Source organism: Lemur catta, chromosome 13 (assembly GCF_020740605.2).
Source record: "Lemur catta isolate mLemCat1 chromosome 13, mLemCat1.pri, whole genome shotgun sequence".
Classification (NCBI taxonomy): Eukaryota; Metazoa; Chordata; class Mammalia; order Primates; family Lemuridae; genus Lemur; species Lemur catta.
This window is the reverse complement of record NC_059140.1, coordinates 11,852,052-11,924,140: the sequence shown is the minus strand read 5'-3', so window position 1 is coordinate 11,924,140 and position 72,089 is coordinate 11,852,052.

Below are 72,089 nucleotides of genomic sequence, written 5' to 3'. Positions count from 1 at the left end.
AAATCTCCCCGGCGGAAAAGGGACGCACTGTTCCTGGCGGTTTCCCGAGTGATAGCAGAGCCACAGGAGCGAGTGCGAGAGCTGGGTTGCGGAACTGTGTGCTTGTGCTCCAGAGCAAGAACCCTGCCGTTAGATCTGAGACGAACCGTGGAGACTCGGGGTTCCCTGCACACGCCGGGGGAGCTAGGCAGAGCCTTGGTCTGCAGACCGGCTCCAAGGACCAACAGCATCGGCGCCCCCCACCCCAAGCTGGTGTGGATGAGGACCCTCAGGTTCCCCAGACCTACTGAGCCAGACGGACTGTCCAAGCCCCAGGCGACTCCCACAGACAGGAGACCAGGAGAAGCGGGCGTAGAGTCCCGATTCCCGGATGTGAGTGTGCCGAGAGCCACCTTCTTAAAGCACAGGTTGCTGGGCCCCAAGGGTGGACGTGAGGGCAGTGGTTTGTGAAAGTGAAAATGTGACTAGAGAGATTTATGTGACTCCACTACCCGTGACTGGTCTATACCCAGCCCCCAGCCCTGCTTGGGTTGGGGGGACCCATTTTCGCATCGGTGCCCAGTGACGCACGCAGCTCTTCTGTTCAGAAGTCTTATGGGGGCATTGTGTGTGTTGCACTCAGTCTGAGTCCCTGTTAGGGCTGCTCCCCGCTGCTCCCCACGGGTGGTGGCCGGGCCCAGGGAAGGAGCTAGTTCCCTATGGTGCCCTCAGAGGGACCTCACTGAGCCCTGGGCCGTTCTCTCAGGTCCCTGCGCCTGCATGCTTGGCGGGCTCTGCGGTGTGCGGTTTCCCTGAGAAGCTGGCGCTCTCCTCAGCCACGGTGCACAGGCCAGGAGCAGCCTCCCCTTGTCTCCCAGGCTGTTCCGAGCTGTTCTGGCTTCTCCCTTCTCCCTTCTTTTCCTTTGCCCAGAACCAGGAAAGCTCTGGACGCCACGTCCCACCCTGTACAAACCCTCCTCTCATTTCCCTTCTCTGCTGCAGTGTCGGGCCGGCTCATGGCAGGGCGGAGAGGCTGGGCAGGCACACGAGGAGAAAGGCAGTGAGAACTACGTGCACAGTCGCGCACAGCGCTCTGCAGGGCGCTCGGCGTTGCTAAAGGGGCTGCCGTCTCCACTGCAGCGGGGAGCAGTTTACGTCGACATCCTCATCATCTGTTACAACTCATCCTGCAGAAATTTAGGCCTCGTGAACACGGATGGGCCTAATTTTTGCTGCTTTTGTCTGTTCTCGTGGTGACATTGCACGGCCCACTGCCTTGAGTCCAAGGGGAGCCCTGGCTTGACTGTTCACTGTGAGAACACGAGCAAGTCACTTAATCTCTCTCTGACTCAGTTTCCGCATCTGTGAATTGCAGTAAGCAATAGCACCTTTCTCATACATTTCTGTCACGGTTAATTGCCACAATCCACCTAAGCACTTGGCAGAGTGCCACCAACTATGTCTCCAATAAACTTTAGCTGTTACTGCTATAATTTTCAAATTAAAATAGCCTTTAGAAACTATCAGGCCCCTTCATTTTATAGAGGAAAACAAGATGATAAAGAAATTGGCCTCCAATTATAAAAGAAATTAATGGCGGAGCCAAGACCAGGTTTTTAACTCCATCCATCCATCCATCCATCCATCCAACAAACATGTGCTGAACATCTAGTAGGTACCAGACATCAGTGATGAATCCCAGATAACAAAGCATGGTTCCTGTATCAGGATTGTCTTGGCTTAGTGGGGTGGAAGCATATAGACAGCAGTGTAATGCCATGTGGGAATTACACGAACACAGGCACACATGGGATCCCAGGGAAAGGGGAAGGCACTTCTCCAGCCCATGTGGGGTAGGAAGAAGGCTGGGAAAGGTCTCCACGTCCTGAAGGATGGATGGGTGTTCACTTGGGCGAGGGCGTGGTCTTTTTCCTTGCAAGGTGCAACAGGATCAGCACTACCTGGGAGGTGTTGGAAATGTGACTCCTAAGCACCACCCCGGGCCTCCTAAGTGCATTTTCACAAGGTCCCCAGGAACCTGTATGCACATTGAAGTTTAAGACTGTCTGCCTTCCGGGGTAGGACGTGCCCTCCCTCTCACGCCCAGCTGCACTTACGACATGCAAGTGCTTTGTGGAATTCTGGCGCAAGAACCCTGTTTTGTCTCCAGTGCTGCTGAGGGTGTGTTCTCAATACTTCCCTAACACCCTGCTTGAAGTATCATGGAACACAAGGTGGGAGCTCCATTTAGGGATTTGGACTTACACATTTTTTTTTTGTTTGTTTTTTTAAAAGCAGCAAAATTTTATAAGCAGACCAAGAGCTTAGCTCTGATGAAAAATGGTATGAATAATACATAAACTAAATGGCATCTCCTTCCTTAATCTCAACAAGGAAGGTGTCCCTAAGGAAAGAAATACTTTACTCTTTGGCGGTCGCAGGGTGAGGTCTTCTCAGCCTTGCCTGGCCTGTGGGCTGTAATGGTCACTGTTCTAGGAAGCCTCTTGCTGGTTGCTTGGCGAGCTGTGCCGTGGTCTGTGGAGCCATCCTTGCAAAGTGTCCCTCACTGTGGGCTGCGGTACCCTCAGCTACCTCTGCTCAGGCCTCTGGGGCTTCATACGGACAGTCGATTTGATTAAAGGGCAGCCAAGGCCTTGCTGGGCAGTGGAATGCCCTGGGGCACGTGATTTGGCATCGTTTTGCAGCGGGACATTGAGACCTATCTGCTCAATGTTCCTGTCTCTTGCCCACTTGATGGTGCTGACAAACGTGCATACCAGGGAGAGGTGCCCAGCCAGACCTTCTGCCAGAACCCAGAGTACAGCTCCGTGTCGTCTGGGAGCAAGATGGCCTCCCCGTCACCCCTGCCCTGCCCACCCTCCTGTTGACCGTCAGCCGATCTTCGGCTGAGACCTGCATTTGCAGGGGAGAACGGACGAGGCGCAGGATGTGGAAGGGGCCATTTACATGAAGATGTGAATATAGGGACATTGTATTTTTACTCCCAAATAAATCAGTTAAGTAAGTAAAAAATAAAGCAGAATTACCAACTAAAAGCCCACTAAATCTAGCTTCTCTTTTCACTGAGTTACATCATTTGAATCTTTATCCCAGACCTCACTCTTGGATTCCAGACTCACATTTCTGTTACCTAGTGTTGGACATGTTGAGTTAGTAACTTGCTGTCACCCCAAAATCAATTCAAAGCAAATTCATCCCTTTCTATTGCAACAGTCTACCTCCTCTACTCCCGCAGTCACTGGGCGGTGTTTCTACTCTAGCTGGGCTCTGGACGGCATCTTAAAACACCATCTCTTCCTTGTACTAAACCACCACATATTCACTGCCAACTATTGTCAATTATACTGTCTCTCTCTATATATTAAAATTCAAGAAACTTATTTTACTGTGGACTATGATCTCCTCACTCTAAATGCAGTGCATGCTTATTGTGGAACAGCTAGAGAACATGCGTGTTGTAAGGAAGTGGGTGGACATCACCCCTCACCACGGTGTGCTATTGCGTTGCCTTCTGGTCTTCGTTCACTACGAGAAACTCTTTTTCATCGATCTCCTTCTATGAGAGGAATGCTGCTCCAGCGTCCCTCCTTCCCTGCATCCCAGTGCCTCTGCCTCCCCATGTCCTTCTCCGTATCTTGACGGGATCCCTGCCCCGTCCAGCGCCGGCCTCCCTGTCTGTGTTCACGCCCGTCCAAGCCCAGCCTCGCCAGTGCTGTCGTTCTCATTCTGTCAATGCCTGCTTAAAATCACGCTCTTCCCTCCACCGCAGGTAGTGTCTTATTTCTTATGTGGCATAGCGATGTTTTTGAGCTCATCCTTTTCTCTCTTGTCAGCCTCCCCTCTCAAAGCTCTCTGAGGTGTCCCTCCTGCTCCAGGTGGACCAAATGACTTGAAATTCCCCAGATGTATTGATACTTTTTCATATTGCTAAGTGGTTGCACTTCTTCTGTCTGGAACATCATCCTGGGGCAGCCCTGGAATCAGCCCCCAGGCTGCCGGCTCGTCTGTCTGCAGGGAGGGTACTGCAGGGACCCTCCTGCCCCCAACCTGCTCTGTGGAGGGGCCGGGCCCCACGCAGGCCCTGCAGCTTGGTCATCCCCTGGCTACCTCCCCTTGTGGCACTCTGTCTTTGTAGCCTCAGCCCTGGGCTCTGCTTATCCGTGTGTCAGGACCCTGGTAAATGTTTCTTGGATGAATGAAGGAATGAATGGGAGAGTGAATGACTACTGAGGCTTTGCAGCCACAGTTCTCTGAAATACCAGACATGACACATCTGTCATTTCCAACCCTGCTCACCTTCCATGTGCTCACCTTCCCTAGGGTGCCCACTCCCTGCTCAGAGCAGCATCACGATTCCTGTCCTGCCTCTTAACGAGGTGCCTGGGCAGACCGCCGGGACTCTAACATCCTGCAAGGACGGCTGGTGGCCCACGCTGCCGGGCGGAGGTCTGTTGTCAGCTGAGGCGCTTGCTGGTGATTTGCAGCGGCAAACCTCTCACAGAGCCAGAGCGAGGCCTGGAGTAATAAAGCGTTATTGACTTTTGCTGCGGACACCCATCAGGTGTATCGATCGGAAAAGTAAGTGCTGACCGAGGGAAGGCTGCAGTCAATACTTCAACTTAAAGGACAGCACGCTTTGATGGTTTGCAGAAATATGTATTTTTCTACACGTTTTGACTGTCTTCATTAGCGATCCCTGAGAGAGAGTTTGTGTGGCTGGGAGCCCGTGGTGCGGGCTGTCGCTCTGTGCTTAAATTCTCCAGAGAAGAGAGGCCTGCTCATCTTCTCTGACCCCCCAGGAGGAAACAGGTGCTCCTGCCGGGCTGGGTGCGCCTGCTGTCTTCCTCTGCTGTGCAAACCGCCGCAGGGGGGAGCCTGGCGCTTGGTAGTTTTGGGAAACAAGGCCAGGTATAGGAGAGCCAGGACGGAGCTAGCTGACCCAGGTCCTCCAGGGTAAACACCCAGGTGGGCCATTTCAAAGTCACATAGACAATATGTGCATCCAAATTACATTTAAGTGTCATTTGAGCCGAGACTGAGCAGCATGTTATTGCACATACACTTGCTCCAGCGTGTGTGAAGCTGGGGCGCACCAGGCCAGGCCCAGTGAGGGCGAGGCTGGGTCTGAGGCAAACTCGGTGGCCGGTGGCCGTGGACTCTTCCCCGACGGCCGTGCTGCATCTCAGGTGTCCTCTTGGCTGCCTGGTTGGGTGGCAGCTGAGTGTCCAGCAGAGACGTGAGTGCCTCGGGGTAGAGGGGCCTGGAGGCCTCCAGGAGGGCGCGTGGCCACAGGGCTGTGGACAGTGAAGGCCGGGCCGCCTGCGGCTGAGCTCTGCTCTTCCTCCTCTCACCCTCCCGACAGGGTCGCCTGTGGGTCTCTGCTCACGCTCTCCACACTTCGTGTTCAGTCCTCTGTTTTGTCTCTTTCAACTCCAACTTGCCCACCAGTGCCAAGGGGCGGTAATCTGTTTTAGTGGTGGGTACTATCTCTGGGGGGGTGTTTTAGGTCTCTTGGGGGCCCTGCTGGCAGAGCGACGGATAGAGTGGCCACTCCTCCTGCACGGGGCACCCACACAACAAGGCAACTGTCCTAGCCTTGTGCAGCTTTCAATTTCTGCATGGAGGTGAAAATCCTGTTTCTGAGTATCTGAGCCCAGGACCCACATGTTTTTCCAGAGCATTTTTGCATAGTTTCAGCATACACTAAAATTTCCAGAAATATACATATGCTTAAGATGAAGGAAAGTTATTCTTTGTTACATCCTCACTGAGAGCTGGTCATTCCAGAAAGCCACGTCACGGACAAGACTGTCACCGTGCTGAGCTCCAGTGAGCACATCTGTCTCTGTCTTATTTTTGCGGCTGTCGTATTCACAGCGATTCGAATTTCAGCACAGACATCAGTGACTTCATTATGACCTGTGGTACAGGTGCGCCCAGCCTGGGAGCTCACATGTGGAAATGCATCGAAATACATGTTACTTCTATTACGATGATCTTCCTTTTAATTCTGTCAGGGCATTGTGCTGATTATCTAAAACTATGTCTATGGGTAGATTTTATGGTTCTTTTTCAATATAGCACAGGAAATGATAAATATTATGATATAAAAAAGAGCAATGGCTCTGACTTGGCCGAGACCCACTGAGTTAGTGTAACCTGCAGAGCACTGGGCCATTCTCACCCCTTGCTGATGTCGCGCCTTTGCCCACCTCGCTCTGGAACCTGGAATCTGCCCAGGTATGACTGGGCAGGACACTACCTCTGGGATTTGATTCATTTTTAGGTCTTTCTCACAACTTTGCTCAATTCTTTCCTCTGTCCCTCTGACATGGTCCGTGTAATGACGTTTCGGTCACTGACAGACCACATATATGACCATGGTCCCATACGATTACACTGGAGCTGAAAAATCCCCATCATCTAGTGGCGTCATAGCCATTGCAATATTGGAGCACAACACATTACTTGTTCTGTGTTTAGCTGTATATAGATATACAAACACTGCCCATTGTGTTTCAGTTGCCTACAGTATGCAGTGCAGGAACGTGCTGTGTTCCTCTGTAGCCCAGGGGCAAACGGCCATGCCACACAGCCTAGGTGTGCAGTGGGCTGTAGCATCTAGGTTTGCGTAAGTGCACTCGGGGATGTTCGCACGGTGACAAAGTTGCCCAGCGGTGCATTTCTGAGAACACAGCCCTGTGGCTGAGTGACGCATGAGTGTGGTTGCGTGCACTATGTAATATGCACGTACAGTTTTCCTCTAGGTTTTATTTATAGTTCCAAGCATTTGTTCTCTGTTCTCATTGACCTTATCATTCAAGTTTTGTCTGTTCTAAGAAATACATAAGTATTCCGTTTATGACCTAAATCAGTATTTTAAATAAGACTTCGCAATAAAGTGGCAAAAATGTAAGCTGCCTGATTCATTACAAAATTGCCTTTGATTTTACTCTTATATGTAGCAGTGGATATTTTTAACTTAAAACTGCTTCTTTTGATTCATTTTTTTCTTTCAAAGCATATGAGGTCTTTATAGTGTATCTCCTGTAATTATCGAGACGTAGGCTGTTTGGGTCTGTGAATTCTAGTTATCAGTAAATAGTGCGCTCTTCAGCCTCCCAGCCTGCATTTGCACTTCCTCGTGGGGATGGCGCGAAGGCGGCCGTGTAAACACAACAGCGAGGGGAACGGGGAACGGAGAGGCGTGTAGGAGGCATGGCAGCCAGGAGCTAGGCGGGCCGTCAGCAGTCGCTCTGCTTGTGGGATAATTCAAGTCCTCTCATTGCCTCCTTCTGTCATCCAAAGAGAGAAGAAATCCTGTCTCCTCCCTTCACTTTTCCTGGACCTGCAGTGTCCCTGGTGCTACCCAAGGCACCCAGAACTCAGAACGGGATCTGGTGATGCTCCCCCGCGAGTCGCCGGCCCAGGCTGCACGCACGGCGTGGTTGACACAGTGACTGCAGTGGTAGAGGCATAAAGAAAAGGTTCAGGTTCCGGGGAAGTGAGGACATGCAGCACCCGCGTGCTCCCGGCCTCTGACTGCTGGGGCTCAGCCAGGCTTTTTAGGCCCAGCCCAGGGTGGTGGGTGGGGGGGGGGCGCATGGTGCAGCAGGGCAGCCCGTGCCAGACCTGGTCCCCATGGGGGAGCGGCGAGGCGGCGGCAGGGTGAGGAGCCATGGGGGTCTGAGCGAGTAGAGCAATGAATCTGCATCAAATTTTGCGTTAAGCTTGAACATTTCTGTGTGGAAACTATTCGGATGATTCAGAAGACTTTTGGGAATGATACAATGAGTGCAGTGCAAATAAAAGTGTGGCACAAACGGTTCAAAGATGGGCGAGAATCTGTTGAAACAGATCCACGTTCTGGAAGGCCTGCGACAAGCAGAAGCCCTGAGGATGTTGAATGTGTGCGGGTTGGGTTAAGAGACGCTGGGAGAACTAAGTGAGGTCCCAAGCTGCCTACTTTGAAGGGCACTGAGGCATCATTGTCCTACGTACAATGTTTCTTGTATCTTGTATTATCTTCAATAAATGTCTCTATTTTTCATATTACATGGCTGGCTACTTTCTGGACAGACCTCGTAAATATATAAGACAATTATTAAACATTAACATCTCTTGGGTGTTCACTCTGTCCTAGGAGTTTTTCCAAGCACTTTCTATGTATCAAATCATTTCGTCGCATAACAATCCCATTTTACAGAAGACAAAACAGAGGCCCAAAGAGATAAAATATGGAGGATCCAGAGTTTGAACCCAGGGAGCCCAGCCCAGACCTGCATCCATGACCTCGTTTCATGGTGTTTCTTTCCCGTGGGCGTGTGTTGCCGTTGACACCTGCCGCCAGCCGGGTTCAGTCACCCGTCAGCTGTCAGATTAAAGTGGGCGGCTTATTTACATTCTTATAGCGCTCAGCACTGTTCACATTGTTCTTACGCACATGACCTTGCCTGCTCTTCTCACAAGAACCCGCACAGGTAGGTAGGACAGATTTGTCATCTCTGCTTCCTCTGTGACGAAATTTGGGAAGCCGAGACACACATGAGTAATGTGAGACAGAGCCGGGCCGCAGAGAAGGCCCCTGGCTCTCTGTCCGCTATGTGCGCACTCGCCCAGCAGATTCCTGCTTTTTGTTCTTTTTTTTTTTTTTATTTCAGCTTATCATGGGGGTACAAAAGTTCAGGTTATATATATTGCCCATGTCCCGCCCATCCCCTTGAGTCAGAGCTTCAGGTGTGTCCATTCCCCAGACAGTGCGCATGGCACTCATCATGTAGCTATACACCCATCCCCTCCTCCACCCCCTTTCGTTCTTGCAGAGGGAGTTTGTAATGGTATCTTTTTGGCTGTCCCTGTCTGAAAGTGTTCCCTGATGGGAATCTCAACAACCGTGCCTGTGGGGAACAGTTTTAGCCATGGGGGAGTGTTGTTGTCTGGGGAAGACAAATGCCACCTCTGTGTCAAGGAAACAGTCCTGCCCTCAGCATCTACTCGCAGAGTCTGGCCCCAAAGGCCGCTGTTTATTTTGTATCCCACTCTCCTCAATGGGTTATTATGGGGTCTGTGTCACCAGAGTGCTGGAAGCCAGTCTTCCTTTTCTTTCCTCTTTCTCAAGAGTCTTAGGTGTTATTGCCAACTTGGCCATGGTGCTGGGACCAGAGAGAAGACATCTGCTCTGTCTGAAATTCAAGAATCATTTGTTCAGAGGTGTCAGAAAATCTGGAAGAAAGGGGGAGTGAGGGGTGTTTTTCTGGTTTTTGCTTCTGCACTTCACAGCAGTAAAATAATTTATAGATTTAATCTAATTTTGGGAAAGTCTTGATGAGTAGGCAAATAAACTCACTCCTGGTCACTCTTATTCCTGATGAACTTAATTCAATTTCAAGGTTTTTTTTCTAATGGTTTGTTGATAAAGGCATTTCAAGACTGTATTCTGAGCAACATTCTTGTACAGCTAATTAGTGTTGTATAAAGAGTGTTTCGAAGGCAAATAAATTCATTAAATGGTGTGCAGTCTAGCTTCCCCTTGGTGAGTCAGATGATCTTTAGCTTATCAGTGATTCTAGGAAGTTTAGCAGTGAAGACCTGCCTGGCTTTGTTAAGCCTAGTGATTTCCAAATTCATGGGGGAGAGAACCCCCTTTTTCATGTAATGTTTATTAACATTTACACTGGCAAATACTCCTTTATATATTTTTAGGACAATATTTCCAATAACACCTAGTTTGACCATTTCGAAAGATAAGTTACCAGCTCCATTCTCTATTTAGGAAAATTCCTTCTGAGCTTCCCTCTGCTAAATGATTCAGGGAGCATACATGCAGTTTGCAGATGTGCATATTTAGAAATGCAAAATGCTTTAAGAGTGTTGCTTTTTTGAAAAGCCTACCGTAGGTGGGGGAGGCACTGAATTTGCTGTTTCCTTTAGGCTGTTTCTGGGTGCTCCAGCGCTGGCATTTCGCAGGCGGGGGTGGTCCACGCATCCCTGAGCTCAGCCCTGCCCTTTTCTCCTCTGTTTTCTCTGGCTGGTCTCCGCCTTGCTTTTCCTCCTCCCTCCCTCTGCTGTCTGCAGAGCTTGGCACTCTGTTGTCTCCCTCTGCCCCCTCCTGCTTTGCGTCTGCAAACCCAGATCCTTTTTCTGAGCTTAACCTCCTTTGTGCATGTCTTCATTCATTATAATTCTATGACCACCACTGTGTGGCACAAAGCTGGGAACAAAAGACCCGGCCACACTCCAGGTCAACAGCCCTGCACTCAGACACCTCAAGGTCCCCCAGGAAGCAGGCAGGTGGGGAAGGGCCTTCTCAAACCTGACTCATCCTCAAGGCCTGTGCCAGTCTAGCCTTCTCCATGGAGTGTGACCCCTTGACTGTCCCTGCCCCAGAACTTCTATGTGGGCTTAGTCTGCTGTTACTCGTTCCCTGACTGTTTTAATGGAATTGACTTAATTTTCCTCAACCGCACAGTAGGGTCAGGAACCAAGTTCACATCTTGGCATTTTCCATGATTCTAGGCATGTGCTCCATGGATAATTGTTGACTTCCCCAATTCAGCATTCACGGAGCCTGGCGTGGTAGCCCAGGACTAGACCCTGGAGTATAAGAACGACAGAGATCTAGACCCTACCTCAGTTTCTATTACCCGGTAGGTGAGTACCTACCAGGTAGGTAGAAAGCTTCCTTGTCATGGGCTGAACACGCCCCACTCCCCATCCCACCAGAACGGCAGTTTTACTGCTTTGTGACCAAACCCCAAGGAGGAAGGGATTTTAAAGTGGTGCCGTGTACACACACGCTTGCCTACACACACCATTAAAGCAAGAACTTCACAAAACTCTTGGAGTGTAATCAAGTTAAGATGGGATAACACTGTAATAGAGCAGGTCGTGGTCCAACTAACTGGCCTCCTGAAGAAGAGGGAATTTGGGGGCAGACACACAGGGAAGGCAGCCATGTGAAATGAAGGCAGAGAGTGGAGTGATGTGTCCACAGGCCAAGGAACCCCGAAGATTGTAGGGAAACACCAGGAAGAGGCGGGAAGGATCCTCGCCTAGGATTTTGACCCTGGAGAGAGATTTGCGATGAGACGCTCAGAGGTGCTGGGGGTCTGGTTGGTAGACTCCAGGGGTGTCACTACACACCCTGCAGTGCACACGATGGCCTCCAACAGCAAGGCATTGCTGGAAATGTCAATCGTGCTGAGTGATCAGGGTCCCGAGGGCCTGGCTTGGAAAAGTGGTGGTGACAGAGGGAGAAGGGCAGAGGTGTGGGCCGCACAGGGGTTGCATTGGGGGCACGAGGCGACCATGGAGCAGGGAGCGTCCACATGCAGGACAGCTCAGGGTGGCATCCGGGATGGTGCCAGCAGATGCACTGAGCTCCCGAGTGCTCCCCAGCTTGGAGTTCTAGCCCAGTTTCCAATGCGTGCAAACACCCAGGATTCTCTTTTACAATTTCTTCTTAAATTTTGTGTTACCCTTTGGAGTTTAAGATATACTTTCTCTTTTTTTTTAACCCAAAATTTGGGGGTGACTGAAGGGATCATCTGCCTCCAGAGTCGTCTTATGCATCTCGGAAGTGGCTCCTACCTGGCTCTGAAGACGTACACCACCATAAATAGCAGATTTGGCAGAAAAGCTGGGCGAGGTCCCAGGATTGTATAAAAACTAGTGTTCATTTTACATAAAATGCCAAGCTGGTCTTTAAATAGCAGTCTCAGAAGCACAAGCCATTTTATTATGCATTAAGTCATTTAGCATCCACTGTACAATTTTTCAAAGTTATTTTCCCCAGAGGGGTTGCTGATATACAGTATTCTTGCAAAAAGGGTGGTGAGAGGACAGGGGAGAGATTGTTGAAAAGAGAGTATCCTGCAAGCAATCTCTTATTGCATTTGCTCGATAACTTAGGAAAAATGCAGACATCAAATTTGAGACAAGAAGTCAAAAAGGAAATCTTCAGATGCTACTGTAAACTCAGAGCTGCGTTTGGTGCTGCTCAGTGAGAGCTTTCTGCTTTGCCGTCACAGCTATTTCTACCTATGGCACCTATGTCTACATCACACCCCGTTCTGTAGGCGGCACAGACACGGGTCAGAAAGAAGAGGTGATGCCCGCCCCGGCGAGACCCCTGTCTGGCCGGGCGGCTGAGGGTGCACCGAGGGTCACGAAGAAGCCCCCACAGCCCCTCGTGGCTCAGGCTGCCTATCATGCTGAATGTTCCAACAGCAGGGGCTTTGGAGCAGCACAGTTTTCAGAAATTCTTCAGGCACCCTAAAAGCTGCATGCAAAATATTGAGTTATACCCTTACAGACTTTTTATTTTGAGGTGGAGCAAGGATCTAGTGTTTATCAGATTCTCAAAAAGGCTAGTGAGCACCAGAAATGGGGAGAGCATCCTACAGCCCCCAACAGAACACGGTAAGTTTAAGTGAAAAGCTGTAGGTGGTCCCCACAGACCCTTCGTCACGTTTCTGGTGGCCGTGATGGGCGGATTCTGGGCCGTGGTGGAGCCCCGGCCAGCAAACTCCCTCCCTGCCCATAGTCTGAGGTTGACCCCCGGCAACATTTGAAATGTTCCTGCGTCACAGACCTTTGCAGCACCTGTCAGTGGCTGGCCGGGGGAAGCCACGGGTCCCTGACGTGGAAGGGAAGAGGGCTGTGTGTTCCAGGATGTCGCTGAACGAGGGATGCTCCGTCTGGGGTTGGGCAGGGCTGTTGGGGAAGGGCCTTCACCCGCACCCGGGCCTCGGTGGCCCCACACGCTGCTGGAGTGTGTGTCCTGAGGGCTGTGTGTGGTTTGGAAGAGGATGTGCAGTGAGGTGGAAAGCTTTGCAGTCATTTCTACGCGGTGAATTCTCGAAGTCAGTCAGAAAGTGCTCCCCGGAGTTGTGTGAATCAAGTAGGGTGCGCCCCTTCCCGCGGGGTGGGCACCAGAGCCCAGAGCAGCTGCCCAGTCTCACTTTGTTGAAGGCTGTCTTAACATTTAACGTAGGAACCAACTTGATCTCCATTTCCTAATGTTGTTTTGGAATCATTTGTCCTTCTCGCTTTTCCTTCTACTCCGATGTCTGCCAACAGGGTCCCGTCACCCTGGTGGCCGGCCGGGCACACTCCCAGGGGGCTGGTCAGCGCAGAGCCTCCTGTGGCTCTCGGAACATGCAGGTTGTTTTGTAGAGTGGCTTCCTCAGGTCACTCACATGGGGCTGCTTTCAGGGGTAAAATTCAAGATATTTAGTAGCTGGTATGACATGAACCTGGCCAGGCAAGACAAACATCAGCCATGACACAGGGGCACGGCCAGGGGGCCTCCCGCCAGCCAGTGTTCAACCTTCCTTGGAGCTTGTGGGGGCCACCCAGGACATGGGGTATTTCAGTATTTCCACAGCTGGCACCACTGTCTCCACGGCTTGGTGGCTGAATGTGAGCTTGACTCGCACGTAGTGCAGGGTCTCTCCTGCTTGGTTTCCCTCCCTCACTTCTGCCGAAGCAGCTCTGAAATTCTGGAATTCTGTGACCATCTCTTGTTTGAGCTGGGTCTTCAATGTAGACATGTATCCGGGACACTCCTATGTCAATGTCCAGAGAGATCGTGTCTAAAATGTCATCTGCCCCCTTCTCCACATACTTCCCAACTTCATATCACTTTGTGATAAATATCACACTTTTCATTACTCAAAATTCAGAATCTGACAGCTCCCCACTGCCTGGAAGAGCTGGTGGCTGCCAAGCCATGGGGTGGCCAGGCAAGCCCCAGACGCAGGGCCTGTGGGGCCGCAGGGCCCGGGTTCTCGGGACTCGTGTTCCACCGAGGACCCCAAACACTGTCGGTCGTCAGAGGAGGAGACAGCCCCAGGGACAGGTGCCACTTAGCAGGGCAGTCACTGTCATGCACTGCACATCCTTTCGTGGGCATTTGCTCAGGGTGCTTCCTCCACATGGACCTTAATATCTCCTATGTGCCTCTGAGCTGGAGAGCTGTGTCATGTCGTTGGAAACGAGGGGAACGGCAGCTGACAATAGTTCCTGGCATCTGTAGGTGACAGAGGCTTTGCCAGTGTTTGGTGACTCGTTCGTGAGCCCACTTGATCTCGTGACAGTGCTGTGAGCAGATCCCGCGGTGGATCCCAGGCTCCGTGTGTTGGATACAGTTACAGTCTAAGCCAGCTGGAGGAACAGGTTGCAGAAACGATGGAAGTGGTGGTTGCCAATGGCTCAGTGGACGAAGGTTTGCGTCAGCTCCGATCCTGGCTTTAGCGTGACAAGTTGTGAAATGAGCTCCTGTTTAGCATCGCTCCTAAGTGAATAGCTCTGGACAGACTCAGCTCAGATCCCGTCCTGGCAGGCTGGGATCAAGGGCATCCTTAAGAATTTGTGTGTCTAAATACCAATTTCCAGAGACTAAGAAAAACACATGAATTAAAACACAAGGTTGGGTTTCTGTTTGGATTGGGGAGCCAGGCCCTCACGTAGCCTGGGCCATCGCTGGTGTCCATGAAGGTCGAGCCAAGCCCCCCCACTCCTGAGCACCTGCCCTGTGATGCCTCCTGTCCAGGCAGAGCCCTGTCCCGCCCCACACAGGTGCCCGTGAGGTTGTGTCTGCCTCCCTCCACCAGGTGCTCTGGTGTCCCCAGACCCCTGCCACGGGACTATTAATATCAGCTTTTATTGAATTGGAGCTCAGCCTTTGTAAGAGGAAGGAAATGCTGGCAAAGTAAAGGCTGAGATAAAAGAGGAGAGAGAGGGGAAGTTAGTGGCAGAGGAACGCAGAAAAGGGACCACACGTGCAGCCTCCCTCCCACCCTGCCTGACGGTGCACCACGTCTCCAAAGGCATTCGTTGTTCTAAGACGTCAGTAGAAGATGTGGATCCTCTTAGCGCCTAGGCCTGGATCTGGCACAGTGTTGTCCTGCCACGTTCTACTGGTTCCTGGTACTCACATGTCCAGCCCAGGTCCAGTGTGGGAGGGGACACAGTGGGAGGCCTGTGCCTTGGGACCTTCTTTGGAAACAAGCATGGTGAGGAGGAGTTTGGGAGCATGCACGGGCTGTGTGGGAATGCAGAGAAACCCATTCTGGGACAGGAAGGTTTCTGGAAGATTGTGAAACTAGGGCTGATGTTTCTGTTTTTGCAATAAATAAAATGTAAGCAAATGAAGAAAACAGAATACTTGATGAGCAAGCAAACCATTAAATGAATGATTAGAGTCAGAAATGTAGATGTGCTATAAAAACAGCTCTGGGTGAGAGGCATGGAGATAACACGGAAAGTATTTTGGAGACGTACAGACCTGGGTTCAAATCTTGCTCCACACTTATAGGTTTGGTGAGCTCAGGCCAGTTACTCCCTCTTTTTGAGTGTAATTAGGCTGATAATAGGATGACTTGATTGGCTCGTTAGGGAGAGTAGACTAGAACTACTGACCTAGTGCCTGAGAACGTATGTGAACCCTTCAGCATCTACCCCTCATTTAAAAAGAGAGACAAATACCTCTTAGTACACTTGAAATAGAAAAATTATCCATCAACAGAAAAAATTATATCATTTAAAACCCAGCCAGCGTCATTGCATTGTTGAAACGCAAAGCGATCGCACACCCCCCTTCATGTGATAACCCTGGTGGCAGCCCACCACACATGATTGTTGACTCTGTTGTAGAGGTTCTGGCCAATGAACTAGGACAGAAAGACGAAAGGAACGCACGTTTTCAGAAAAGAGAAGACAACATCGTTACTTTCAGAGTAAGACTGTCTCTCTAGCAAACCCAAGAGAATCAACTGCAAAGCTATTAGAATAATAACAGAGTAGACGGAGGTGGCTGGTCACAAAATAAATGTTCAAAGATGAATAGCTTTCTTGTACACCAATGATAGAAATCGTAACTGAGAAAGTATTTCACTCAGACAGCAACAGCCGAGAAGTTTACCCAAGAATTAACTCGACAAACCTGCATATGATCTAACCAAAGAAAACAATGAAGTCCACCACAAGACAAAAGGAAAAAAAAAAAGAATTGGAGAAACATACCCAGCTCAGTGGGAAAAACTCGATACTATAAAGGTCAAACCTCCCTAAGGCGATTTATATTAATATAAGGTTTAAGGCGATTCCTGCTAAAATTGCAATGGGGCTTCACTTGGAACATGACAAAATTATTCAAATTTTGTACGTAATTAACTGGTAATAAAAACCAAAAAACTTATCAAAACCCACTAAATAACAGCAGATATTCAAACATGTTATAAAGCTATAATAATTAAAGTAGTGTGCTGCTATAAGAGGGGATGGATATATCAATAGTGTAAAAAGGAAAACTCCCAAATGGACCCAAATGTATAGTTAGTATATGACAAATGTAATATTGCAATCACTGAGGAAGAGGATTATTCTATATAAGATGCCAAAATGATTGGTTAACTATTTGGTGGAAAAAAAGTTAATTACTTAACTCTGTATATCATATATAAACTATAATGGGTTAAAAGAATAAATGTAAAAAAGCTAAATCATACAGTGAGAAAACAATACAGATAGATGTTTATATAATCTTGGGTTGTGGAGGCTTTTTTCCACACTAACAGTAGTAAACATAAAGTAGGTTTGATACATTTGGCAATAACAAAAAAAAAGGAATATTTCTGTGTCTTCTCAAAATACATACAAATTAACCTAAAATGACAAACTAGGTAAAATTATTAGCAACAAATATGTTGGCCGTGGCATGTATGACCCAATACAAAAACAATGCAGAAAAGCGGGAATACAGATAGCTAGCAAATCCCTTATGATGCTCAACTTCTCTAGCAGTGAAAGAAATGCTAATTAAAATGAGATGTCATTTCTTGTCCACTAAATTGGCAAAGAAAAAATATGACCATCCCCAGCACGGGGAAGGGAGAGGAATTCTCGCAATCCTCCATCAGCAACAGGAGGGAAGGCTGCTACCAATATTTGGGAGTGTAATTTGCCCTTAAAGGTCTTACGAAATATAAATGTGTTCCCTCTGGATGTGACAATTTGTTGTCTCAGAATATATGGTAAAAATAGAGGTGACAATAGGCACAAGATTTTTGTAGTAACATATCCAGTGTTATTTATTATTGTTAAAAAATTAGAACAGCCTAGATGTTCACTTTAAAATGTGAAAGTTAGGACAAATCTATAAAGTGCCATATGCTGCTCAGCCAATAGAAATTATTGTTTAGACTATTACATGGCATGAAAACATGTATACAACAAAGTTAAACAACAGGGAACAACAAACAACAAAACTGGCAGCGACTAAATGGTTTACATTTTATCTCAAGTGATTATTCATTTCTCCCTCCCCACCAATCTACCACCCAGAGAAAGAGCAGAAAGTAACAGTTATTTGCAGATGGCGCAATTTTGAGTAATTTTATTTTCCTCTTTGTACTTTTGGAACTTTTTAAAATTTTATACAATGAGTATGTGTCACTTTTAAAAAAAAATCTAAGCAGAAAAATACTGCTTAAAAAACTAAGCAAACCAATGTTAGTTTTGCATTGCTGAGCCCCCCTGTGACTTAACCTCCATTTCCATCCTGACCTGGTGAATGACCTTTGCCCTCTGCCACGTCCCTTCCAGGGACCTCGAGGGGGTATAACAGACAGACATATGGCCGTGTAACGGACACATTAGGGGGTGTAACAGACTTACTAGGGCTGAGTTATTCTGACTTGGTTGAGATGGGGTTTAGAGGGCGGAGTTGGAGGGAGTTGGACACTCACACGGCCCAGAGACGGAGTCTCAGCTCGGCTGGTCCTTCCTGGCTACCTAGCACTGTGCAGCAGGCCAGGCTCTGTGGGTTTTGCTGCCCATCAGACTCCCTGGCACTTCTGGAAGCCCTGCCGGGAAGGCCCACATGAGCTCAGGAGGGCTCTTTCTTGGGCCCCTTATTTCTAAGAAGTGGCTTCTCCCAAAGGCCAGCTCTCAAATTGCTTCCATTGTTGGCGAGAAATAATTACGGTGAGCAACCCCAGGCTCTTGATCTAAATAACAACTTCTCCTTCTCTATTTAAAACGTTTGTGGTTGATGCCAAGTGATACCAAGGCAGCCTCCTTCTCTTCAGGTGCACCTTACGCAGTTTATGGGGTACCGCCCCCTCCATGCCCTGCGCAGGGGGACAGAGCCACAGTCTGCAGCGGGTGCTCTGCGTCCGCAGCGGCAGCTGATTATTGATAATTCACCCACTGAATACAAAGGAACAGCATCCAAGCGCCAGATAGATAGGTTAATTTGGGATGCTTCTTTGTTAACAAGCAAATCTTTTATAAAAGTACCAGGGAAAAAAAAAGGAAGAAAGAAAAAAAGAAAAGGAAGAAATCTCCAAGTCAAGTTGTCTTTGTAGTGGCTTTGCAGTGGGTTGCCTGTCTCCTTCTTAAGAATTCAAATGAATTGAGAATCCCCTTAGAAGTGACAGCCCAAAGTGTAAGAATGATAAACGGCTTTGGCCTTGATAATTTTTATTAAGCACTAAATGTCACATTTAACCTGCATTACTGAAAGCAATTACCCGTGTATCAACAGTCAAGCAGCACAGAGCGCAGTGCCGGCAGCGGCACACTCGGCTCCATCTGGGAATAAGGATTTTCAATTAGAAGGCAAATAGCTGCACAGGGGCTCAGGTCCTCAGCAGCTCCCAGAGGAGGCCCGTGGAGTGAAGTCTTCATACGCAAGTAATCGCAGCAGTGTCAACAGACCATCCCCAGCCATCTGCTGCCAGAGCAGCCGCACTTTATCAAATCTCAATATTTACAGACGCTGATCAGCTCGTGGGGCCAGGATGGCTCCCTGCCAGGGAGTTCTGGGAAATTCATTTTAAGGTGTGTTTCAGTAGGCTAATTAATTTACAAGCACCTGTTTCATCGCCGGGAGCTGTTAGTGCAGCAGATGATCCACAGCCGGGGAGGGAGACTTTATCCCGGCTAAATTGATTTCAATTGATTTTAATTTGCTGATGGCACAAGTCGTAGGTTTAATGTGAACATAGCCTGGAGCCCCTGTTTTTTTCCCTTTTTGGAGTAAGCCGTGTAGACGGCTCATTTCTTGGCCTTGCCATTGCTGGGAAAAGTGGCCTCTGCAGGAGGCTTGTGTGCAGGCACAGGCGGCAGCTGGGCTCTTGGGAGTGGTGTTTGCCGCGTGTAGCCAGACGCCGGGGCAGGGTCGCCAGTTAGCATACGGGATGCCCAGCTAAACTTGAGCTGCAGATAAACAACGCAGGAGTTTTTTAGCAACCGTGTCCCTGTATGACACGCTTACACTAAAAAATGCTTTGTCGTTTATCTGAAATTCAAATTTAACCAGGTGTCCTGGATTTTATCTGCTGAATCTGGCAACCCTAATTGGGTGTTGCCGAGTTGTGAAGGAGCAACTTTGCCCCACCTGCGTGGTCGGCCGTGCTGTGGAGCCCACTCTGCCCTCGGGCTGGGAAGAAGTTCTTGTCAAGGAGACTTGACTTTTAAGCCAAGGTTGGATCCGAACCTCACTGTGCTCATCCTCCTGGCGGGACACACACCCACGCTGCTGGAAGAAGCTCTTTGCTCTCAGGTGTTCTCCTTACCTGCCTCTGCAGAGGGGGCAGGGCTCTGTCGGCGCCTGTTCTTGCCAGGCCCTCATTTTCTCTCAAGGACCTCGACACCCTTCTAGGCTGGCCGCTCAGGTATGCATGCGGGTGGTTTTGGTGATGCATGGGTGGACAGGTAAGCAGAACAGAAGAATGAGCCCAGGACTTCACAGATACTCTTGCTTAGTTGAACGCTAAAGTAGTTATTTAAATTTTATAAAGAGAAATAGTTGAAGAAAAGGCTAATTATGTACTAGTGGTGCTCAGAGAGAGCACAGGAAGGTTGTATAGGGATGAAGACATTTGGGGAGCACCCTGCTAACAGCTGGTGCTGGCTCTGCACTCGGCAGTGATGTGAGGCCGCTTCCTGGCAGGCTCTGTCCAGGCACGAGAACTCCCACCCTCTGGTGGGCAGCAGGTGCTGCCTGGGTCATCCAGTCCTCGGCTCCAGGTAGGCCAGACCAGAAGCGTGTCTAGGATTATTTTATAAGCCCTTTTGTGTAATTTTCACTGCAGCAGAGGTAGGTTTATCCGTGGCCACGTGTTAAAGGGCACTGTAAGAACCCGGAGCCGCTGGGAAGTTCTGTCAACGTGGCTCCTTCCCTCCCCAGACGCCATGCAGCGAGCACTCGGTGTTGCTCTGACATGTCTTCCTCTCTCTGCGCCCATCTCCTGTCTGGTCTCTGGGTCAAAAGGGTCTCTCTGGGAAGGCAGAGGAGAAGAGCTGCCTGCAGGGGCTGTTTGGAGCAGGCTGCCATCACAGGGTCCCCAGTGGGGCTTAAACAACAGAAACTTTGCACCGTTCTAGAGGCCAGAGTCCCAGCATGGGCAGGTTCTGGTGAGGACCCTCTTTCTGGCTTGCAGACGGCCGCCTTCTTGCTGTGTCCTCACATGAGAGAGGGAGAGAGAGGGAGAGGGAGAGAAAGTGGCTGAGGGATCTCTGTTTGCATTGGGCTCTCTTGCTGACGCGACATTGGTCAAGGCTCTGAGATTCAAGTGCAGCTCAGTATGGCTGCAAGTATTTTAGTTTGGGGCAAAAAAACAAGTTTTAAAACAAGTGTTCACCTCAGCCATTAGGGAGAAAAGGTAAGTAAATTACCTGTACAGCAACTTCAAAAAATGCCATATCCTGTGTAACTTCCAAGGTAATCTTACAGCAAAATGCTCATGATGATAACAGAATGTGTTAACTTGCTGCACGAGATCATTAATTATAAGCCAGTTGAATAACAGTGATTGGTTATCAATAATGTTGTACCCAGTTTTCAAATATGTCAAGTCCTTGTTTGTGACAATGTGACCACATCATCCGCAGCAGGGAATACTTGCATTTCCACTCTCTAGCAGACAGAGTGTGGAATAAGCATCAGCAGCTCATCCGAAAGTCTGTGAGGTTAAAAATATACTCGGTTCACTCCACTAGAAATTATTATGTGATTCACCAAAAGAATGTTGCTACCCAAGTTGACACTTGTGGTAGTATTAAGGGGCAGATTCTGAACATGATAACGACTAGCATTTCTAAATTGAGCACATTTAATTTAGTCCAGATTGGATTATTGTCAAATATTGCAAAGATTGAGGATAAATCAATAAAAACTGCAAATATGTCTGCTTTATTCCAGCCCGAGTTCTACAGAATGATCAAGAATGTAACAGTCACCTATGGCTGTGCCTAGAGTCTTGCATACTCTTCATGCAGAGTATTGTCCTGAGAAGTGCAGACTTTTAATTCTAAAAAAAGTAAACATTCGAATATAGCAAAGAGTGTGACTAGTAGCATGAAAGTCCCGCCGTTGAGGAGGGGCCGTATTTCCCTTTTAAGGAGGCCCAGGATCCCATCAGACAGGGTTCATTAACTTAAGACATTTGAACTGGAAAGCATGAGAGTTCACAATTCAATTATGGAGGGAGATAATCTTCCTGGGGTGGTTTATTTAGCTTGCGGTTTTTAATTAATTCTGCCCCAGGAGGGAGTGCCGCAGGGATCTGCCTGCACCTGTAACCCAGGGCTGTTGTCTCATGTCAGTGAACTGGGCCTGGGCACGTGCAGGGCACAACATGCCGTCACTCCACCTTGGCCACGTTTGTCCCGCACCCCCAGAGTCAGCACGGCATAGCTCTTCCAACAGAGCGACGGTGACGTCTAGAAACTGTTGGGCTCCTGCTCGTGGAACCTGCTTATGGCAACTGTCTCCCTTACCCTTTTCACTGGTCTGGGCACGGAAACTAAATAGTCACAGATCCCACATCAGGGGAGACCCTGCTGAAGAGTGGGCTCCCTGGATTTCACTTCGAATGGTGATGCTTGTCCTGTTACCCTCTCCTGTAGCCTGCGCCTGAACGCCCTTGGCCTCAGATCTCTTCCTGCCCAGGCTTGGGACAAAGGTGAGGATGCAGGTGGCACTTGCTCCTGGCAGGTCGGCCCTAGGGGCGAGGTGGGGTCAGGTTAGCTGGACTCTGTTAACAGGTGTGCCGTGCCATCCGGAAATCATGATAATGTTCCCATTAAGCATGTTGGATGACCCCATTGCAGGCTATATTTTATTACTATGTGCTCCTACATACTCCCTCGTTCACTGGGCAAACATCAGGGTGAGTGCTGTGTCCTGGGCACTGGGGACAGAGTGGGACGCTGGGCAGGGATAGCTCAGCTGCGTGAAGGAAACAAGCACCCTGACCTCAGTGACCTGACACAGCAGAGGTCATGCTTGTGCACGCGAGGCAACCTCCGGCTCCAGCTGGGCTCTGCTCCCCGTCCTCACTCCAGGACACACTGTCCGGAGACGGCCCGTCATGGCAGGAGAGAATGGGAGCCCGGAAGGCTTCCTCCAGCAGGTCAGGACTCTGGGCCAGAATCGACGCATTACTTCACCCTCGATCCACTGGCTGGGTCAGGAGTGCAGTTCTGCCGTGTGCCCAGCGACCAGAGCTACTGGTCATGCAGTGTTGGAAAGACACACATGCCTGAGACTTGCGGTGCACACAGTTTCCTTGGGCAGCCAGACATGAAACCCATGATTACAGAATTAACTAATTATAATCATGATCAGTGCTACAGGATGGCACGAGCTGCCCGTGTGTCATCCTTGGGCGTGCTGTCTATTCGTGAGTAAGTTTTGTGTTAGATGTTTTGTATTTCTAGAGTGGAATAAATCATGGAGTCATGAATATTTAGAAGTCAAGGAGCCTTGACGAATAATACATTTCAGTGGCCTTTAAGCTGTATTCAGTGAATCTCCTGGGTGTGTTGAGGGCCAGATCTGACCAGAGAAGCTCTAGTTTCGCCTATTTGATCCACATGAAGCTGCCATAGCCAGTCATTCTTGGCACAGAACAAAGGCAGCAGCAATCCAATATCTTGGGTTTGTGCATCATATTTCACACACACACAAATAGATTCCATTGCTTTAAAATATACATAATACAAACTCTCCATCTCAAACTTGCCTTTTGCCTGTGAATCATCTGGGGCCCAAGGAAGTTCAGTGGCAAATGACTGTCAGAGCAGAGGGTCCATTGCTTTGATGTTTTAAATTGTGGTAAAATATATATAAAATAAAATTTACCATTTTAACCTATTTAAAGTGTACAGTTCAGTGGCATCAAGTGCATTTACAATGTTGAGCCACCATCACCACTGTCCATCTCTAGAACTTCCTCATCTTCCCAAAATAAAGCTGTGCACCCACTGAACACCAACTCCCCCTCCCCCAGCCCCTGGCAATGACCATCTACTTTCTGTCTCTGTGAATTTGGTGCCTGCGGGTGCCACATATGCAGTGTTTGTCCTTTTGTGACCAGCTTATTTCACGTAGCATAATGTCCTCAAGGTTCAACCATGTTGTAGCATGTGTCAGAATTTCCTCCCTTTGTCAGGCTGAGTAATGTTTCACTGTGTGGATGGAGCACGTTTTAGCAGCCCATTCATCTGTCAGCAGACACTGGATCATTTCCACCGTTTGGCTGTTGTGAATGGTGCCGCTGTGAACAGGCATACAAATGTCTGCTGGAGCCTCTGCTTTCAAATCATTTTGATACGTACTTAGTGTTGCTTTGACTTTAAACTTTTTCTTTCACCAGAAAAGTAATACCTATTCATGTTACTTCAATTTACAAAAGCTTTAAAACCTACACTGTGCAAAATATTCAGCTAATCCTTTTGAATACAAAAGGTGTTGCCATTGCAGTGGCACCGAGCGGCCAGTCCCAGAGGAGTGAGTCCGTCAGAGGAGCTGCAGCCCTCAGTGGCTGGGGGACGCTCATCTGGGAGGGGACAGACAGCTTTCTGATTGCCCAGGATATCGGACTGTTAAGGGACCCCATATTATAAACCTGAGCAAACAAAAATTAAAATGTCACTCAGGCATTAGGAATTTGGTAAATAAGCTGCTTTGGAATCTTACATTTGACTTTAGATAATAAAGCTTCTGTGATGTCACGCTATTTCCTTTCAAGCTGTGCCCTCTTGTTTTGTTGGAGCACATCCTCCAGTGGCTTCCTCAGAAAGAAGGCATGGGCAGTAAATTTCCTGAATACTTATCAGTCATAAATATCTTTGACTGTTTCCACCTTGATTGATAGTTTAATATATAGAATGGAGATCACTTTTTATCATAATTTTGAAGGCATTGTCCCATCACCTTTCAGCATCCAAGCCAATAGTAATAACCCTATTCCTTGCCAGTGATTGTTTTAGGAGTAGTTATGTGACCCAGTTCAGGTTAATAAAATACAAACAGGATTTTTCCAGAGAAACATTCCACATTTCTAAAAAGTATCCAATAAAGACACTTCCCTTCCTCGTATTTTTCCTTGGAAGTCGAGTCTGGGAGCAAGATCTGAAATTGCCATTCTGCTCTCGTTCTGAGGATGAAGCCAACGTGAGTGGGTGGGAGACAGAGCGGAGATTGGCAGTGAGCAGGGTGAGGGGCACAGTGAGGTGGCTCCTGTGTGCTGCCCCCAGGCCCCTAGGGCCCTCCAGGCCGATGCTGTCTGGTAGAACTGCCTGCAATGAGGGGCACGATCTCTGTGCATTTCCAATGTGGTAGCCTCGAGATGGACTGTGGCTTGTGTGGCTAGGAACTGAATTTTAAATTTTACTTGGTTTTAATTAACTGAAACAATTTTAAGTAGTCACATGTGGTTAATGGCTACCACCTTGGCCAGCATGGCTCGGACGCTGGTGTGAGGTGGCTCGGACACTGGTGTGAGGTGACTGTGTCCTTCCGATTGTTGACTCTGAGTCACCTGTTATCTGCGCTGTGCCCCATGCTGCACCCACTGCTCCTGTCTGCGTGGGTGTTTATGGTGGTCGTGGTTGCCTCCTGTGCTTGTTTCGATCTTGTTTTGGCAAGGCGTGAGGAAGAGGCAAAAATATACATGTATGTTCTGCCTCTTCTCTTTAATATGAGCTAGGGGAATTTTTTTCTTTTGTGAAGTACCTGATTCTGCCTATAGATCCACTTGATGTGAATCTGTGTCAATTAAAAACTTATATTTTTCTGGTGCAGGAAGTGTCATTGCAAATTGCAGTCTTAGTTCATTAGTTTCTACAAATAACTTTGAATAGTTTCTCTTTTTTTTGGAAGCTTTTTTGGTAAAAACTACATTTTGGGTGCATTCCATTGTCTTTTCCCCATATGCTTACTCTTTAGCTGTCTTCCCGTGGCCTCGCCTTTTGCATTCGGTGTGCTTTCTCCTCGCCAGCCACCAGTGTCAGGGGGCGGTTTCGCGCAATCCCAGTTCTGCGTCTGGGGCTGCTATTGCAGTGCTAAGTAGCATTGTTCATCTCCCTAGTCTCTTCCTTTAGCACATTAGCTTCCTTTTCTTCTCACTTTCTCTGTTTATCTTCTCACATTTTTTTCTCTTGTTTTGAAAATTCATTATTTTTGTAGTTCCCTTGAGAGAGCGGCTCTGTGGCTCCACATCTCTCTTTTGCATGCTATGATTTTTTTTTGTTGTTGTTGTTGTTGCAGTAAAAATTTTGCAAATGTTTCACCATAGTTTTTCTTTTTTTTCTTTTACTGTCTTTGAGTTGGAGGGAAGATGATCTTATCCAACATTGCTTCTGGCCACAAAGTCGCAGTGGGCGGCTCTCCGTGGCGCATTCTGTCTGATGAGGCTCGTGGGTCTCAGCCTTCCCCTCAGCCCCTCAGCAGGGCTCCAGCCGCGCTGCTGCACATCTGTCTGGGAGGGCAGAGGAGGTGGAAGCCTGCTGTCCCGAGCCCTCTCTAAGGCTGCTGAACCATCTGTCCTGGGTGAGTTCTCCAACTTGGGGGTACACCCAGTTTTCAGCAAGATACCCCAACATCTGCAGTTAAGCCTGTTTCCCTGAGACAACAATCGCTTCTCTCCCCACGCACACACTCAGGGGACACCGTGTGGTCTTTGGCCTGCTGGCTGCCGCTGCTTACCTGGAGAGTGGGGAAGAGGATTTGGGTGGCTACTGCCAGTCCTTCCTCAGTTCTTCCTACCTCGGCAATTTCAGCTCCTACAGGGCAGAGGACAGACAGAGGTTGCCTGAAATTTCTCCTCCTCCTGTGATAGCAAACTGCTGTCTCGTAAAGGTCAACTGGGAAGCCTGATTCCTGAATTTTCATTCAGTTTGACCATTGTATTATTGACCAATATTTCTCAAAAGACGTGATATATTATTGGTGCTGTCACATTGATGATGTTTCTTCACAACTTTTGCTTCTTTGTAAAATTTTTAATCAGTTCCACGAAAAGAGACAGGCGATTCCATGTGGTTCATCACAGCACCGTCCTTCCTGGACGTTGTCTAGACTCTTGGTAAGATCGACATGCTTTTGCTTCTTGGTGGTCCTGTTTAGAACCACGATCCTCTTCTGCAAGGAGTGACATGAACTGCTGACGAGACCCTCCTCGGGGCTCACCCCACTCTGGGCCACGTGTCGCCGTCCAGGGCCTGTTTGCGGAAGGCATCGGCCTGTGATCCGACCTCCCTGCTGCCATCCCACTCACAGGATGGGGGCAAGGTGTGTGCGGCTCTGCGCAGGCAGGCTGCGCTTGCCTTTCCTGGAGCTGCAGTTGTGTTTGCCTTTGTGGGATTTGTTTTCCCAAGCAAGTTGCCTGGAGCTCTGATGTGTTGTAGGAGAAAGACGTTGTTATGACAGTGTTAGCCTCTTAGCAAATTGCAGAGCCTTGAGGATTGCATTGGAGACGTCACGCAAACACTTTTTGGAGCTAATAATGTAGTACCATATGTAAAGCCAGAAAAATTATTTAAATAGGTAGCATTTGAAGGAATAAAACAATCAGAAGGCTTTTGGGGGATAATGAAGATTACTCTGAATTGTTTAAACTAGATGTACAGCTTTTAAAACAAACTGTGCTCCCAGGCAGCTCCCTCCTCAGCTACAGCTTATTCTTGCCATCAGAATTCATGCTCAGTGTTTGTCTTTTTATAGATGAAGCTACATCTCTAGGTAATATTGTTGGAGAAACATCCTTTCCGTTTCATATGGCAAATTTGAAGCTTTCTGATGAATAATATCAACTGGAGAACTAATACTCGTTTAAACGCAGGGAGTGAAAATGTTTACAACAGAGGCCAGGGCAGAGGTGGGAGTTTGTCGGGAGGTAACCTCAGTGCTGACCTGTGTCCGAGTTGTGTAGCTTCGTTTCTTACCTTCTCCTTTCTTCCAAGTTACTGAGCACTATTCCAGGCCTCCGTGCACCGTGGCTGGAACATGACAGGAAATCGCCCGTCTTCCTCTCCATCCTCACTGCGTGTGGTGCATAGACATCTTATACTTTTTAAATAATGCTCTTTACCATTGCAAAGCCCAGCATAGTATTTATAAATCCAACCTACACAAGGGCCGTGAGGAAGAGAATCCCTTGAACAGCCAGTTTTCCTCATCCTTCAAAAGCGACACCATCTGAAAATGTCCGGCGTTGGTGGCCAGCACCTTCTTTGAGCATCAGCGACGGGTGTGGGCACAGTGCTGCGCCTTCAGGTCGGCTCCGTTCGTGGCAGCTCAGCTCCTGGCCCCGTGTCAGCGTCACCATGGTGAGGACTGGTGGCAGCGGCAGTGCGATAGGAACAAAACCATAGGCCACTCTGACAACGTCACCTTCCATATGATCGTGGGGCTCTGCGTGTGTGTGTGTGTATGTGTGAGAGAGAGGGAGGGAGGGAGGGAGGGAGAAGGGTAGGGCTGTAGTCTCTGAAACATCACGCTGAGCAGTCAAGCATAAAGATCAGCTCCGGGAAAGTCCGTGTGGGTGAGTGGGAAAAGCTACCACATGAGGCACGCGTGTTGCTTCCTGAAACAGCTGGCAGAGCCTCGCCCACGGCGTGTCCTGGTTTCTTCCCTTAGCAAAGGCAGATCCGGCTAGAATCGTGACCTACAATGTGGCTTCTGGGACAGGTGTGCCGCGCCACTTCGTTTCTCACCCTGCCTCCTTCCGTGGTTGTGTTTGCGTGTTTACTGGAGTTGCGCCGCCTTTTTCTCCACCCTTGAAACCTGCCTTGGTCCATGAGGTCAGAGTGGACCCCTTCCTGCTCTCACAGCGCTGTGGGTACTCTGCGGGGTCTGCGTGCTGCGTCTGCTCTGCCGTCCGTCCTTGGAGTCAGCATTTCTCTTGTTTGAATCGGAAGCTTGCGGGTTCTGGCCTAGACCCTCATCACAGCGGTGGCCTCGCGGCCCTTGCCACTGGGGCTACTGGGGAGTGAGCGCTGTGCCTCAGGGGACTGTGGAGCCTGTGTCCAGCCCACCTCCTTCCCTCTGAGCCTCATGAGCAGCCAAGTCGCCTGGTGCTTGGTGCAGAAAGCGCGGGCGCGTGGTGACGGGAACCAGACTCTGCCCCTAGAGGAAGCCCTGGCTGGACACCCACCTGCACCACAGCCCTGGGTCTGCTGTTCTGACCTCAGCACCGGAATCGAATTCCATTCGAGCTTTCCAAGAAATAAAAACTTGGTTTCTGACAAATGTTTCCGACATGAAACAGGTTCCTAGACTTCCTGGACACAAAACGGAGTCCTGGTCTGCTTTCCCCGTATAAAAAGTGTCTTTGTGAGAGGCGTCTTTGTTTAGCAGGGGAAGAAAGAATGACTCGTGCCACGGAACACGCCGGCAGGTGCCACCATTCTGGGAACACATGTATTACGGCGTGTCGTGTAATGGCACACTGCGGGAATGGCAATGAATAGTGAGGCGCACAATAATGGGCATTGTTGATGTTTGTTAAAATAAAGATATTCAATTTATAATAAAAGGGATTAAAAGCTTAATTCATGACTATGTTAATATTTGTCTGCAAGTACACAGATAAATGGTAACGCACCTTATCACGTCGAACACCTGCACGTACAAGTTCCTCTGCTGAGATCTCCATGGGATTGTATGTTTTACAGAGCTTAAACTTTCATTTCCCAAAATAATGATATCATTCACTTACAGGTACAGATAGGCTTGCCTTACTCTAACTCGATCCTGAAATGAGTATTGTGGCTTCAGCTACAAAAATACGGGATTAATTACGGCAGCGATACGCCACAATCTGCCTGCTGCAACAACAGACGAGCAAACACACAACAGCCGACAGCGTGAGCACGTTTCCCGCCTGAGAGCCAGTGGGACGCGGATGCACCCAACTGCTTCCTGCCCCAGCAGAGCAGGGTACCGGCGAGCACGGCTTTGTAGACAGCTGACATTCACGCATACTTGTACCTTGAATTGCGTTTTTAAATGTCGCAGGAGAATTTGTTCGTTAAGAGAGATTTATGATGAATTTGTTGGGTAGAGTATCCTGATAGAAAATTAACAAATGTTTATGAATAACTCTGACCTGACCAATCCTGGGCTAACTACCCTGGAAGATGCAGAGATAAGATCGGACTGTGCTTTCATACAGCTTTAGGAAAAACAGCTATGAGTAAAGCATCAGAGGTCCTAAGCTGCATGCCTTACTGCACGGGGTGTGTGCCGTGTAGATGCCAGGTTATTGATATGTTCAAATATCTTGCCTGTATTGGTATTCTGTGGTTGCCATAACAAAGTGCCGCACACGGTGTTGGTTGTAACAACAGAAATTGATTCTCTCGCAGTTCTGGAGGCCAGAAGTCTGGGATCGAGGTGTCGGCATGGCCTCACTCCCTCTGAAGGCGCCAGGCAGGAATGCGTCCCAGGCCTCTCTCTGGGTGTCTAGTGGTCTCTGGGCTTGTGCTCTAATCCTCATGCACTCCCGTGGTCTCTCCTCTGTGTCCACACTCCCCCTTTCTATTATTAGTCGGACACCAGTCATATTGGATTAGGGACCACCCTATCTCCGGTATGACCTCATTTTATCTTGATTACATCTGCAACAACCTTATTTCCAAATAAGGTCAGTTCTGTGGTACTGGGAGTTAGGACTTGGACATAGGAATTTGGGAACACAATTCAAGCCCTGACATTGGTGTCAGCAGCTGTAGTTTGGGTGAGACACAAAGGGCAGAGACCAGCAGCAGGACAAAAGGCAGGGCAGATGCCAGACACCTGGGAGGAGCCAGAGCCATGACCTGGGTCACCTGGTGGGTTTCATGCTCCTGGACTTTTGTGAGTCCAAAAGAAGAAGAGACATGTGGACTAGCCCCATTGTCACTCCGTGGAATAAGCTGCACCCCATGGCTGGAAGGAGATGAAGGTGTGTGGGGAGGGAAGGGGTCTTTGGGTGGTAAATCTGTGACATGGACTGAGATCAGAGAAGCTCCTCCTGGCTGAAGACACCTTAACATCTGCAAGGCTGCTGGTGAAATTATAGCTCAGATATGAATGCTCATGGCCTGTGTGTGTGTTTTCCATGCACTGTGTTTTGTTCTGGGCTGACTGGGGATGAGGGAGCCTGAGAAGCTGCTGCTGCAGAACGGGGAGCTGCCCCAGTGTTCTTAGTCTGTGCCGGGCACTGTGCTTGGCATGTCGTGTTCTTCAAAGAGCTGAACCCTCTCACTGAACTCCTGATCCACTCTCTAGATAAGGAAACAGGCCGACTGTGGTTGTTGAGTAATTTGCTCACAGGGTCTCAGCTAAGTGCTGGTGTTACCCATCAGTTCAGGCCCTGAGTGTGCTGTCAAGCACAGAGCTCCACACGCCAGCCACCAAATTACGGAAGGATTGCAGAGAAGGGGCACTAGGGCAGGGCCGTAAGAGCTGGGAGAGCTCTGGTGTCTGGGGTGAATGTCGTGGTGCAGGGGAGTGCTTGCAGCCTGGTGGCAAAACTGGCTTTTGTGGGGCTAAAGTTGCACGTGGAGAGGGTTGGACGTGAACCAGGCAGAAGTTGGCATGATCAGATTATGGAAGGTTTTGAAACAAACAGAGGTGTTTATGGTTGCCTGTGTGCAGCGAGCCGGGGCTATGGATTCCTAACAAGGAGGTCGACTTACTAAAAGGATCAGGGCAGCTGGTGAGGGTGGAGGGCAGCGGGGGCCTGGCGAACCGGCCCTGCAGAGGGTGGCAGTGATGATCCAGTACAAATCAGTGCACTTTGCAGGATGTGCGGAGAGGAAAGAATCACTTTTAGCAGAAGACGCTAAATTAGGAACAGCTGTACTGTAAAGAACAGGCACTAGATTATTCACAGATAACCAAGTTTCATATCATTTAATATTTTCTGCAAAGAATCCATTGCATATGCACTTAAAGGTGATTTAAAACACATTGTACCACTTCTCATATGGATAAATTCACAGATTTGAAAAAAGTTGTCAGATCATGGGTCATGCTACCTGCATCAGTGTGTAGATCGGAGCACCTAAGTTTTGGAGAAGACGGAAAAGGGAAGCTTTGAGCCTCAAAGGACGATGACACTGCTGTACTATGCCACAGTGTGCGAGTGTGGGGATAGACTGGCCCCGGAAGGCCAGGCCAGGTCTGGGAGCCTCTGGTGGACACCCAGTGCCGGCAGGTGCAGGAGGCTGTGGCTGAACTTGGGGTTGGGGCAGGGCGGAGCAGCAGGACTTCCCCAGGCCTGAGCCCAGCACCTGAGAAGTGGGAGAGGCTGGAAACCAGCTAGTGAGCGGGTGCCTGAGCCCTGTGCAGGGTCGGAAGGTCAGGTTTATGCAGCTGGACGTGGGCAGCCCTGGACAGTGCGGGTCACTCAGGTGTTGGCTCCAGCCAACAGCCGGAGGGTCCACCTGTCCCTGAGTGCAGGCAGGCATGTGGCTCTGCAGCACGTGGTGAGACTGTCTGAGCTGGAATGGAGGAGGCAGCGGGCAACGCTCAAAGCTTCTCCCCATCCACCTGAAACACCTCACAGGACACACGATCTCACAGCTGTTTTCAGATTTGTAAATTTACTCATGTGCAAAGTTGCACAATGTTTGAATGTGTACATAAAGGATTCTTTGTAGAAAATGTTAATCAATGTACACTTAGGGTGGCTGTGAACAACCTGAGATTCTTTACGGTGAACCCATTTGAAGGAGCGGACGGACAGATGACGGGGTGCACTGTGGCAGGACTGGGGGGAAAGGGTAGTGACTTTGGGGGTGTGGGCTTTGAAAGGGCAGCGAGGACACGCAGAAGCAGATGCCCTCTGGGCACCTGGAAATCGAGTCTGTGCAGTGTGGGAGGTCGGCTAGAAATGGCGGACTCCCCAGGCTGGTGTCTAGGGCAGGTCTTCACCCCATGCCTGGCGGGGCTGTGCTGCCCCAGCGTTTAGGTCCCCTCTGTCCAGTAGCCCCGCTCCACTGGGCAGCTTGCCCCGGCTCTGATCCCACGGCAGCGCCCTCATCCCACCGCCCTACTGACAGTCATTTATAGTCTGCAATTTCTGCAAGACGGGGAGTCCCCGGTGGGTCCTCGCTGCTCTTCCTGGTCCAGCAAGGAGGCTGGCCCACCCACAGCACTGCCCTGCCCAGGTCAGCTTGGCAGCCTCGGGGCAGTTGCTAGTAACACCACCAGCCTCTCTCCTCTTCCCTTTTCTTTTCTTCCCCCCCCTCCTTTTTTTTATTTCTTTGTGGTTTTCTGTGTTTTTTTTCCCTTTTTTCCTGACTTCTTTTCTCAGTTCTCACTCTTTCATCCTCTCCATCTCAACACTCACCCTCTCAGGCCATTGGCCCCTCTCACCACGGGGGCGACAGTCCACATGTGAGCAGAAGGATAAATAAGTGTCCACAGGTGCCTGTTATCATATTTGTCATTTAAGGTTGAGTTTTAGGGATACAGACAATGGCAGTCCCATTGCTGGTGAAAATGTCATTGCAAAGTCTTCACTCTCACGAGAGCCTGGGATGGTGGTTCTTTTGCATCCCAAACTACTGTGCTCTCCAATACGTCTGTGCCTAACGTGTGGCTGTCAAACTCAAAGTAATTAAAATTAAATAAATTAAAATTTTATTTCCTCAGTCTCACTAGACACATTTCAAGTGCTCAAAATGCCACATGGGCTAGTGGCCACCATATGGGACAGTGAATCTGACATTTTCGTCGTTGCGGCAGGGTCTAAGGGATGGTGTCACTGCAGAGGGTTCCATGTGTGTGCCAGGGACACAGAAACACTGCTTTAGATCGTGGGTTTTCATTAATTGATTATGCCATGGGATAAAATCAAAGGTACTGTAGCTACAGTTCCTCCCTTATTTCTCCATTTTGACTCTAGATGGAAAAGGCAAGGTGGAGCTTTGAACTACGGTGGGAAGAACACTTCATACCTAAAACAGGAATAAAATTGTAACCAACCAACCACAGAAAGTAAAGATGGCAAAAACAGCAAAGTTTCAAACTGCTGGTTCTAGTCCCCCGTTGTAGCAGGTTATATATTTTAACTGACACTAGGATTTGAATATAATACAAAACAAAAATAATTTTAATTACGTTTAGAGTCACATACACTTCTAAAAGTGTTTGGGGGCTCATTCATTCCTTGAGTCATCAACTATTTGTTACTGACTTACCATGCTCCAGTGGTCACAGGCTCAGGAGCTCAAATACTTTGGTTTACTATGTTAGCCCTGCGACTTCCAGGCTGTGTGAACTTGAGGAGCTGACGTAGCCTCTCTGATCCTCATTTTTCTCAGAAGAGAGATGGATGAGGTCATCCACCTCACAGGGCATCGACAAAGATTAGCTCTTGGTGTCATTGGCTGCCGTGAGCTGAGAACTGTTGTCAGATACAAGGACACTTTTATAAACATCTGTGTTCAGGGTCAGATCATGATACATGGCTACCAGGCAGGCTCAGAATTGGCTCAGAATTGAGTGTCGCTCAAAGCAACTTTTAAAAAATATTTGTGTAGCATTTAGTGGCAAGACAAAACCCACTATCTCCTGAAACAGAGAACTGAAACAAATAATTAGAGAAATAAAAAACCTTTAAGTTTCTGATGAGAGCAATTTTATGTGACCACTCATGAGCCACCTGCACCAGCCGTGCAAGTCTGAGTTACTTCCTGGGCCCTGACTGAGCGTCCATAACCACTTGCTTTTGGTGACACTCAGAAGAAAGAGAACCTAGTTTTTACTTTTGCACTCAGTGGTGGAAGGTCACGGCTGGGGGGCTGAGGTGGGTGGGGGAGCTGGGGACAGCAGGGGCCATGGTGGGAGGGGCTGAGTGTGGCCCCAGCCCACCCACCTGGGAGTGAAGCTTCACTGGTCCCCTGAGTCAGGCGGTGCCCCCAGGTGTCTCGCACGGCACAGGCACAGGAAGGCCAGCCTGGTCCAGCCTCGCTCCTCCGTCCCCTTCACATGGGTGTCCTAAATGTTTGCGGGCCTCGGGACAGTCCTGGCTCCCTGCACCCCCGATGGACCCCGCCCACCTGCACCCACTTCCTCTGTGAGGCCCCCTCACCTCTCAACAGTATTGCCCTCACTGGTCACACTCGCATCACTGTGCTGCGGCGTCTGTGCCCCCGCGGGGGTCCCCAAGACCACCCCCAGGTTCTGTGATTCTCTAGGACTCCTGGGACCATGACTCGTTACAGAAGAAGGGTACGAGCAAATCCAATGAGGGGAAAAGGTGCCAGGAACAAGGCCCAGAGGAGAGGGGGGCGGACCCCCAGGGTCCTCTTCCAAGGAAGTCACTCGGGGTACACCCACTTCCCCAGCAAGGGGTTGTGACAGTGTGTATGAGGCGTCATCCACCAGGGAAGCTCCTCAGAGACGCAGTGTCCGGGGTTCTCCCTGGGGGCTGGTCACCTGGGCACCCTCTGCCTGGCACACACAGGTCGAGACGCCCAAGGAGAGCAGGCGCTTGACCCAAGCCACGTGGTCCGAACAGACAGTGAAGGCGCCGGAGCCTCTTATCGGGGAATGGTGAGAATCCTTCCGAAATCCAAGTTCCCGGGTGCTGGCTCAGGGCCGCCCTTGCAAGCAGGCCTTTCTGAGGATGTCGGTCTCAGGCCTGCGTGAGACCTATTTTCTGCACAGGGATCGTGCGTTGCTCGTGTCTGTAGTAGCCAGGTTCAGCTTAGCGCAGGCCGCGGGACAGCAAGTGTTGCCAGAAAGTATCCACCAGGCCTGTAGGCAGAGCCATCCTCCGGGCCAGGTTGGGGAGCGCCGGTGTTTCAACCTCTGGACAATGGGAACCTGGGGGAGAGCAATCCCTGTGGCTGCAGGTCGGGGGGAGGGGGTCGGTGGGGGTGTAGTGATTGGGTAGGAGACGGCCTAGAGGGAGAGATCCCGAGGTGGAAGGAGAAGGCGGATACTGAGGGTGGGAGCTGAGGAAGGGGTCTGGGAAGGAGCTTCGGAACAGGCTGACAGTTTTCCTCATTTTACCTACAAAGAGCTGGTGTGGAATTGGGAGCCTTTCCCATGTTGTCCGGTGGACTGGAGTGACAGTTCCTCGGTCCGCATGATGCAGGGGAATGTGCTGGTGAGACCACCATGTCATCCTCCCATTTTCCTTAGTCACAGAACTCTGATACCTCACTGAGATACCCAAAAAGACTGCACTCCCTAGCCTTCCCTGCGGCTGATGACCACATCCCTGAATTCCAGCTAATCAGATCAAACACAAGTATGTGTTGGACTTCCTGAACAGCTCTTCAAGGGTACAAAATGTGCTCTTCTTCATTCCTTGCTCCTTCCTGCCAGGTGGAAAGACATCGTGAGTGCCAGTGTGAGAGCAGCCATCATAGGTCATGAGGCATCCTACAGGGAAGGAGCCACGTCTCTAGGCTCCTGCTTTGGGCTCCTTCGCATGAGGAGAAACAAACCCTTGCTAAGTAAGGCTGAAGTCACTCTTAGGGTTTTGTTGTTATTCCCAACCAAACCCAATCCCAGCTAATACTTAGGTCCAGGGCTTTTATCATCACACTAAACTGGAAGAAATGTACCTGTGGAGGGAAAGAGTGACCCATGTTGGCAGGAGAGAAACCTGAGGCTCCCCATCTCATCTCTGCTTCTAGATGCTAGCACCAGCTTTAAATGTGAAATTATCGTTGGATGTGTCTCTGCGTAAGGTGGCCAAGTATTTCTCTTTGGGTTAAACACTCCTTTTGACAAAAATTTAGTTAATTTCTGTGAACCTCAGTTTCCTTGTCTGTGTAATGGGTATACTGATATTGCTCTGAATGTTAGTTCTGAAAACCACCTAGTGGCGTGCCTGACACATAGGCTAGATTCAAGGCAGGCTGGTTGTGGTTCTTACAGCACTATTGTAGATCCAGTGTATTTGATATTTTGGGATAGAATTGAATGAGGGATATTTAAATATTTTGCATTCCTTGCAAAGATCTTCTAATTCCTAGTGTTCTTTGCGGCTTTGTTTTGCTGCTCATTCTGGTAATTTGCAATGAATTTAAATGGTAATAAAAATAGTCAACGTTTTTTGATAGATGGGGGCTATCTCAAAATCCCTGGCATAAAGTAGATCCCCACATGTGTCCAATACGTCTCCGTCTGAATTACTGTCCTTCTGAATTTGGGGTAAACTAGCTAGAGGCCAAGCTTGCCTTTGATCTTCAGTAAAGTGAAAATTGTGTATGTACACATATATGTGTATGTGCATATACACATATGTAACAGAATTTTAAGTAACTGGTCGGTCTCCATCCAAATAAAAGAGGAAAATATGCAGATTGAGGGGGGATTATTAAAGAGCCCATTTTCTGCAGAGCGTTGTTGATAGTGCAGTTCAGATCCATCCCAGACTGGACATTTTTAAAGATAACTATGTTTGTAGGAAGATGGGCTTCTCCTCCCTTTCATTTAAACAGAATGACTTTTTTTTTTCCTTTAAACACTGGAACTTTTGTTATGCTAATCAGGCAGGGAACATTTCCAATTCAATTTTACCTGGGCCTGGTCAGCTGAGCTCCCTTTTGTTGGCCATCTCTGGGGACCTTCCTTGTCTTTTAAACTGTAATTTAGTTGGAGCTGCCGTCAATTTTCTCTGCTCATTACATTTGCCGCGATATCACAGATACTTAATCGTGTCTCTGTTCCTGGACCCGAAGGGGCATGTGTCTTCGTGAACCCAGCCAGGCGGCCGCAGCAGGCCCGGCCAGAGAAGAAATCATCCTGGCCCCGAGACCAGGCCGCCGGTCCAGACGTCCCGGCCTTAGGTTTGGTTTGCACAGAGTCGGGGAACAGGACCTGTGCTCAACAGAGACCTGTCAAGAGGCGCTGCTGCTCCGTAATTAATTAGCGAGCTCACCGCGGTGGACGGGCTGCCGCTGGCCGCCAGGCCTGAGCTCGCTCTGACCATCTCTGGAGAAATGAGACTCCAAACCCCTACGTTTAAACTCGACACAAGAGCCCCGGCCATTAAAAGTGTTTTATGATTAATTTTTGTCACAATTACCAGCTGTCGTGGATGTGGCAGGCCCGGAAAATGTCCTAGTGGGTGCCCCAGCCGTGGGAAGTCCGGCCCCTGAGCAGTTGTTTGGTGGAAAATAAGGAAAAACACCCTCCCCCTATAAAGCTGGGGCCAGTTTGGTGTGGGGCTGCCACACCCAATCCAGGGAGTCCGAGAACTGACAGCCGGGCCCCGGGGCCCTGGAGGAGTCTTTCCTGACTGGGGGAGAACAGTCTTTGGATCAGTCCCAGGGGTCACTGGATCCCGTGACCTGGGAGGGTCAGCGTGTGGGGCCAAGTACACAGCCCTACCTGGGACGGCTGACTGTGAGGTTAGCAGTGAGGGGGTGGGGGAGTGAGAGTGGGAGATACAGAGATAGAGAGACAGAGACAGAGAGATGCACAGAGACAGACATAGGGAGACAGAGAGAGAGAGACAGAGAGAGACAGAGAGGAGTGAGTCCGCGAGTGACCAGGAAGTGTGGTTTCTGTACCGGAACAGTCAATACATGTGACCTGAGACTCTCTAAAATATTCCCTCTGCCGGCAGAGTCTGTCCTCAGACCCTGGCGCTGGCTCCCAGGCCACTCCCTCCTGGACAGTGAGTTGAACCGACCCTAACGTTGGTCAGGTCACTTCAGACCACCACCGTGGGCCTTGGTGCGCTGCTCTGTGACGCAGGGCTGGCATGGCCTGGGAGGGAGGTGAGTCCTCAGCATCACGTCCCTGGCATAGCCCTTGGGGGTGCCGCCCTCACCCGGGGCTCCGTGTCCCCAGGAGCCCACCGTGCTCCCGAGAGGTGCTGCAGATGTGCGCCCCTTGGGCCCGCAGGTGCCTCGTGCTGGGGTCACTCTCAGGATTGCTGCAGGCCCGAGGTGGCTTCCTCCAGGGAGGGCTTGGCACATGTCCCCCTGCCCCACAATCCTCCTCCCTGTTCTCATCCACTCTTCCATGCGCTGTTGACCGTCTGCGTTCAGGCCCTTCCTCTTTTCCAAGGCCTTTCGCTGAGCCTGCTCTCGGCGCGCAGGGGGCAGAAGGCCAGGCAGCGATGCCCAGCTGTAGCTCTCTAGGCCGGGGGCGGGACCCCAGGGTGGATGGCCCCAAGCATGGGGTAGATGACAAAGCCATCCACACGCCCAGGCGGGCCGTCTGCCTGTCTACCAAGCAGGCGGGTCAGCGTTTAGAAAACACATCCTTCGGGAAATGTGTGCAGGTGTATTTATTAATATGTACTTAGAGCGAACAATATCGACCTCACCCAGCTGATGTGTCCTTGGCCACGGAGACGAGAAGTAATGAGATACCTGACTCCAAGGGCTTCTCATCCCGCACCCAAGAAACTGAGGGGAGAAACCAACTGAGATTCGTTGTGACAAGATGCAAGTGTCCAGGCCCCACTGCGGAGGGAAGCCCAGCCACAGGGACCCGGGGCGGGGCCAGGTCCCTGGTTCGCCCAGCCACGGCCTCTCTGATGAGCGTGCCTGCGTGGGGCTCGCTTAATGTGAAGTATTGATCACAGCCCTCTGCAGGCATCATCTGGTGGCCTGGAATGAGTGAACTGATGACTCTATTATTTGACTCTTAGAAGAATATAACAGGGCCTTCAGGAGCACATCGACGGCGTTTGCAGGCAGCAGGAGAGGCCTGAGCACAGACGGTCGGCAGTGGGCCGTGGAACGGGACTTCCTGCAGGGTGGGGAGAGTGTGCCACGCTGCGGCCACCGGGCTCTCCAACCAGCTGGGCGCTGGGAAGCTGTGTGGCTCAGGAGGCTGTTCTCCTTCTCTGGCCTCCACTTCCTAGCGTGAAAAGCGGGTGTCTCACCGTCAAATGAAATAACGAATGGGAAAGTGCTTGTGAGCTGCTTTAAGAGCGACCAAATGTTAGCTAGTATTGTACCTAGAAAAGACAGTGTCCAGATATCATCCCTGCGTATTAAGGGCATAGCATGTTAATTGTACCTGAATATTACTTATTAATATGTTTTAAAGGAAAACGTGCCTGAGGCAAGGGCGAAATTATGGCTGTGAAGCTGCCGTTCAGGTTAGGAGTCAGTCACATACTTGGGGTTAATTTCTTTCTATCCAAGTTCCACCTCCTAACTAAGTTAAAAAGATGGCAGAAGAATTATGTTTATTTAATCAGTTTTTTTGGTGGGGGAGGGGTGTCGTGCCAGGGCGACTGCTTCTGGGTTTCCTGTCGTCACCTGAGTGATCCTTTGATTTATCACCAATCAGCAAGGTGTGGCCTGTGAGCACCTTCAAAGCATTAAGGAGCTGGGAAGGTGAGAAAATGGTCCTTCTTGGCGTCCACTCCTTGCAGAAACGCTTTCCTTGGCTGGGTCTCCCAGAACAGAGCTGAGGTGGGCTCTGACCCCACTTTGTCCCTCTCCTTGCTCACACTGACAGAGCCCCTCCTGTGTCCCATGCCCTGGGTTGGCCACCATGAGGGATGGCATCTCCCGATTCTTGTGGATCCAGCAGGCACTCGGTGTGGCCTGTGGTCAGCATGGCCGGGTGAGCTCAGGCCTCAGAGGAGCAGCGCGAGTGGGCGCAGCGCAGGCCGGGGACAAGTGCTGGTAGGAGGTGGGCATGGACTGTTCTCGGGACCAAGATGGAAGAGCAGGGCTTTGCACTGCTGGGTGTAGGGGATAAAGACCAGAGAGAGAGAGAGAAGTGATTGAGAGGCCTTCTCCACCTGCCATTTCTCCCGTATTTTGTGCTTCCTTGGGCTTAGTGGGCAGATGGGTCACTGTTGACCTTCTTAAGGGGGGAATTTTTAAATCACCCAAACAGACAACCAGGTGGACCAGGAAGGGCCATTGCCTGTGTGGAAAGCATCTTAGAAATGTTAACAGAGGATTAAGCTACTGGGATCGGGTACTCTGCAGTGCTGTGGCCCCATGACAGGCATTCTGCTTACAGGAGAACTCGGTGCTTTGCCTGCCAATGGCCTAAAGCATTCATTGGTCAACGAACAGAAAGAGGAAATTAATTAGGTACAGCCCAAGCCTAGGGACGTTCTAGATTTGTGACAATGTGATTAAAATATTTGGGGATAGCCTTGAAAGTGTTCATGGCCAGTGAAAATTTAGTCATCTTTATTTTGATTTGTAATCTACCTTTTGCAGTAAGTTAACGATTCCTTTTATTTGTAAGCGATTGGACCATTGCATACAGGTTGTTGTCTTTCTGTAAAATGCCCCTCCTGTATTCCCACTTTTAACTCCTTGGGAAGATAGGAGTTTAAAGGAAGCCCTGACCCCTTCAGTACAGTTAGCCTAGAGGAAAATGTCGGGTGGAATTCTACCTGCTGCACAGTGAGTGCATTTCCCATCAGAAAGTCATGATTACCATGTGCAGCACGTGCCAAGACTCTGGGAAAGACATGCTCCTCATCCACCAGGCCACGGCCACACCTGCTTCCTGCCTGGGAACCTTTCTTTTCACCCTAAAATTGCAAATGGCATCATGAAGTCACATCATCTCTGCCACACGCCTTTTGGGAAAACAATCCCACAGCCTGAAGACAAACTGAGAGTCCCATTTACACGGCGCTTATCCTTGTGTTACAAACGGGCTTCCCTGTTGTCACTATGAAAATGGGACTCATTGTGGGGATGAAACTGAGATGACTTACTGGTTCCAAGTTTGCCTTTCCCTCTGGGGCAAGTCCTGACTCACTTGCGTGCAGACACACTCGGAGATGTCTACATGGGCTCTTTAATTTGGTTCAAGTGTTGACCGTTTCCAGGAACTACAGTTAGCATACTATTTGGAAACAATGATTATTCTAGTATTTTGAGTATATTTGAGAACTGAATTATTTTTAAAGTCAAATCTGTTTTGGATGTTTGAGGAGATTAAATATACTGGTAATGAAAAATAATGCCAAATGTTGAATAAACCAATGTTTGCTGTAGGATCAACTAACTCACTATACCTCTGTAAACTCACTGTGACAGTGTGTCAGAAGAAACGATTGCTGGCCCCAGCATTGTCTCTAGAGTAAAGTCATGTGCTGGGATCGAACAAAATTAAACTGGAGTTGAATGCAGTTTAACATCAGCATGTCTCAGTCGTGAACTGTGGCACCCAGAGGAGTTCAGATAACTGAACTGGTCTGGTCGGGTTTGTTCTTTTATGAGTCCGACCAACCAGGACAATTGTGGACTGGGGACTTGGTGGCCCGCAGACACTCCATTAGCTCTGCCAGGGCTGTGGCCACTGATGGCCGAGGCCTGGGGATGCAGAAAAACCCTTTTCTCTGCGGTCGCCACACCCTCTTGGCCTGAAAGCTCCTGTCCCGCACCAATCTCTCAGCAAAAATCTGCAATGATGGTTTGCTCTTCTGTCTTAATAACATAACCAGCAATGATCCATCTATTAATCACATTAATCATGGATTAATTTTTCTTTTCATTCCAAAAAAAAAGAAAAAAAATCCAAGGAAGATGGATTATGACTCCAGGGGGTGATTTCCTTCTCTTTGCCATTGTGATTTTGCAGAAAGCTTGGAATCAGTCACGTCTACTTGTCTCCAGAAGCGGTTCACCTTCCTGCCCTCAGAGGGGGCACACACGGCCTCAGAGCGACGTGTCCACGCCCCAGACCCGGGCCTCCCTCTCCAACAGTGCTGCGACCTGAGAAAGGCGCTGCAGCAGCCAACCTCCTTCAGCATTCTCTTTAAACAGGGGTCTATTTACGGCGGAAAAGCCGAAACCAGTCTTGCAACGGCTGACTCACGCACACGAGTGCTTTTTACTGCTTCTGCCCGAGTACTGCTGCCATCTCCTGCAGAGGGTGACCGAGGCAGGGAGCTGCATGGCCCTTGGCCCAGGTCGCTCAGCCCTGGCCGTGGACCTCAGACTGTCCAGACTCCCTGGGAACGCAGACGGCTCTCCACAGACCTCCCGGTGTGCCCCAGGGGAGAGGAGGGCATCCAGAGTGTGAAGAAGGCTGGGCAGGGTGCTCTGCTGTGCACCAACGTGTGCTCATACATTGCAGTGACACAGGCTCACGTACTGATGTCACAATGGAATGGGAGATTGTTACCGGGGCTGGGGCTCCCTGGAATCCATTCAGACGGGGGTTTAATCTCGTAAGCCTCTTAAAATTTTGTTTGGGAAAGCCAGCTTGGTCGAGATTTCTTTCCCTAGCTAAAACATTAGCCCCTCTGGAGTAAACATTTGTTTGTGGGTGTGCTAATTTCACTACCTTCTGTTGATGCTGTTGAAATGTCACCTGTTGGCTCCAGCTCTTGGGTCTGTGTTGGAAGTCAGCTGGTAGCATTCATTTTTTTCAAAATGAGAAAAAGCAAGAATGGTCTTTATTATGACTACAGGTTTCATTATCCCTCGCCTAAGTAGATGCAGGTGTAGTATTCAAGATTGATGCTGATCTTGAATATGGGCAATACAGGTTTCACAAAAAAGAATGCTCAGCAGAATTTGAGTAGCTCTTAAAATCCTCTGCCCTTTTCAAAAATCCCTTCAAAGGAGTATCTCAGTACTTTGCATGTCACCAAAACATGACACTGTGCGATTTTGGCAAAAAGGCTAATAAAACCCTTAGAAAGGGCAACACCAGCCGGCAGTGAAGATCTTTGTTAGGGCAACAAAGCTGAGGCTGCAGGTGTCATTGCAAGTATGTTTGGTAACTTGGAGATAAAACCGTGACCCGTTGACCACACCCTGGGGATTGTTGGTGACTTGTTAATTGGTTGGTGTGACTACTCTGTGCCTTGTCCACACAGCCTGGGAGACAGCCACCGTGGTTTGCCCACTCTGTTCACTGCGCTGGGTCTCCGGGCACTCACGTCAGAGGTCGGAAGGTCTCTGTCGTGTCGGTGTCCCTCCCACCACCGGAGGCAGCCGCTTTCAATTCTAGTTTTTTCTCTGGTATTCTCTCCATATTTCTAAGTATCGTGCTTATATTGCTATTTCTTGATTTTTCAGTTTTAGTTGTTTACTGAGATGAGAGGTGCGTAGATAGAAAGACGGACATTAAGGAAGGTTTAACTTCCTTACTCCTCCCAAACACATACTTTCTACTTCCCTTCCGCCCTCTTTGTGTAGCAGCATTTTAATGTCTGGTTATGTCGATGCACAGTATTTATATTAACTTGTCTTTCTACCATCTTCGGCTGATTCAGGTAATATCAAAGGCTGAGTTTTTTCCTTATACAACTTTTTGTTTTCCCCGGAGTTAATCACTGTTTTGTTGTTCCATTTGCTCAATTTTCCACATACTTCCTGTGAAGTCATCCTTGCCTCCTTGTAACCTTGTAACGTAAATGTAAACTGTTAGATACACTCTCAGTTTCATCCCTGCTTGGCGACACCTGCGTCCTGGCAGCCCACTGCCTCCCATCTGGACCGGCCACTGCCATCGCGGACTTCCCTGCCCTGAACTCCCTGGTGCTTTATTCCCCGCCCCTGGAGCCCCGTCTCGTTTCCTGGATCCCACGTCACCAGTTCACGGTTTCCCTTCCTCTTGGTGAATTAGACCCTTCACGAACTTTTTGAAGAAAGTGCATGTGGAAGACAAAAAAATTAAACAATTATCTTATTTTTCTGTTTTCGTACTTAATTGGTGGTTTGTCTGGGGCTATCTAAATTGGTGGCATTTCCTCAGGTGTAAAGGTGTGGCCCTGCTGTTTTGGAGGTTATGGTATTGGGAGACTCAACGCCATTGTGATTCTGGGTTCTTCATTATCGACTGTTTACCCTTCTTTCTGGGAAGGTTTTGAGAAGAATTCTCTTTTGGTACAAGCACACTGAAGCTTCCAGATTACGGCCCTTTTTATTTGCAGTATTTGCGTGTGGGTGAGCCTTTGTAGCCTGATGCTCACGTTCTCCAGTCTAGAAATTTTCTCTACTTCTTTTATAATTTCCTCCTCTGCGTTTTCTGTATTCACTCTCTCGAGAACTTGTACTAATCAAATATTCTATGTCCTCTATAGATCATTTAATTTTTATCTTGTCTCTGTTTTCCATTTTATTGATTTTTGTTCTAATTTCTAAGTATTTTCATCATCTTTTTCTTCCATTAAAATTTTAATTTCAGTTACCATATTTTTAATTTCTAAGAACCCTTAATTTTTTCCTTGAATGCGACTTTTGGGTATTCTTGTAACTAGAGTGCAGTGTCTTCTCTTGTCTCTGTAACATTATTAGTGGTTGGTTATTTTTAATTTTTTAGTTATTTTTTTTCTGATCTCTGCCTCCTAAGTTCCTTTCTGCTATTTGTTAATGTATTTGTTTTAGCTTCTGTCTTTATTGTTAACAATTTCTGAAATATATGGTGCCTCTTGACTGCCGGGCGTGTGCGAGGGTGAGAGGCACTAAACGGTTGGGCTAGTGTCACTCAGAATGGCGCAGGAGGACTGGTAAAGTTTTAGGAACTTTGTGAGCCCGTTATACACAATCATTATTAAGAGTGATTTATAAACTCACAATTTATATGAAAACCAAGGTAATAAATACTTAAAACTTATAACCGTAATTGCATTTACTATATTTTACTATTATCCGTGCTTTCGATGTTCTTTGTCTCTATTTTGTGGTAACTATCTATACTCTATCACGGCCATCTCACTTTTCTTCCCAACACTGCATTTAGTGACATCACAATGGAGCTTGGAAGCAGCCTTGGTGGCGATATTCATACCATGGAAATTGGCACACACTGCAGAGCAGGGCTCTCCTAAGTCTCTGCCCCCATTGCAGAAGCATTTGCTAGAACACTACTGCAGTATCCCTAGTCTTTAAATTAGACCCGGTGCTTACCTATCAATCAGATATCCATTTGGCATTGGTTTCCAAATGGGAGAATGAATTTGCATTTATCAATCCCATGACCTTAACCTCAGCCCAGGGCTCCAGGACCTACAAAGCGATGCCCCCTGGTGAGCAAACTTTCTAACATAGTAGGCAGAAATTCTGTCCTTCGTCAAAACTCAATTTCCTCCAATGTTAGGTCTAAACACAGACCACAACTTTGGACTAATAGTCTTTCTGTATTTCACAAAACCATTTTATATAAATATTCACGTTAACAATTTTAAAATTACTACTTTCCAAAGAACAAGGCTATTTCAATTTAGCTTTTACTTCTCAGTAGGAATGTTGCATTTTAGTACTTTTGTATGTTTAAGAAATTGTAGTTTTTGCAGGGTATGCATTGAGTTTTTCTATTCTTTTATTTGAAAATATTTACAATAGCAATTAACACCATACCCTGTAAAAAATGTTTAATATTTGTCATAAAGGGAACTATAGCTATGAATAGCCATAGCACGATGATATTTTAAAGCATTCAGAATGGAGAGATCTATAGTTAAGACAGAAGACATTTTTTGATTACATTTTGATTTTCTTAAAAAGTTAAAATAAAAATTAAACCATATACATATATCAATTATAACAAAACTAATACTTTCTAAGCTCAATATTTTAGTAGGAAAATTATGACATTGTGAATAGGAAAAAATATAAACAGCTAGAATAAGACAATCATGAAGAAATGAGATAATAGTCTTCAGATGAAACAATTACATATGAATTATGACATAATTACAGACCCCCCGATGGGTAAAGAAGAAAGCTACTGATGATGTGATAGTGTTTTCTGTAACGTCTACTGCTGTTTAGGCTAAAAAGATATTCCATTGCAAATTCTTCTATTTTGTTGTTTTTAAACTTTCTCAAAATGTTCCTTCAGGCTGGAAATTTCTGTGCTTCAATTAAATCAAAGTAACAACATTGAAAAAAGTTTAATGAAAGTTCCAGTGGATTTTTAAGTCAGAATACCCGTTCCCTTGACTGCCCCACCTCCAGAAGTGGAAACGCACAATCTCTCTCAGGATACTTAATTTGGCCATCCTGTAGAAATATCAACAGTACAAACTTTCCAATCACCAGGAATGTATTTTTAAGCAGTTATGTATAAAAATGATTTCAAAAGTGAAGAAATTAGACAATATCAACTTGTACAGGACTAATGTAATTATTTGCCTTTCACTTTTTGCGTGTTTTGATTCACATTCATTCAGTAGTAAATGCCATCATCCGGACAGTCAAAATCATAAGTTTGAAGATAAAGCTTAGTTTCTAGAATTGCATAGCTGGAAGCACATAAAGATACATATGTTAACATATGCATGCACCGACATAAACATTAGCAGAGATACCCACAGATATGCACATGAACATGCCACATCTACACAGCAATGGTGGACAGACACTTGGTGTGTTTTGTAGCTGTGCCATCAGACTCAGGGGATAGTGTTTTTGGAGAAATCTAATGCCACCGTCGCAGCTATCCAGCTTTGTGTTTTATGTACTGCATTGCTTCTAACGTTCTTGTCAACTGCCCTGGTAGTGATTTTATCCAAGGACTGTGCTCTGCTCTGCAGTGACTTCAACAGATTAAGGCCAAAAATGTATAAGATGGCTGATTATGGATCTTTCATGTATAAATTTACATGATCCCTTTTAAAATAAAGCATTATTTTCCTATATTGAATGTAATTTATGTTTATTATACAAATGTAGAAAATATGGAAAAGTATAGATCGGTAGCGGCTGCTTGGCAACAATGATGTTTAACACAGCTGGCATGTTCAACCGGAATGACAATACATTTTTCTTTCTGGGATTATTTTAGAGCTGAGATCTAGTGTAGCACAAGTTTGTGTCCTGGTTTTCTTCTTGTAGCATTATAGAATAAGCACTTTCCCATGTCGCTAAAACTCTTTGTCACCAATGTTCCAATAAATGCAGAACATTCTAGCATACGGCTGCAGCCTAATTCACTTCTCCCTGCTTTATTACGGGACATTTAGTCTCACTCCATGTTTGGGGGTATTATAATTATCTTTCAGTGACCATCTTTGACTTAAGGATTATTTTCTAAGAATAGATCCTCAGAAGTAGAGTCTCTGTGACAAGAGATATGAATGCATTTAAGGCTCCTAATATGTTGCCAGATTACTTTCCAGAAGAAACGAGATCTGTGTGTGCACCTCCAGGGGTCTTGTGTCCTCATGCTCTCTCTGAACGTCGAACCCGATGTGCATGTGCAAAGACCAGCCTTCGTTTTCCTTAACACCAGCTTGTTTGGGGAGGTATGGGGAGGGGACTTGCCTATTCTAGTGGGATAATGCCACTTTTAACCCCAGGAGATCTAGGTATAATTTTTCTCACCCTCCCACGTTCTGTGCCAAGAGCAAGCTAAGACTCTCAGGTCACTTGCTTTCTCATAAATATCTCAGGTTCTTAACTCATGCTTCTGCTAAATTGTTCAATGTTCGGATTTTTCCCCCTATTATTCAGCCTTTATTCTATTTGATATTGACACAGATGTGAAACTCAAGCCCTTATTTGAAAAACAAACAAACAAACAAACAAACAAACTCTAGGAGGAGCAAACCAGACGGAAGATTTGGGGTGAGTATGGGGCAGGCAGAGAGGGGCCGTGCTGAAGTGAGGCGAATCTCCCATGGGACACTAGACACTGCTCAGGGAAGACCCCTGGGCACCCCTGCCCGCCCCAGCAGGCCCCTCGGTCCTCTTCCCCTTAGAACTGCTCCTCCGGGGCCCCCACTGAACTTCCAAATCCTCTCATTCCTGTGCACGGCGACCCGCCCTTCCCTCTGCCCACTCCTAAATGTTCCCAGGGTCAGTCCTGTTCGGTAAGGGGACACAGGTGCTGTCTGCCACGGAAGGCACTTCCACCCTCTGAGGGGCTTGTGATCTTCGTGGTTGCAGTGAGACGTGAACAAGACGGTGCTCGTTCTACCCTTGGGGTTAATGACTTGCAGGCGGTTACAAACAGAGGCCCGTGTCCGGCACTGCCGTCACTAAATGTTTCTTTCCTCTCTGCTGTCCCCTCCCTCCACCCTTCTTTAGAGAATTTAAATCTCCTCGCTGGCAAGCTCCTATTTCATGGGGCTTTAAAATGTTCAGCTTTGACGTTATTGTTTCATAAAATAAATATTAGGTGTTGGTGGAGGGTTTTGTAGGCACAGAGGAAATAGACGCTGCGGCAGAGTGTGGTGTGGGGAGTGGGGTGGGGTCCAGGGCTGCAAAAGGGGTAAACTCGCCTGCTCTCTGGCCTGGGGTTTGGGAGTGAGGATAACACTCTGTTGAGAAACAGAGACGTGGCAAAAGTGGAAGGAAAGATTCGGAAAATCGAGGTTTGAACCAGGGATCGGGACACTGGTGTGGCCTCCAGTCTGAGCACCCCGGGGACCAGGGTAGCCGTCCTGCCTGCACTGAACGTGGGACTCTGGGCCGTCCTAGAAGACTGTGTGCAGTCCCAGTGGTGATGTGCAGGTTGAGTGCGTTCATTCCACTATCTTGCTGCATCTCTGCAGTTTCTCTGACGTTAGTGAAGATGTTTGGGGGGTTAGCGCGCAGGGGACAGCATGCTCCACGGGAGCATCGCTCATAATGGTTTATGATGACACAGCTGGCACCTTTTTATGTAATTACAGTCGCTACTTATTCATTATTCCTGACTTAGCTGGATCTATACTTCAAATAGATGTAGGATGCAATATATGAACATTGTGTATGTACAATGCATGTGTGTATATCCACCCACATTCAATACCTATGCAGATAATACCTTATAATAATGTGCTATACCAGAGTTTTAATCAAAGCATCCCTTTGTCAGGGTGCAAAACTAATTGTGTTGTTGTGTGTTGGAGGTCAAAGTTGTTATAATAAAACATCCATCTTGGAGCTTTTTAGAGGAACCTGTTTAAAAAGGTTAAAGTGGGTAATTATCACACCCTAATTTACAACTACTTGGCAATAAGAGTTGCTTTTCAATGAACCATTTATTCATGATCTGCTGCTCCACACTGCAGGATTCTTCTTGACTAGGTTAGAAAGTGTAATTAATAAATGATAGGATTATTTATGGTTCACCGTGCCAGATTGGGAAATACAATGATACACAGAATGAGCTAAAAATGATTCTTGCAAGCAGCCTCGCAGTCTTTAATCCATGGATTGAATTGTCATGTCCCTTGATTTAGGGAAGTGAATTGGGATGGATTCATAGGAGGTCATTTCTGCACCTTAACCTTGTTTGTGCTGGTAGAAAACAGCTGTGCTCCTTCCAAAATAGAGTTAAGGAACAACTTGTTCATCTTTGTCTGGGTGTGTCTAGATTTGTTTTACAGGATTGGGGGGAAGGGGGTACTCATATGATTGTGTATAACAGGGATTTTATGATGACATAAATTAGGGCTCATATTGAAACCATAGCAAGACAAGAAATTTGACAAACTCAACAAACGTGCCTTCATTATTCTCAAATCAAAACATGCTCAGTGCGTGCTGCTTTTTACAAATATGATTATTTTTTGCATAAAGAAAATATTTATAATGTTGTTTGTTTTTCAAGGCTCTCCTGACACTGCACGTAAACAATGGGTGCTGTTGAAAATCGAGACTTGTTTTGAGACACGTCAGAACCCAGAGCTCCGGCTTCTTCCCTCCTGGAGCTGTCGGGAAGGCTGGAAAGCAAACCATAGGGTTTGCATGTTTCTGCCTGGCCAAGGCGGGTGGTTAGTACCAGCTCCCAAGAGGGGAATGACCACAGCACCTACCACAGCCACTGCGATTCCCACTTAGCGGGTGGCTAGTGGATGCCAGGCACTTTGCTGAGTGCTCTATGATTTACGAGAGTTTATCCTTACTGCACTGTGGGAGGTAAATGATGCTATTCCAAATCCCAGGTGAAAGATCTGGGCTTGAAAGTGAAGTCATGTGTCCACCTTGTGTGGAGTAGGATAAGACAGGGCTCAGGTTCAGAGGGCTAAGACCCAGGCCAAAAATGTAATAAAATGTGCTGTAATGTATGAGCCACCCCTGCACTAAGCGCTTCTTCATGCATTTTACATTGTCTGCACAGGTACCCCATGAAATTATTTATTTTTACTTGCTCAGTTTCCACATTTGCAAAATAGGGAGCACCATACTGCCTACCTCCTGGGGTGCTGGTGGGATTCACCTCAGTTAATCTACAAAAGCCCGTGGACTGCACCTGCGTGTGGTACACTGGGCTCAGCACATGTCGCAATGCCTGCTGTGCCCTTCCCCACTTACAGACTGATCATGTACTTGGCTGTAGGACACACAGCTGTAACCATTGTAACCGTGGTAGCTCACACTTAGGGCCACCTGCTGGGCTGGGCCCAGCTTTGCCTGCATATCTGAAATTTAGCCTTCAACAGCTCTGATGAACTGTGTGCACCTTTGGGAACCAGAGGAGAGGAGAGCACTGGCAGGCCTGGTGCCGTCTGTGGTCTGGGCAGGGACTGGCGGGCAGGAGCCTGTGAGTTGGTGAGACCAGCTCCCCAGAGCCTTGGTTTAGAAAGGCCTCCTCCAAGTCTCGTTTCTCAACCTGCTGGGCCTGGTGCTCCCCTCTGGCAAATAGCTTGTGATGTCCCTTTTTCTGCCTGTACTTTGTTTAATAACACCTCCTCCAACCCCATTCATGTTCGCCAGGACCTTGAGAATGTGGCCTCATTTGGAAATAAGGTCTTTTCTGATGTAATCAAGTTAAGAGGAGGCCACGTGGTATTGGGGTGGGCCCTAATCCAGGGACTGGTGTCCTGATCAGAAGTGGGACGTTGACCACAGACATACACTGGGGACGTTGACCACAGACACATCCTATGACAATGGAGCTAGAGTCTGGATTGATGCTTTCAAGCCAAGGAACACCGAGGACTGCCAGCCACTGTCAGAAGCCAGAGGGGAAGGAAGAGTCCTCCCCAAGAGCCCACCCTGTCCACTCCTTGGTTTAGGACTTTGGCTTCCTGGACTTTGAGAGAATAAATTTCTGTGATTTTAAGCCACTCAGTTTGTGGTGATTTGTTAAGGTGATTTATATTCTAGGAAACAAATACAGTATGACATTCTTAGCTACCAAAAATTAACCTATGGGATTACATCAAACTAAAAATCATCTGCATAGCCAAGAAAACATGAACAGAGTGAGGAGAAAATATTTGTAAACACATCCTTTATATCTATCTATCTATCTATCTATAATATCAAAAATATGTAAGGAATTCCAACAACTCAATAGCAATAAAACAAATAACCTGGTTAAAAAAATGGGCAAAAGATCTGAATTTTTATTTCTCAAAAGAAGACATATAAACAGCCAAGAGGAAGTATATAAAGAATGCTCAAAATCACTAATTATCAGAGAAATGCAAATTGAAACTACAGTGAGATCTGTCACCTCCCACCTGTCAGGATGACCATCGCCAAAAAGACAAGGGATAAGTGTCCACAGTGATATGGAGAAAAGTGAATGCTTGTGCACTCTTAGAATATGAATTAGTACAGCTCTTATGGAAAACAGTATGGAGGTTCCTCAAAAAATTAAAAACAGGACTACCACATGACCCAGCAATTCCACCACTGGGTATGTATATCCAAAGGAAACGAAATCACTATGTTGAAGATATATCTGTACTCCCATGTCTGTTCATTGCAGCTCTACTCACAATAGCCAAGATTTGAAATCAACCTAAGAGTCCATCAATCGATAAATGGGGAAAGAAAATGAGGTGTCCACACAATGGAATACTATTCAACCTTTACAAAGAGGAGATCCTGTCATTTGCTACAACCTGGAATTAGTTAAACTAGGCACAAGAGAAATACTGCATGATCTCATTTATATGTGGAATCTAAAAAGGTGGAACTCAAAGCAGAACGTAGAATAGTTACCAGGGGCCAGGCAAGGGTGGCTGGAGAGATGTTGGTAAAGAACACAAAATTTCAGGTAGACTGGAGGAACAATTTTGAGAGACCTATTGCAAATATGGTGATTTCAGTTAACAACAATGTATTGTATTCTTGGAAATTCATAAGAGAATAGATTTTAAGTGTTCTCACCATGCACAAAACATAAGTATGTGGAGGTAATGCATTTGTTAATTAGCTTGAGTTAGCTATTCCACAATGTATATGTATTTCAAAACAACCTGTTGTATATGATGTATATATACAATTTTTATTTGTCAATTAAATAAAAGATGAAACAGCACAAATAATTTCAAAATAATAATACCAACATAATGCTCTAACGATATTATAAAGGAGGAATAAGAGGCAGGTAATTTAGAAAAAAGCAATGTATATTTCCATATGCAAAAGCATGGGCACAGCTCCTCAGAAGACAGAGTTGGAATGAGAGGTCAGAGCAAATACTGAGGCTTCGAGTCACTTCCTCATGAGGGATCTGGGAAGTGCACGTAGGTGTGTCATGCGGGTGACTTTCTCAAGGTGGTTAGCAACCCATGGTCAGTTTTCCATCAAAGCAAAGTACAATTTCCCTCAAGCCTAGTAGCTGATCTCCTGAACAATTTGGTGTATGTTGAAATTGATGATTTTAGCCAGATTAGCACTTCCTGAGCATCCCGCAGAGCATTCAAAAGTCATACAGGAATGGCATCCAGTTCATGGGACTCAGGACACAGGGTGGAGGGAGATGTTTAGCATCCTTGGTCTCTGTGGCAAGTGCCAGAGTGAGCCCAGCTGCTGTGACGGTCAAAATCAGACTCATTTTCAAATGTCCCCATTGATCAGGAGTTGTGGGTGGCACCAGGAGGTGAACAGGACTGTGAGATGCTGTGGGATTGGAGATCACGCAACCTGCCTGGGGCAAAACACATAAGGGTTGACAAATGATTTCTTTTATTGTGGGCCCAACTCTAAATCCTTTTGAGAGGTCTGCTTGTCAGACGGGCACACGGTGTCAGGAGGCTTGCAGTCTGGAGCAGCGTCCTCAGTTCCTGAAAGGGGGGTAAGCCCAGGGCAAGGGGACACCCCAGAGCCACCCAACCACAGCCTCGCGATGGCCAGGGCCCTGCCACTGTAATTATGGAATTTGGGGTGTTGGCATATATAGCTGAGTTCACTGACTTAGTAATCAGTACTTGCAAAACCCTTTTTTGATAGGGGCGTCATAAATACATACCCCTGTGCTCCAGCTGCAGTTTGGATGGGGCGCTGGGACGTCTCCTCAAGTAATGGGAGAGCCAGTTCTTCACCAACAGCCACTCTACTGAGTCTTCGACAGGGAGACAGGTCTCGTACGTGGTGTTTCTGATCTTTACGATAAACTGGCAAGGTGAGCATGAGTATCACCTCTTCTTTTCTCATTGAAACCAAGACATAGAAGTTAAATGTTTAGCAATTCACAAGTTAAAAAAATTAAGTGCCCGAGAAAGTATCTGAGCCCAGCTCCTGTACGGTTTTGACTGAAACTTTCTGACTCCTTTCTTACACTTATACCAAACATAAAAATATTCTGCTCTGACGGGGCCAAGAATCACAAATGCTTCATGTCAGAAAAAGTCACACTTAATTTTAAATTATTCAGGTATAAATTATACAGTTTGTGAATTGCACCTTCATTTCCATTCCTTTCTGACTTGTCAGTATTTTCACCAAGTTTATTCATTAGCAACTTTACCCAAATAGGAACAGCAGCTGGAGAAATAAAATTAGAGTAGTTAATTACATTATTTTTTTAGGTTCTGGTGAAATGGTTGGTGGGTGATGAGGCATACATTTGATGAAATTGGATGGTTGGGTCTGATTTAGCCATACCCCCTCTGTTCTTAGAGAATTGATGGTTTAGATGCCCTAAGTACTATTTTATGTAATGAAATAACTTGCAGCTTTTTTGACAGACAGAGCAATATTTCTTTACCCCAAAGTCTATCATTGTGGCTTTTGAGCTTCACTTAATATTTTGAATAATGAAATAGAAGAATCTTTGTTTGGCAGCTTGAGAGTAGAACATCACTGAGAGATGAAATTGCTGGAGTTAATCAGGCTGAATAACACTGACATTTGCAAGAGGAGATTGCCAGAGAATTAGGATAGAGGAGATATTCTTAAAGTTGTACAGATTCTTCTGTGAATTTAAAGAGGGAAAAACTTAAAAGTACAAGTAAGTTTTTCTGGAAGGATTTTTCTCTGTGGCTCAGAATTTCTGCCTCCGATCCCAAATTCAGTACTCTTGGACATCACTGGCAGCTCAGCATCCCGGATGCATATGAACTGAAGGGACAGTACACAAGTCGAAGACGTATGCTCTGTACTGAATTTTTCTTTTAGGTGTGGAAGAGTCATTCCTGTTTTGTTTCTGGTCTGTCCAACATCCTGGTGTCCCCTGAGTTTGGAAACAATCTTGTGGGAGGCACCGGATGGTGCCCCGAACCAGTATTAGTAGCGAGGCTCTGACCTCTTCCCCCCAACTGGCTGACGCTCTAGAGTCTCTGTTCTGATTTGGATGCTTGTTTTCTGGTAGGAGTTCAATTCTGTCAACTAAGGTAGAACACCTGCTTTTTCTTATTTTTTAGTAGATTTACATTTTGAAAAGCAAAGCAGGTGCTTGAATTTTGTAGCATTATAATGAAATGGAAAATTGTCAATGTCACCAAAGTGATTGAAAAATTTCCAAAATGAAGTTGAATTCATGAAATGTTATGAAGCTGTGAGACTAAAATTCCAACTTGGCTTTCAAGAAGTGATTCTGCCAGGGAGCTCGGTGGAAGAATTTGGAGAGACCGATTCTTTATGTGGTACTGGCACCCTAGGACTCCATGGATTCCCAGGAGGAGCTTGGAAAAAAATAAATGGAGTGCCAGGATGCAATTTTATGTAGTATGTTTAATACAGCATTTGTGAATAGCAAATTGTCAGGAACTCTTAGGCGGGCTATTATATCTGTGATTCTGGAGCCAGGAAGAGATACGGGAAATTGTAGCAATTACAGTCTCATCTCATTGATTAACGCCGATTGCAAAATAGTCACAAAAATATTGGCATTGCAGCTTCAGTCTGTTTTACCTAATACTGTTCATGCCAATCAAACCAGGCTTACCAAAGAAAGGCATCAGAACAACAGCCACAGAGCCATTTATCATCTCCATGTACATAACTTAACGTATAGAATGCAATCCCCTGCAAGTCCCTCCTAAACAAATCTCTTTCTGATTCTGATGTTTAATCTGCAATCACTACTTCTTGGCTTAATCACAGGACACAAAACTTTAAAATGCTACATGTTTTGATATGTTAAAAAAAAAAAAGCCGTCAAAATTGTACAATTGCATACCGTATAGTGAAGCACTGGGAAAGACCAAACTGGAAAGCTGGCTAATTTCTTCCCTGGAAATAATAATTAATTCAGAAATGATGTTTCTATTTATACATCTTTTCATCAAAAATGTGAGAGGTTGTACTTTGGTGAAGTTTCCCAGCAACAAAGGAAAGTTGTTTACATTTCCAGTTTTATGTTCTATTTCTCTGAGTCTTTTGTTTCACAAGAGAACTTGTTCTGTATCTTCGTGTGGGAACACCTCTGGTCAAGGCAAAAAACTATAGGAATAAAACTGAAAGCATTTTTCAAAGTTTTTTCCCCTTGATCTCGCTTTTCTGCCCCTGGCCCCTGCCTCAGAATTGGTGTAAATGCAAATTTGTGTTGAACCAATGATGGTGTCGGAAAAGACGACCAGGCCCTTTTCTCCCTGACCTACGGCCAGTAATCACAGGGCACCGATGGCCCTGTGGAACACAGATGTGTCTTTCCCGAGGGGAGAGACCCCGCCTCAAGCCGCTGCTCTCCCAGATGTATTTGGCTGGGACGCATGTAGAGCGAGGGGAAGTTCTGGTCGTGGTCGCTAGACGTAGAGAAGCTCCCTCATATTTAGCTTGTAGTTGAGTGGAAGCCAAGAAAATACCAACTGTGAACAAGCATTAAGCTAGCCTTGTGACTGGACACTTGCAAATTGCCAGTGGCCCCCATGGAGGATGTGACGCAAGTGAAGTCCGCGGTGTTTGCTTCCCGCCCTGTTGTGATACCACAAGGTGCCTGTCTACAGCTGAGGTGAGATGTGTTCACTGCTTTGGGATGAGGGAGGCTGCAAGGCTGTTAGCACTACACCTAATATTATTACAGGACTTGAGACCATGCAACAAGCAGTCATGAGCTCCTTTGTGTAAGAATGACACTAGCTACCACTTCCCTAGTGCTTACTGTATGTGCCAGGCTCTGGTCCAAGTTCTTTACACCTGCTAGCTCATGTGATGCTCACAGTGGCCCTGTGAGAGAGGTGCTTGCTTATGTTACAGATGGGTACACTGTGACTCAGAGAAGTTTAGTAACTTGCAAAGGTCACACAGCTAGTAAGTAGCAGACTGGGGATTCAAACCAAGGCAGTGTGATCCAGCATCCATAATATATAAGTGAAGTATTTACTAAGCACCTACTATATGCAAGGTGTCCTGTGTTGTGTATGCAATTGTCAGCAATGTTGGAGATACAAGATTTCATTAGGAATTCAGGGATAAATGCTTTCATTGGAGATTTTAGTCAAGCCAGTTGAGCTTTTGTGAAAGATTTTGCTGGATTACAATAAAGTTCATCTTCAGAATGAATCTGCTTCAAAGAATGACATACATGTTATCAGTTCTCAAATGATTTTATCTCAGGATTCCTTTATACTCTTAAAAATTATTGAGAACCCCAAAGAGATATTGTTTCAGTGGGGTCTATCCATTGATACAGACCATGTTAGAAATTAAAACAGAAAAAAATTGAGTATTTATTTATTATTTCATTTAAAAATTATAATAAACCCATTTTATGATAATGTAATTTACTTTTTTTTTCCTGAAAAATAACTATTAATATATTTCTCTAAACAAAAAACATTAGCGAGACTAGTGGCATTGTTTTAGATTTTTGCGAGTTTTCTTGATGTCTAGCTTCATAAAGACAGTGGGATTCTCATACTTCTGCCTTGCATCTGTTGCAATATGTCATTTTGGTTGAAGTGAATGAAGAAAATCCAGCCTCACACAGATATGTAGTTGAAAAGGAGAAGTATTTAATAGCTTTGCAGATAACTATTAATATTCTGCTTTGATACAATACCAAACTTGACAAGTGGTCATATCTTAGAGGCCAGTTGCAGTGTGGAATCTGCAACTGCATCGATGAGCTATGATGTCCCATCATGCTGAAATCCATAACCTTTGGATAGACCTATTTTACCCAAGCATGATTTTGTAATATCATGTATTAGTCATTTAGAAAATAATGATTCACTCGGTTATGCAGATCTTCCAAATGTTGACAGATTTCATCACACAATATTGAAAAATCATATTCATTAATGTCATCACCCACCTCACCAGAGAGGTCTTCAGGTACTGGCAGATGCCACATACGACTGTGTCCCTGCACCTGTTCAGGCATAAAGATTGAGCCTCAGTGCAGAAGTCTGCAGGCTGTGATCTTTCCTGTCCAGTCCCTTCCCTGCACAGACGAGGGATTGCTGGACTCCGGACTGGTGCTTTGAAAGCTGCATGTGTTCTGGACACACTGAGACAGAATCATATTCAGCCTGCAAATCTCACGCTAAGCTTTTTAATAATGTCTGACTATAAACCAAGGAAAACTCAGAGAGCCATCATGACTTGGTCTTGCCGTGTTGACCAGGAGATTTGATTTGTTTTCTTTTTCTTATTCTGCTGTCTGATATCACAGATAATCTCTGAGAAAGACAGGCCTGGTGTCCAGATGAAGTTTGTAGTTTAGATGTTCTCTTTTTATTTTATGTTTATTTTTTTGAATTGGTGCACCACTGGTAGACATTTTGCAGAAATTATTTTTGGCAGGATTATTAAGCGTGATACTGCTTTACCTTCAGGAGCTACTGGGGAGCTGCTTCCTTTGTAGAGGAGCCAGGGCAGTTAACTCTAATGTTAATAGGAGTTATGTGAGGATTCCAGAGCCAATGTGTGCTGGATTTGGAGTGAAGGGGGATGAGGCAGGATTGAGCCCTCTGTGGAAGCAGTTAGTGGGAAGAGGCCCAGGTCAAAGCTGAATATGAGGTGACCGCCACAGTTCAGGTCAGGTCTTGCCCCTCTGCAGAGCCTTTCTTAACCCTCCACACTTCACGTTTGCGTCTCGGCCTCCCTCCTTTGCCTGAGTGGCATGGGAACATGGCCAGCTTGCTCATACGTCATTTAAAAAAGCTTATCTACCTGCTCCATGTAGGTATAAACTATCTTCCATGCAGTAGGAAAGTTCAGAGTTTGGGTGGTCAGCCTTGCCCACCTTGTTTCTTCTTGCTGACACATAAGCATCGGAAGGTTCGGGATGAGGGTTGGAATTGACCAGGGACTGAGGAGTGAGGAGGGAATTAACATTAATTGAGTGTATACTATGTGCAAGTACTGTGTTAGACATTGAGCGAGTGTTAGATTATCCCAGTCGTAGCTCAGTGAGAAAGCCTGCATTGTCCTCATTTTGTGGATAAGGAAACTAGGCTCAGGGGGAAGTAACTTGCCTGAGGGCACCGTTGGTGCACGGCTGGTGAACTCCTACGCGGCGGAGTCTGGGTTCTATGACCTGAAAGTACATGTTCTGTCCACTTTGACAGGACTCTTCCATCTGTGTTCCAGGGTTCATTCCTTGGAGTGATGTTCCCTGTCCAGTTGGTGGAGAAAAACAATGCCCTCCAAGTTTATATCAAAGCTGATCAAAGTCTAAGACATGTGCAGCTCTCTCCCCACTGTTTGTATCTGCAAGGCGAGTATAAAGTGTGGGTGTGGCCAGCAAGCGGTGACAGGACAGGCGTCACCAGGCCTGTCCTCAAAGAGTCTAGAAGCTAGCATTTCAAATAAGTGTCAAGGGACAGAAAAGTCTTTTATAGATGAAAAGAAAACCCAGGTTTCATTTCATGATGTTGAGAAAATCTAGCAGGGGTAGCGGTTGGGGAGAGAATGAACACAAGGCATGAACTAGGAAAGTCTTCCTGAAAGAGGGTAATTTTGATTTGGGCTTTGACATTTTCCTCCATGCTTTATAAACACAAACCTTTTAAAAGAACAAAAAGTGAACGATACAAAATTGGGAGACCTCTTTATCCAAGCAATGCACTCTGATAGAGAGGTAGCCCATGTTAGTTGCTAGTGTGTGTGCCAGCGCACCGGTTATCAGAACCATCTGCTGTGTCGAGCTGTTTACGGGGTGTTTGGGTCATTGTACAGTACATACGCCAAGATATGTGGGGCGGAAGGGTGCAGTGTCTGCTTACCAGTTACTTTGCATCCACAGGATATTGTCCTTCCACCACGTGCACAGAAATACTCAATGTTACCATTTAAAAATTTCTTATTCAACTTATTGGGAAAAATGTATTTCATAGATTATTAGTAAAGTTGAACAAGTGTTTACATTTATGACCTATTAGTTTTACTAATTCCCTATGTATAAAGCTTTCCCATTTTTACTGGATTATAGAGTATATTTGATGATTTAAGTTTTATATCTGTAAGTAGTAAGCCCTTCTGTGTTAAAGTTACTTGTTAGGTTAAAGTTATTTTTCCCTAGTCTTCATTTGTTTTCTAACTTTGCTTTCGGCATCTTTTCATGGAGCTCAGTGACAGTCATACAGGAGGAAAAATTTGTTTTCCTCACTTATTGCTGGTTGGTGGCTGAGGCACTTGTAACAACAGAGTGATTAACAGGAGGAAAGCATACGCGTTGATTTAATGTAGGTTTTACGTGTCACAGGAGCCTGTGAAAGACCTGCGTATTTTTATGCCAGGCTTGAGGAGGGGTGGACAGTTCGGGGGAGAAGGACTGGGCAGGGGTGTGTGACCTGTGGTGACAAACAGAGGGGTGTGTCAGACCCCTCTGGGAGTGCCTGTATCTTCGAGGGAAGGACGTTCCTGTGATCTGGGGATGGAGGCACCTCTCCCTCGAGGGTCTCGTGACCTGCTTCCGGGGAGGAGGGCGGGGGAGGCGAGGGTCCCGCATGCCGAGGTGCCCTGCTCGGGGCTGGCATGTGCTCAACCCCTCAGCCTTTTGTCTGGATTAGGAAGGCCTTTTTATCCCTTATTCCAACACCAAAAAAAAAAAAAAATATTCTGTGATATCTTTTAGTACTTTTATAGTATTTTGGAATTTATTTTTGTGTAGGACATTCAGTAGTTTGTAAACAAGTCGTCCAGACCACGTGACTCGCTGGTTTCCCCTGATCCCCAGTGGCCGTCCTGCCACACACTAAGTCCCCTGTCTGCGTGTTTCCACTTCGGACTCTTCCTCTCGCTCCATGGATGATTCTTCTGCCACCGAGCCCACCGCATGATGTTTTGAGCACTATGGTTATTAAGAATTCTTGGATATTTTACACTGCTGATTAGTTTCTTAAAATGTTTTTTTGTGTACATTTTCTCTTTTTAGACAAATTTTAAAATTGGCCTATCAGATTGCTTAAAATTTTCTTCCAGATTTCCAGTCAGCTTATATTGAATTGATTTGGAGAGCTGTCTTCTCGATGGGGATATTTACAGGTGTGATCATCACCTTCCACGCCTTCGTCTTCGTCCGCTGTGCTCTCACCTTGGCTTTTCCAGGGCAAGTGTCCTGGTTCTCCACAGCACCACGGACGGGTCTAGTTTTCTGCAGGGTCCCTTCTGCCCTCTGCTGCCTTCAGGGCAGATTCTAACTGCCCTTTGTGCATTCCCTGCAATCCTCTTGCTTGTTGAGAAGTGTCTAAAGGTTCTTTCCATCTCTTTGGGTAGATAATTTCCAAAGGTGTGGTTTTCCACGGAATCTTAGACTGTCATTCCTTTTCTCCTGTGCTGCCAAGTCCCCATGCGGGCCCTGTGAAATGACAGCTCGCAGGGCACTGCAGTTGCTCGGTGCTGCACGGATGGCGCCTCCCCTGCCAGGCCACGGCTGCCTTTCACTTCTTCCCTAAGTTGCAGCCAAACCTCTTCCTGGGAGCTTGGGTAGGATGAGTCCATCAACTGTCTCCTGAGGGGTTCCTGAAGGTGCCCGAACCCCAGGCCTTGGGGGGCTGCACTACCAGGTACCCCACACTCTAGGCCCTTCTGGCCTTATTGGTTGCCCCCAGCAGCCCAAGAGCTGGTTTTAGGATGGGGCCACCAGAGGTTCAGTCCACTGGCCAATGTCGGACAGTAAGTGGTGGGCCCAGGCCCCTCTGCCAGTGCACACGCTGGGCCTCCTCTGGGAGCTGCCCCAACATCTTACCTTCACCTGCATCGGGTCGCAGCCCAGTCGCTGAATTCCTGGCGTGCTCACTGGAGTTTGAAGTTTGCAATGCTTGCCCTCCAATGTCCCAACGTGTACAGTTATGCAGCGTGCCTCCGTGGGAGCAAATGAGCCTCCTGGGCACTCGCTGTTCCTTCCCTGCAGCAGTGAGCTCACGGGGCCTCGGGAGTTACAAGAGTTTCTTTTTTTCTCCCTGGGAAACATTCGGTGCTGTTTTGACTTTTGGGGGTGTAATTGAGACAACATCTTGATGTGCATTTACACCAAGGCCATCTCACTCCATGGAGAAGAAAATGTCACTTGGGTCTAATTAAACCATTGATTTGAAACAATGCTCAGCAAACAGTTCCAGAGACTCTGTGTTCCCTAAGTTGCGATGAGTGTGCTCCTGCCCTGCAAGCCGAGCTCACCCCCACAGGGCCGCCCCCGCACCAGCCCCTGAACAGCTGAGTCAAGGCTCGACCTTGCGAGGGCTGGTGTGCTGCTCGTCCTGGGAGAGCGCTTCTCTCGACAGCTCTGACTGCGGAGCCTGTGCCAACTCATCCCCTGCGTTGTTCAGACGACTCTCGGTGCATTAGAGAAATGAGCTGCCCCCCCCCCGAAGGCTGCGCCCCTCACCCTGGCAAACTCCCTTTCCTGGCCCCATGGTGGCCTGTTCCCAGGGCAGGACAGGGTTTTCTATGCCAGGGCCACCGACAAGCTTGCCTCCGAGTCACAGGAGAAAGGGCCCTGCCTGCTGTGGGCGTGGGGGTCTGTTCTGGCGCTGACCAGTGTGTAGCCGTGTGATTGGAACATTCCTAGTGCCCCATGGAACCAGGGCCACCTGCTCAGCCCTCTGGCTGGAACGAGAAGCAGAAAGGGACTGGAATGAACATGGGACCCTAAATGTGCGGCCCAGGCTGGGCCAGAGCTGTGGCATTGCGCTGTTCTGACCCGGCCTGTGACCTCCTTTGCATAGTACCTGGTGGGGCTTCTGCGAGCTGAGGTGAGGCAGCATGAGGCACGTGCCTGGCGGGGGACCCCCAGCCCTGCACCACTCATCCTTCTTCCCTTGTCATTCCCAGCAGTGGAAGCATCTCTGGATCCTAACAAAGTCCATTCTCTTCTTAACAGTTTCCACTGAACCTGGGGTAGACCCAATCCTTTAGATGGAGGGTTCTTAAACTCAACATCCAGGCACACTTCGAAGGTCAGGCCATAGAAACCATGAAATTTCTTGCAATTTTGTGCACATGTAAATTTTCTGGGGAGAAAACCCAAAGCTGTCAGATTCCCTGAGGAGCTTCTCAACCCCCTGAACATTCAGACCATGCTTTCATGGTCCAAGTTCTCTCTGAGACGAATGCAGAGTGGGTCCACGTGGAAGGTGTCCCGTGAGTCCACATGGCCCCAAACCTGAGATCCCAAGGTTGGGTTTGAAGTTTTGCAGATACAGGAAAGAGTGGGATGCCAGGTGTGTCCGTGAGGGTTCATCTTATGTGTCACCTTTCCTTGGCCGTGGTGCCCAGACATGTGATCCAACATCAGTCTGGATGTTGCTCTGAAGCCATTTTTCAGAAGAGATTAACATTTGAATCAGTAGACTTCAAGTAAAGCAGGTGGCCCCCATAATGTGGGGGCCTCATCCAATCTGTCGAAGGCCTTGAGAGAAGACTTGAGATTTCCCCGAGAAGAGGGAATTCTGCCTCCTGGCGGCAGCGGCACCTCTTCACTGGGTCCCCAGCCTGCTGGTCTGCCCCGCAGAGTTCAGCCTTCAGCCTGCACAGCGTTGTGGGCAAACTCCCCCAAATCTCTCTCTCTTTCTCTGTCTCGATAGGTAAAGCTATAGGTCTATAGATAATAGCTATAGATCTCTACACACACACACACACACACACACACACACACACACACACACACACACACCCCTTATTGGTTCTATTTCTTTGGAGAACCCTGACTAATTCCTGGCTCCATTTTTCTTATTAATATTTACTTGGTGATTAGAATTTCTGATTGTTTTGTATACACTGTTTAATCCCCAAAATCGCAGTCGTGAGGTGGGTAATGGCTCAAGCAGCAACGGGCAGGGGTGGTGGGAAGGAGAACTGGGGTTGCCCCTGTGCCAGCGCCTCTGGGGGGTTCCAGGGAGGAGAGGGGCTGGGGTCCATGGGAGCCTCTGTCTTCCTTCCCTGAGATTCCTGGCACGGCGTGGCGTCGCCCGCATGCTGCCAAGTTGGGCAGTGCTGGGTGCCGTCGTCAGGGCAGAACGTGTCTGTCTGCAGCTGGAGAGGTGTCACAGCACACTGGATTCCTGCTTTGTGTCCATACATGTCTCTCTCCCAGACTTCTTCTAGCTCCGTTTCCATCTTTCTTGTCTATGCAGCCACTTCCAGGAGTGAGGAAGAGTGAGCTTGATGAGATTGGTGGGGGCCTCTGGGCCTTGTTTCCACTGCGACTTGGCATCTGTCCCCCTCCGGGAGGCAGCCCAGGTTCTCCCGTCTTGGTCCTGGCGGGAGGAGAGACGCATCCCAGGAGAGCCTCTCAGTCCCCTGGGGCTTTGCTGGACACGGCGCGTGGCCAGCTCCACCGTGTGAAAGGCTCGGATTTGGTTTGGCATAAGTTCAGCTGTGCAATTATTCCCACCGGGATGCTGACTTCTCTTTCCTGGCCAGAGGACTTGGCAGAGCCCGGACCCCATGGGAAGTCGAGGGTGCCTCACTCGCCCCTCCTGTGGAGCGGACATCTCCAGCACTACTCACCCACGTCGCCCCTGCACTCGAGCCTGGCACTCCCTCATCATCCAATTACGCCCAGAACAGCGAGGGCAAGGACGTTGCCACTGCAAGGACAGGAGGGGGCCGAGGGGGCTCCTGCCTCCCAGGCCCCGGCCACCTGCTCCCTGGCTGGCAGCCAGCCTCTCCTCTCAGTGATTCCTGGGCTGTCATCCCTCAGACACTGGGACGGTGCAAGCAGGGTTGGCAGCTGCCGTTGGCTCAAGGCTCGTTCTCAACCCTGGCTGTGGCATTCCCGGGGTGGCCCTGGGGACGGCCCGTTTCACCTGAGGGGCAAGCGTGTGAGCAACAGCACAAGGCTTGGACTTTCAAGGGTGAGCAGGTCACGCTCAGGTAGTCACTGATGCCGAGGTCCACAGGGACTGGCCGTGTGGCTCCTTCAGGAGAGGCCAGGAGTGGGGAGGAGGGGCCAGGGGGTGGGGGTGATGGCATCGAGGCACCAGACATGGTGGCAGGTCTTTGTCCACGCCTCTCACCGGAGGCCAGCGCCACCTCTGACTTTATTTGGCCGCTAAAGAAAACGGGCCGTGAGAGGCAGAGACTTTCATCATCCGCCTTCCGTCCTCCCTGTCACCTGTGGCCGGTGACGGCAGCACCGGCTCTTTGACTTCCCAAGGAAACGTTTGCGCCCAGCTGTGTCTCCAGGTGGGCGTGGCTGGCTCTTGCTCAGGCTCTGAGCATGTCTCCCGTCCCAGCCTCCCCAGCCCCACCCCAAACTCTCTTCATCTTCCAAACCTGCGCTTGGAGATCCCGGTCCTCTCTCGAGTCGTCCCTCAAGCCCTCTCTGGCCACTTTGGTCATAACTGTCACAGGTGCTGTTGCCTCGCTCCTGTCCTGATGTTTGGTGGCCTCTAGGGTCACCCCCTGCCCGTGTGCTGGCTGAGGTCTGTGGCTGCAGCCCATGTCTCTGTGCGGTGCTGGGCACCAGCACGGCCGCTCGGTGACAAAAGCATACCAGGGGACACAGCAAAGTGGAAATACAGGGAGGTGCACAGGGTGGCCACCCAGTGACGACAGGCGGGGAGGGCGGGGCTGTGCCTGGGGGTTGGGGGAGGGGGAGGGTCGGGCCTGGGGAGGCCCAGCCTGTGAGGGCAGCTGTGCCTGCAGGGAGCCCAGCATGGGGGGGTCGGGTTGTGCCTGCTGGGGGCCCGGCCTGCAGGGCCACCATGGGACCCTGGGCCCCCCCACCCAGTGGTCAGCAGCGCGTTGTCAGGCTTTAGGCGGGAGTGGCTCCCTCTCCACCACTGGGCAGCATGGAAACATTGTGTCTCATGAGAAATATCTGTTTCCAACAGGGAACGGATTGGAAGCTCTAATTGGGCACCAACTGCACATGAATTCTTTACCTAGCAGTTCGTCTCCCCCTACAGTAGCTGGGAATGGAGTGTGCTATTAGGATGGGACTCTGGGCAGCGAGAAGTGCTGGCTCCGGTGGGTCTGCGGGAGTCAGGTCACTTATTAAGGCCCCCACTCTGCGAACATGGAGGTGCGCAGATGAATAAGCCTCCATCTTGACCTTCAAGTGCAGAGGGGGAGCTATCCACAGATGGCTTCTTCAAGCAAACTCGACCTTGAGGGTACAGACGAATGCAGGTTTAGAATAGCCATCTGTCGTGCCCATAACAGTTCTGTCCTGGCCTTTCTTCCACCCCAGCAAATGTCTCCTGAAACATTTGTGCCACCAAGGTCTGTATTAGTCGGGGTTCTGACACTGCAGATTATAGAAACCAAATCTGGCTGATTTAAGCAGAAAAAGATGTTTATTTTAGACTGAATCAAATGTAAGACTCAAGAACCAGGTTCTGAAAACGGAGCCGGGCTGCTCTGGAGCAGGAAGGATGGACACCCTTGCCTTGCGCTGCGGGAGAGCGGACGCCTCCCCTCTGCTCACTCCCACCTCACCCCACCCTGAACGGAGCTCAGAGCCACTACGGGAAGGGCGCTCGATTGATCTGCCTGCGGGGAAGCATCACCTTGACGCTGGGCCTTGGTTCCCAGGACGTGGTGACTCCGTGGGCCGAGGCAGGGGAGCTGGGAAGACCTAAGACCTTTACGTCCCATGTTTCTGGAGATGAGGGATGAGAGTGCAGGGAAGGCACACGGTGGAGAGGATGGAAGAACACGCATTGGTCTATGACATATTAAGTTCGAGACGGAGCATCCAGGTGGGAAAACATGTTAGCAGTTAGCCCAGTGCTCAGAAGGGCCCTGGGCTAGAAGAGACCTTTGGGTGCGTGTGGGTGGGAGCCGGTGACGAGGAAACAGAGAAGAGTGTACATGCAGAGCACACGTCACACACAGGGAAAGCTGCTCTGGGGACCCGGACTCTAGCGATTGCCTGCAGGAGAGTGAGTCAAGGCGGGACAGCGCACCAGGAGGGATGAGAGGTCAACACCATGGTGCTGCTGGCAGGGGACCTGTCCTCCACCTGCCCCCAGGCCATGTCCCCTCCAGCCCACGGGGGAACTCTGTGGGAGCAGCTACTGTTGGTTCTCGGGTCTTTGGCCGTAACCTTTGTAGGAAATAGTAGCAGATTTCTCTGGCAGAAGCTCATGAAAATTTCTACTTTTTTTTTTTAATGAAATATTAACTTTGGAGAAAAGTAAAGTTCTCCTCCTCCCTTAATGCTTTAGAACAGCATGTTTTTGGAAGACCTGATCCTAACTCCTGGGAACGGGATGTGTTCCTTCCACCCTCCCCACCATTTGCTCTGACAGAGGACACACAGCACAGCACCTAACTCGCCAGGCCCGGGGGGCGAGTGTCTGTTTCCACAGAGGGGGTGGCCGACGAGGAAACCAGCCGTGGCATATGCAAGGTGGTTCCTGCCACGGCTCCAGGGCCCACAGTTGGGAAGTGTAGAAACAGTGTCACCGACGTGGGTCCCATCCCCAAAGAGAGCTGTAGCCATCGTGGGAAGTTGCCTCCTGTCTCTGCCCTGTTCTTTCTCTGTGCTCTGGGCGGAGATAATGATCACACCTCCCCTCCGCCGGCAGTTCTGGGCTTCCGCACTGGCTACCCGGCCAGGATTCTCCGACTCTGCCGCCAGCGTCGGGACCCTGCGCACAGCCGGTGGGCACAAAGGCTCTGTGATGACTTCGGCCATCTTGGCATTGTCATCTGAGGTCTTTTTAATTAAAAGTCTGCCTTGGAGTATGTCAAGTACTCCTGTATTTTTGCCATTCTTCTTATCTCTATGGCAACGAAAATATTTCAACATTTACATGGACATCATACTCTTTGCTAATGTACTGTCTGAACCGTGTGTGTGTCGGGAGGGGAGCGGCAGACACCCGCTCTACCGCCGGGGATGCTGGAGTTGCCACGACAACCAAGGGGTCCGAAGATGTCCTCACCAGCGGCACTAAATGGAAGCTTGAAATTAATTCACCCGCATGTGTTTTGTGGCTCATGTTGTTAATTGAAATAATAAGGATGACCTCTGTGTACACTGAAAGCACCTGTCCTGTTGAAGTGGTCTGTGCTGTTTGCTTAAGTACACTCATCTGTCAGGCAAATCTAGCGTGAAATAAGGAAATGGAAGACACGTCGTGCTGCTCTGTATCGACCGTGGTAATGGGGAAGCAGTCTTTCTCTTGTCAGGCTTGAAATACTGGCAATAAAATTTTAAATTTTAAAACTTCGTTTATTTCTGCTCTCTCTTCACTATGTCTGAGAAACTCTCTGCAGCTCTATCCAGGGCCAGTGCTTGCTTAAGGAGAGTGGCATTTGTTGACCAGCTTGTGTGTTTACCCAAACAGGGCACTGACGTGATGTGAGTGCCCCAGGCTGCTCCGGGCTGCGTCTGTCCCCCTGTCCCCTGTAAGCCATTGGGAGTGTGTTCCATCAACCAGATCTTAAGGATGCAGCCTGGCGTCACCTCTGCCTCACCAAATTATCTGTTTCCCAGGACTCTACCGTAAGAGCAAATCATGACTTTGGGTTCCTCATTGATTTCACTCCAAAATGAAAGTCATGGGAATAAGTACAGAAAATTGGAGAAGGATTTTCTTCTCCATATAACTGAGGAAACTGAAAATCAGGGTCATTTGTGACACTTTGCCTCTGCTGAATGTCTTATTTGGGACTATGGGTTAGACTGCAAAGTTAAGCACTTAGTTTAGAAGCTTGAGGGGTGGAATATAAGCCTACAATTTACATGGTCCAAATTTTAAAGTCTTCAGCAGCTGTAGAAATAGGGCTAATTGAAAGGTGCCAACTGAGAGCGCATTGACAAACACCAACTGTCAAGCACAAGGCCTGGTTGTCTGCCACCCTGCATGAAATTGACTTTTTATTTAATTCTAGACATTCAGGAATGAGGTAAATACATTGAGCCATTTTGCCTATTAATGTCTTGCCAGGTGTTTAATTGCCAGATGGGGAAGCCAGTGATGGGCTGTGAGGCAAGGAGCAGGGGAGGCTCCCAGCTAAGGTCAGGCGGATCCAGAGACCCCCAGGGCCTGGGCGGGTCTAGCCTTGGACAGGGCGAGGGTTCAGGGCACCTGCAGGCACCATGAGGTCTCAGGCTTTGGGATGAGGCGTAAGAGAGCAGGAGGAAGGAAAGATGAGACGTGACCAAGAGGGGAGTTTCCAGTGTTTCCATTCCCGGTCCCTGCATGAGACTGACTTGCATAGGTGTGGTGTCATTTGTCTTTTTCTTTTCTTCAGTCTTTTGTGTACGTTATGACCAAGAGATGTGAATTTAATTCCTGCTGTCTAACGTCTGTTGCTATAGAACAAAACAAAACAAGTAATCAAATAAGCAAATATGCAGAACTCTACTCTATTTGGAATGAAGTTCTGATTTTCTTGGGTGTATAAAAACACTGTTTCTAGAATGTAAAAGTAATGTAGGAGTCAGGTCCTGGGTGAGTTTATCAACACCAAATGCTAATGGTGAGGCCAGCAGGGCCAGTAGAGAAGATATGGGCTCCAGGGGCAGAAAGACCTGGACTTCGGAGTTGGCATCTCCAGAGCTTTGCATAGAGCTTGGCCCCCGGGTTCCCAGCTCCAAGTTGGGAGAAACCACTCCCTCTCCGGCTGTGCTGAAAACCGGGTGCAAAGGACCCAGGTGAAAGATTTCACCGCCCACTACTACTCAGGAAACAAACTTTCCCTCTGCAAAAAGTCTCTCACTTAACAAAGTCGAGCAAATGCACCCTCCCGTACTGTGCTCTGGGCTTCTTTTGGCCTTGGTGGGCAGCTCAGCTCCACCCTGGGAGCGTCTCATGGCTGGTGGGGATTTTCGGGAGGAAGGAGAGTCCAAGGTTGCTCCCAGTGTGACTCCAGAAATGATTAACCACCAGGTTTCTTGGGGATTGGTAATTACTCTAATGCTTTTCTCACTGCTGATTTTAGAGGCATTACCAGGAGTGCTTTTAAAATGGTGACTTTTACTTTATATCTGCAATAGTACTGTCTTTTCATACTTTCAGCTGAACACATAGCTGACCTAAGCGTGGTTCAAGCAAACCCTCAGCAGTGAAAAGTCATGAATATCACTTTTGTTACTTGAAGAAGGGGCAATTTTAGTTTTGTTGGGAGTATGGCTTTGACTAGCTGGGTCTAGCTTTTTTATTTAGTCTTTATAGAAAGATAGCAAAACATTATTTTGTTTGAGGAGATAATTTTTTTTTCCCCAACTTAAAATTTTTCGTATTTCTTTTAAAGAAGTAATGTCATCGTGGCCATACATGCTTGACTTCAATTAAATGGCCATTTTAGGCAGATTTGCTGCCAGACATAATTAAAAGATAGACAAAAAACCAACACGTATCACAGATAACCTATTGCTCACACTCACATTGTAAGGTTGTTGTTGCCATGGAAAGACAGCACTCCCCAATTCCCCTCCAAAATTGTTTTTGAATTTTTCCAGTGTTTGAAAGACAACACTTGGCTAGTTTTAAAACAAGAGTATTTCACTAAGCATACGTTTGAACAACACGCTGAACAATTCTTTGCTATAGTGATTTGTGCATTTTTAAAAACAAAAAGAATGGTGGAGATTGGGTGATTCTTTGGAAGGAGTGTTTTCACTAAGAAAATATAATCGTCGGACTCTTGGCTGGGTGATACCAAATCAGGACCTGGATTGTGAATTGAAAACTAACTTGGGGGAAACATTTCCAAGTAAAGAATTGAGGACTTGGAGAAATCAGTGTATCCCACAGAGGTGCAGACCTCAGCTTTTCACTGCCCAGCGAGTTGAACAACGGTTACCGCGGTTTCCTTCCCGTCCAATGAACGATTGATCACTAGGTCTGTGCCTACGTGGGCACAAGGCTGGCCCCTCCAGCCACAGCCCTGGCGAAATGAGCAACAGAAAGGGAGTCGAGGCTCCAAATGGGTCTCATTCCATTTTCCTTCTTGAATTGACTAAGTTCATTATTGCCTTACAGTGAATATTCCCATACCTTTGTATATTTAATTTCCTTTCTAATAGACAAACTGTCATGGGAGGTTACACAAAGCATTATTATTCAAAAGAATGTTTATATCGCTCAGATAAATATCATAGAGAACTATGGATGGGGAGTGTATTTATTACATATACAACTGAGAAAAATGTGTATTATCAAGTAAACACATACTATATTTAAATAATGTGATAGCAATCGCCAATTGCCATGTTTTTCCTTGGTGTTCTGAAATTAGAATATACAGAAAGGCAAATTAACATTTAAACTGTCTGTATAATTTTGAGAATCCATAATATGCATCACAAAGAGAGAGGACTTTGGGCCCCACGGGGGTACGAGGATATCATAAATGCATTTAACTATGGGCAGCCTGCAGGAGGCACTCGGACACAGAGTTCCCAAGGAACTGGAGATGACACCTTGAGTACTAAAGATAATTCCATTGTTATTAAAAAAGTGTTTATTGCCCATGGCCCCTCCATGGGCACCACGTAAAGTACTGGAAACAATACAATTTATAATCTTTATGAGCTTAGAAATCAGGCTACAGAAAGGCAGGCAGAGGTTAACTATATGATTGTCAAGCACATGTAAAACATGTGCATTATTTTATGCAAGTCAAGGGTGGCAGCTGAAAAATGCAATAAGACCCAGGAGGGAAAGGTCTGGGCACCGTGGAGTTCCTGCAGGGCGTGGGGGGTGCGGTACCGTCTGGGCGATTTGTTAGAGGTGTTTTTAGAACGGATAGCCAATCCAGAACAAAGGCTTCCACTCTTCATTTGGTTTTCTATCCTCTGTTTAATCCAGCACAACTTCCTCTCTATCTCTGGATGAGTTAAAGGTGAAACACTCAAGTTCGTATCTGCCCTAAACCCTCCAAGCTATAATGGACTTAGTAAAGGATGTCCTGCTATGAACAATGTGGTGATGCCTTTCAGCTACTCAAAGAAAGTCTGTATTTTTCTTCTCTTTTTCCTTTTCCTGGGCAAAAAAGAAAGAAGCAGCAGCACCAAGAAGCAACTGGTCCCAGTAGACATGTCGCAGGAGACCGAGTAGTAGCAGCCGTTCTACCTAAGCTTCCTCACATGTAGGAAAACAACTAAACTAGAGCTGGATCCAGAAGGCGTAACTTGCATCCATTCCTGTGTATCAGAAAGGCCAGAGACTCCGTGCCCAGCCATCACTGCACTGTCACATGCAGGGGCACAGTCCAGGCGAGATATTCTTCCTTCTGCTTAACCAAAATCCCATTTCAACTATTTGGGAATTGTAGGGCCGGCCGTAACTCTAGAACCGATATTTGCAATTTCTTTATGTTGTGAGTAACCTGAGTCCTAGAGAGGTGGTACCTTGAGAGGTCCTGGCTGCACCCAGACCCCTCTTATTTGGTATTTGTGTGGACGGATAAACCTTCTC